Source organism: Triticum urartu, chromosome 4A, assembly GCF_056163025.1.
Source record: "Triticum urartu cultivar PI428250 chromosome 4A, HENAU_Tu73, whole genome shotgun sequence".
Classification (NCBI taxonomy): domain Eukaryota; kingdom Viridiplantae; phylum Streptophyta; class Magnoliopsida; order Poales; family Poaceae; genus Triticum; species Triticum urartu.
In genome coordinates, this window is record NC_141876.1 from 470,265,132 (window position 1) to 470,337,220 (window position 72,089).

Below are 72,089 nucleotides of genomic sequence, written 5' to 3' on the forward strand. Positions count from 1 at the left end.
TGTAGCCTATAGTGGAATCTCTAGAAAGACTTATATTTAGTAACGGAGGTACGAGGTAGTATCATGTATGGCATTTACATATCTAATTTAGTAGCCAGTAGTAGAAATCATTGTCTGCACAAAGGGATTACTGGTCGAAAATCCTAGCAAGCACGCTGGCAGGCACACAACAATACAAGAGAGAGAGAGAGAGACGCACTTACAAGATCATAGCAATGCCTCAGTCCAGGATCTTGGTTGGCCAAGCTATTAGATCCAGAAGAAACATCGTCCTTGTAGTTTTTGCCAGCTGCATAAAGGTAACAGCGACATGTTAACATATTTGAAGTACATCGGGCAGGTGATGCTGGACGGGTTTAAAGGTGACAAGTACCTAGGCCGTGGCGCATGGTTGGCATCCTGCCAGACAATGGGAATCAGGTTAGAAACGTCAAGGGTGATGACACTGCGTTGGCTGTCAGGGTCCGGTAAGGAGATCTAGAACCGTCGAGTAGGGTGTTTGTGGAGCGGCTCCGGTAGGGTGGACTATGGTGTGGGCGAAGCGGATCTGTGGCCGTGGACGAGGGCGTCGGTGAAGCTGCTCCGGTGGTTGGGTTAAGGATGGTGTCGACAATGCGGATCTCCGGCCATGGACGGGGCGTTAGAAGCTGCTCCGGTAGGTTGGAAGAGGGTGCGACGAAGCGGATCTGTGGCCATGTGTCGGATTTCGGGTTCTGGCAAAACCCTTGAGGTTCGAACACTGTGTTGTGCACGAAGATCACCCCCTCTCTAGCTCGCACACTCAACGATCTCACGGCCTAGCTTGACGAACTCAAAGAACACGAGACACAAGATTTATACTAGTTCGGGCCACCGTTGTGGTGTAATACCCTACTCCAGTGTGGTGTGGTGGATTGCCTCTTGCGCTATGGATGAACAGTTACAAGGGAAGAACAACCTCCTAAGGAGAGGTGTTCTTGTTCTTGGTGAACTTGTGTGAGGCTAAGGATGTAATGGCTCCAATCCAAGATGAGATGTCTCCCCCCAAGATGATCTCTAGCTATGGTGGTGGCTAGTCCTATTTATAGAGGCCCTGGTCCTCTCCCCAAATATTGAGTGGGAAGGGATCCCACAACGGCCAAATTCGAAGGGAGACAACTAGTACAAGTTATCCTGACAAAAGTAGTCTTCGCTTGCCAAAGGCTCTGGTGGTGACGCCGTCTTGGGCTCCACGGTGACCTCCGTCCTACCGTCCTACTGGTCTTGATCTTGTTGCACCGATATGGAAACATTTGCCTGATGCCTTGGAACTCCTCGCATGTGCTTACTCCCTTGGCACCAAAGAGGAAACGAGGACACTGTGCGCGCTGGCGCCCGCCTGGCGCCCGCCTGGTCTTGATCGTCATGGCTTGCGTCATTGGAACCTCGCAAGGTTCGCCTTGTGTTGATCTCTCCGCCCCTCATGAGCCAGTCTGGTGAGGCCGCCCCTGAGGAGGTCTTGCGTCGTCCGCCTCGCGAGGCTTGGCCCCTTGCGAGGGTCTTGAATGTTTGTTGGCGAATATGGGCCGTGCGGGGCCGCTGGAGGAGCCACGCAGTGGGCCGCAGGCAGGCAAGTCTGGGGACCCCCGTTCCCAGAACGCCGACAGTACCCCGGGCCCAAGGCGCATTCGGGCTTGGCTTCGGGGCGAAGCCAAAGGGCAAGTGTAGAGCGCCGCGGGCCCCAACAGCCTGCGGCCTTGCTCGACACGTGGCGATTGATTGGACGTGGGCGTCTCCGCTTCCCAACACAGCCTCGGCAACTGCCCGACTTGATGGGTCCTTGCTGCATGCAGGAAAAAGATCATCATTACCTTAGATCGTGGAGGCCGGCGACTGGGCTCCCCTTAGCTATAAATGGGAAGTGGGAGCGGAGCCCCCATCACCCGTCTCTTCTTTGTCTTTCCCGCTTCTTCTCCTTCCTTGTTCCACTCCTTGCTGGTGTAGTCATGGCGCTGATTCGGAGATTTTCAGCCGCGGAGAAGGGCAAGACTCCCCTCAACGAGCCCGAGCTGCTCCCACCGAAGAAGAGGAGGTCCCATCGTCGCGAGATGGTCGTGAGGCCGGTAGTGTCGCGGCCGTGGTACGAAAGGCCACCTCCTGGGTACCCGTTGCCCTTGTATGCTCATGCCAATGATTCTAGAGGGAGGAACGATGAGCACCACCGCCCGTGCCAGGGCCATGGCCGTAGTGCCGCGGAGGCGCATGCCATCGCCCTAGGGGTCCATGCTGCGGACTCCTCGCATGAGTTCGTGTTGTGGGCGGCGATGACCCCGAGCACTTTGATTCGCCTTCCGTGGTTCTTCACCACTGAGATGCCGCCGAGGGGCCCTCTCGAGCTTTGGCTGCAGCACGCCGACTGCGACGCCCCGGCGACTGGAGCGGAAGTTGAAGTCGTCGCCTCTGGGAGGATCTTCATGACCCGAGGCTGGGGAGAGATTGCCCGAGCCTGCCGCGCAAACGGCACTCTCGCCATCCACTTCGAGTTTGACGGTGCCTCCACGCTGTTCTTCAAGGTCTTCGACGGGGAAGGCCGCCGCTTGGAGTGTTGCCCTGAAGGAGGTCACCAGGACGGCGCAGCAGCGGGTGCCGGGCCTGCCGCTGGCCTCGCCTGCAGCTCCTCCAACGACAGCAGTGACTCCTGGTGGTCCAGCGACTCTCCCAAGCTCGTAGAGTCTCTGGAGACGAGCGACGACAGCTACGTGCCCCCAAGCTCTCGTCGGGCCCGGGGCAAGGTCGCCACGTCTGGACGCCGCCGCCGCTGATCTGGATGGGGTTGGCGTCGTCCTTCCATGGCCCACTGTTGATGATGGCGTCGGCGACATTCGGCACGTCCGGCGCGTGTAGATAAAGCTCCTGGGAATTCCCTTCCTTTTGTTCGCTGTGAGGAATCGAAACGGATCCCGCGGGGGTGTGTAAAGCATCTGTAATGCCTTTTGTTGATATTATCCTTATTGTGAAAATTTGCGAGCACATGTCCTGCTGAGGCTCGGTCTCCCCATTTCCAATCCCGCGGTAACTTGGTGCTCTACGCTGACAGGTCCCGGTCCCCACGAAGGCTGCAGCCGTCGCTAGTATGCCAGGTCGCGATGCCGTGGTCAAGGCCAGGAGGTGAGCGGCCCAAGGTCCAGTAAGAGCTCCTGAGGCGCGATGCTCAAGACATCCCATTTAGCACGCAAGCAGCTAGATGAGGATGGGAAAGGGAGGCGATGTTGCTGCAGCAAGGCAGCGAAAAGTCGAGAATCTTATGTCGCAGTACTGGGTCAGTCCAGGTACAAGACTTATCTTGGCGTTCTGGAGCCGGCTTCTCGCGCCACACCAGACTGGGGTGTCGGCCGTTGCTGGGTAGCTAGGTTAGGCCCGTGCGAGGCTCCCCCTCTTCTCCATGTTCTTCCTGGTGCTCTACGTCCTTAGGTCCCGGCCCTCGAGCGAGCTCAGCCGCCGCTGGTATGCCAGGTTGCGATGTCGTGGTCAAGGCCTCGGGGTGAGGGCTGGAGAGCCAGTAAGAGCTCCTGAGTCGCGATGCTCAGGAGCCCCCCTTTTAACACGCAAGCAAATCACATGGGAGAAGAGAGAGATTCCGCAGTACCTCCTACTGTAGTCCTCAGGGAGTTCCTGCAGGTCATTGCGAGGAGGGGAACAAATCACTGCGATGATCGCCCATCCGTCGCTGGCTTGTGGGAGGAGACTCCCTGCTACGGAGAGCCCCCGGGGCGTGTACAGCCCCTCCCTCGCACGTGGCTTGCTCGACAGGGTTAGGCGAGGTGTATCTGGACGCTCATGAGCCAGCGCAGGACTCACGAGGCCCTCCCTCTAGGCGGGTTGCGCCTGGTCTTGGTTCTTGATGGCTGTGGCGTTCCTGCGAGATGGTTAGATGAAAGTGCAACTATCCCTAGGTGGTTTTGGTAATTCATAACAACATATAGCTCATTGAGCTAATGCTATTCCAAGATGATTATTTCAGGAAAGCTCAATGATTGGCATGGCATGGATGTGAAAGTGGAACCCTCAAAATGTTAAGGACAATGGATTGGCTCAAGCTCAAAAGCTCAAGACTCTTCATTTTATATTTTAGTGATCCAGGATCACATTGAGTCCATAGGAAAATCCAATACTATCAAGGAGGGATGAGGTGTTGCTTAATGAGCCTCTTGCTTCATGTGCTTAATGATATGCTCCAAAACCCTCAACTACTTTCCCATATCCACATTTGACCTAAACTCTAAGCCAAACTCGGTCCTACCGATTCTTCCTATCCGGCGCCACCGAGTTTCACTTGTCATTAGCCACTGCCAAACCCTAGCAATTCGGTCTTACCGATAAGGATCTCGGTCCCACCGAGATGGGGTTGCAAACTCTCTGTTTCCCTTTCGTAACTTTTCGGTCCCACCGAAAGAGCGAATCGGTCCCACTGAGATTGCAATGTAAACTCAGTGTTTCCCCTTTGTAACTTTCGGTCTCACCGAGTTCCACTCGGTCCCACCGAAAGAGCAAATCGTTCCCACCGAGTTTGCCTGACCAACTCTCTGGTTAGCTAATTACCAAACTCGGTCTCACCGAGTTTGTGTAATCGGTCTCACCGAGATTACGTTATGCCCAAATCCTAACCGAATCGGTCCTACCGAGTTGCATGTCAGTCCCACCGAAATTCCTAACGGTCACTAGGTTTACATTTTTGGTCCGACCGAGTTTTATGATTCGGTCCCACCGAGATTGGAAAACTGTGTAACGGTTGGATTTTGTGTGGAGGCTATATATACCCTTCCACCTCTTTCTCATTTAGTGAGAGAGCCATCAGAACACACACATCATTCCAACTCATTTGTTCTGAGAGAGAACCACCTACTCATGTGTTGAGACCAATACATTCCATTCCTATCATATGAATCTTGATCTCTAGCCTTCCCAAGTTGCTTTCCACTCAAATCTTCTTTCCACCAAATTCAAATCCTATGAGAGAGAGTTGAGTGTTGGGGAGACTATCATTTGAAGCACAAGAGCAAGGAGTTCATTACCTACACACCATTTGTTACTTCTTGGAGAGTGGTGTCTCCTAGATTGGCTAGGTGTCACTTGGGAGCTTCCGACAAGATTGTGGAGTTGAACCAAGGAGTTTGTAAGGGCAAGGAGATCGCGTACTTCGTGAAGATCTACCGCTAGTGAGGCAAGTCCTTCGTGGGCGATGGCCATGGTGGGATAGACAAGGTTGCTTCTTCGTGGACCCTTTGTGGGTGGTTGCTTCTTCGTGAACCCTTCGTGGGTGGAGCCCTTCGTGGACTCGCGCAACCGTTGCCCTTAGGTGGAGCCCTGTGTGGACTCGCGCAACCGTTACCCTTCGTGGGTTGAAGTCTCCATCAACGTGGATGTAGGATAGCACCACCTATCCGAACCACGGGAAAAACATCCGTGTCTCCAATAGCGTTTGAATTCTCCAAACCCTTCCCTTTATATTCTTGCAAGTTGCATGCTTTACTTTCCGCTGCCAATATACTCTTTGCAAGCTTGCTTGAATTGTGTGATGATTGCTTGACTTATCCTAAAATAGCTAAAATCTACCAAGAACTAAAATTGGGAAAAGGTTAAGTTTTTATTTGGTCAAGTAGTCTAATCACCCCCCTCTAGACATACTTTCGATCCTACAAGTGGTATCAGAGCTTTGGTCTCCATTTGCTTGATCTCCATAGCTTTTGGTGGTCATAGCCTTGGTTTCACAACCTAGGAGAGTATGGCGTCTAGCGAGGGAAATTATCACCGTAGAGGTCCTTACTTTGATGGTACTAATTTTGCTAGTTGGAAGCATAAAATGAAAATGCATATTCTTGGACATAACCCCGCCGTTTGGGCTATTGTGTGTGTTGGTTTGCAAGGTGACTTCTTTGATGGGAAAGAACCAAACCGTGAAGCTACCGCGGATGAGTTGAAGATGTTGCAATACAATGCTCAAGCTTGTGATATTCTCTTCAACGGATTGTGCCTCGAAGAATTCAACAAAATCAGCCGCCTTGAGAATGCAAAGGAAATTTGGGACACTTTGATTGATATGCACGAAGGTACCGACTCCGTCAAGGAATCCAAGTTGGATGTGCTTTAAAGCCAACTTGACAAGTTCAAGATGAAGGATGGTGAAGGTGTCACCGAAATGTACTCTAGGCTTGCTCTCATCACAAATGAGATTGCCGGCTTAGGAAGTGAAGAAATGACCGATAAATTCATCATCAAGAAGATCCTAAGAGCCTTGGATGGAAAATATGATACCGTGTGCACATTGATCCAAATGATGCCCAATTACAAAGATCTCAAGCCAACGGAGGTGATTGGAAGAATTGTTGCTCATGAGATGTCACTTAAGGATAAAGTGGAACTTCACAACAAATCAAGTGGTGCCTATAAAGCCTCATGTGAAGCCCCTACATCATCAAGTGAGAAACAAGACTTCAATGAAGAATTGAGCTTAATGGTGAAGAACTTCAACAAGTTCTACAAGAGTAGAAGCAAAGATAGAAGCTCCAAGTCAAGGTCCTACAATGACAAAAGATCTTCTAGTCGAGAGCAAAACTGTTACAATTGTGGAAGACCCGGACACTATTCCAATGAGTGTACGGCTCCCTACAAGAGAAGAGAAGATTCTCCAAGAAGAAGAAGCAAAGAATCACCACCAAGAGAGAGAAGGAGTAGAGATGATCGTTATGAATGAAGATACTCACGGAGAAGCAAGGATTCGGAAAGGAAAGAAAAATCATCAAGGAGCTACACAAGACGAAGACATCAAGCTCATGTTGGTGAATGGGTATCTGGCTCTGACTCCGACAGCCACTCCGAGAGAAGTTATCACTCCGACTCCGAAGATACTCAAGATGAAGGTGTTGCCGGTCTAGCACTTGTGTCAACCAAATCCTATGACATATTTGACTCACCAAATGAAGGAATTGGAAGATGCTTCATGGCCAAAGGTCCTAAGGTAACACACCCCGAGTATGTTGATTTCAATAGTGATGAAGATGACTTGTTAGGTGATGATTTGCTTGGTGACAACTCTAGTGATGAATACTATGATGAAAGGCCAATTAATCATGCTAATCAAGATAAAACGAATGACAATGATAAGGAGAAGATTGAGGCTCTAACTAAAGAACTAAAAACTCTTAAGTTAGCTCATGACACTATCTTCGAAGATCACCGAGAACTTTTAAGAGCTCATGAGAAACTACGCTTTGAAAAGCTCAATCTTGAGCAAGAGCATGAGTTCTTAAAGGCAATCAATGATGATCTCCGCAAGAAAAGTTCTTCCTACATTGCCAAGCGTTTACTCTTATCCACTTACATGCCTCAAGTCAAATCTAACAAGAAAGATTCCTCCTCTAGTAGTAACAATGATCATGCTAAATCCAATATTGTTGCTTCTAGTAGTTCTCTTGATTCCACTAATGATTCTCTTAGCCAAGTTACACTTGAGCAAGAAAATAGCTTATTGAAGGGAATTATAGAGAAAGGAGTGTACAAGAGCCTTGCCGGGAGTAAGCAATTCGAGGAAATTGTGCACAAGCAAGGAATGCACCGGAAGAATCAAGGTGTTGGTTTTGAACGAAAGTTCAATGCCAATGGAGTTGAATGGGAAGAAGATCAATACCCCAAGACGAAGTTTGTCCCTCAACAAGAGAAGTATACTTCTTTCAAGGGGACACAAGCTCAAGATGATCTTCCACCACAAGACTACGAGCAAAACGGCAAGGACAAGCTTCAAGAGGAAATTGATGCATTTGAAGAAGCTCCAAAGACCTTAGTCAAGTGGATTCCCAAGACTACTTCAAGTTCCACTTCATCAAGTACGACTACAACTCCAAGGATTCCCATCAAGATGATGTGGATCCAAAGGAAGAAGAACTAGAAAGTTCTCGAGGGTGACTCCGCCAACATACTTCACTCTTATCATTTTGGCAAGAACAAGTGCAATCAACTTCCACATCTTGCACTAGTTCAAGGAGTCACAAACCCTCTTGTTGGTAAGACAAGGGACAAGGTAACCTAAAGTTTTCATGGACATCATCTTGTGTGTGCATCACTCTATGTCTATGGATATCCTTGTTTGTTCCTTGAGGGACTAACCCATGTAGGTATTGAAAGTGCAACTCACTCAAATGGATAGCTCCAAGAGATCTACATCAACATTGAGCATCCACATCTTCGATATCTACATGAATTCATCATCGACAAAACCCAAGGTTAGTTCATCCCTCTTAGGGGGGATATCACATCTAGGGGGAGCTTTACTCTAAGACTTGAGCTAAAGCAACTCCAAAGATGTGAACAAAACAATGCTTTATGTAAAAGTGGTAACCCCACTTGAGCTTAAACGATGAGTATGACCTACGATCAAGTGTTCTCACTTGACTCCTAAGTCAATATACTCATATATAGATGACCTAGTCATCGCAAATTGCTTGATAGATGCTAGAATTGGTTGTGCATGCTTTGCCACATATTTCATTTGCTATCTTATTGTGTGAGCATGTTGGTTGCATATTTTACTCATTCAAGGACATCCACTTGTTGTTTTGATTGTTTGGCTTTATCTTATTTTGCCAAGTGGATGGACAAGAGTGCCTAAGAACCTCCTCTAGCTATCTATGCTTTTCTCGTCTCAAACTCTATTCATGCTGCATCACAAAATTTGATCAAGTCAGATTCGAACCACTCTGTGTGAGGAGCGCTCGGAGTCCCCGATTCGTCATAGACTTAAACTTCCAAAACCTCTTTATGAATCTCGGTCTGACCGATACTCCATTTCGGTCCTACCGAGTTCATTAAGTTGATCTAGGTTTTTGATCTCGGTGCAACCGATTTGAACTTTTCGGTCACACCGAGTTGCAATAACTGCACACAGTTTTGCATCTCGGTGCCACCGAGTTGTTCCACTCGGTCACACCGACAGGGTCGGGCTATATATAGTGACGGGCAAAATTTTGGAAATTTCTCCAAAACCTCCTCGTCCGCGCGATAGTCTGCTTTGCCCTCGAGGTCTTCGGATCGTCTTCTTGCCGCCAGCAGCCTCCCGTCGCTGGTCTCCGCCGCCGTCAACGGATTTCTGCCCCGCCGTTGCCGCCGTAGCGAGTCTTCGCCGAGCTAGGGTATGGACTCGATCTTTGTGCTATTCTCCACTCCGATTCCTAGCACATTGTGATGATCATGATTCTTGCCACGTTTGAAACACTCCTATCTAGTCAATGAACTCGTAGATTAGGCTTAATTCGAAAATTTTAGGGTTAGGTTTCCGCCGAAACCATCTCGGACCCACCGAGTTGAAAAACTCGGTCCCACCGATCTGGCTTTTGCCATTGCACAAGTGAAACTCGGTCTGACCAAGAATAACTTATCGGTGCGATCGATTTTGGAATTCTGTGAAACCCTAGCAGTCTCGGTGCCACCGAACTGTGACTCGGTCTGACCGAGTTCACCAGTTCTGGTGCCAAAACTGCTTCGGTGTCACCGAATTTGAAAATCGGTAGATCCGAGATGCTTTCTGTGGAAAACTAAAACTAAGTTTTTGAATTAATCTTTTGCAAAAATCTCTGCTTTTTGTGATGCTCACCCACTCTATCTCATCCTTAATCTATTCACAGGGTCAGCAGTTAGTTGCAACATGTCTGATCAAAGTGACAGCCAGAACCTCTCAGAGCAGCAAGTGGTGATGAGTGAGGGCACTAGCCCCTCAAGTTCTTCTGATGATGGCAGCAGGAGCACCCCCAGCAATCTGCCTAAGGCTGCCACACGACAAATGAAGAAGAGAACGTCTGATTCTAAGGATGAAGACTATGTGGCAGAGGAAGAGGCCACCTCCAAGAGAGTTGAGCCAGCTCAAGGCTCAAAGCCAGGCCTAAAAATCAAGAGGCCAGCAGGGAGGCAGCCCATGTCAAAGGCTAGAGCCTCAACTGAGAAGCCTGCACCTGCTCCCATTGAGCCCATTGCTGCTGAGGGCAAAAAGAGGAAGGAGAGAGTAAAGAAGACTGTAGACAAAGTGCTTGGGAGAGCCTCCATCATGGTAGAAGAGGAGGAGGAAGAAGAGGCAGCTGCACCAGCGCCCAAGGCAGCCAAACTTATGGGAGATGCCATAAGGTCAGGAACAGCTGCATCCAAGCCCAAGGAAGCACCCAAGGCTGCATCTAAGCCTAAGACAGCACCAAAGAGAAACACAAGGAGTATACCTCCTGCAGAAAAGAACAAGGCCCCAGTGTCTGAAGCTACTGAAGAGGAGGAAGAGAGTGTCCTCCGGAAGCTCAAGCCCAAGATCCCAGACCACAATGATGCTCATCCTGTGGCTGAGGACATGAAGCTCAGGAGAGACTCAGGGCTAAGAAAGTGGAGAGAAGCAGATCCGTATGCTTCTAGGAGAAGGACTGCCGTGGATTACAGGTTTCATACAAAGGAGCAACAAGATTTTTATGAGACTGTTTTGCTTGACAAGAAGCCAATCGTTTGTGACATGAGATGGGTCGACTGGACCTATATCAAGGAGAATGAAGAGTACTACCCAGGAGTTCAGGACAGCTTCAGAGCGTGTGGAGTAGAGGACTTTGTTGGGCAGAAGCTCACAAAGTGGAACGAGGAACTCATCATGCAGTTCTACTCCACAGCTCACTTTTATCCAGATGGGAGGATTACATGGATGTCAGAGGGTACAAGGTACCAATCTACAGTGGCTGAATGGGCACAGATCATCAATGCCCCAGAAGAGCAAGATGAGGACTTGGATATCTATGCCAAGAAGAAGATGGACCATAACTCCATGTCCAACATGTACAAGGAGATCCCCAATGAAGCTCTTGACACATTCAAGTTTGGGTCAGTGCACTATCTGCTCTCAGGATTGCCTACGATCAATTGGATACTAAGGCACACCCTTCTGCCCAAATCTGGAGATCACAAGATGATCAGAGGTCACGCGATCAACTTGCTTCATGTTTTTAACGTGCCTCAGAAATTCAAGGTCATGAGTCTCATTGTGGAAACCATTAAGAGGACAGCTACAGATCAGAAGAGGAGCTGTGGATATGCCCCTCAGATTCAGGAGCTCATCAACTCCAAGATGGGCACGGGCACATATTTGTTGGATAAGGAACACCTGCCCATCCGCCCAGATTTTGAGAACAATGAAGTTGTGATGACAGAGAATGAGCCATCATCTGCACAAGCATTTGCAAAGAAGGAAAAGGCGAAGAAGGAGAAAGCTGTCAGGATGCCTACTCAAGCGGAGGCATCTGAGTACTTCTTGAAGACCAAACAAGAGCAGCTTGGTTACTTGATTGCGTCCACCCTGCGGATTGAGCAGAGTCTAGCCACCCTGACTCAGAACCAGGCAAGTTTAGAGAGGATCATGGAACAGAGGTTCTATGACTTGGACATCAAAGTAACAGAAGTTCAGTCTGCAGTGGAGCAGCTCTAGGAGGACATGAATGAGAGGAGAGGCAGGACCATGACTCATGCGTTTGCAAGGGTGCCACGAGGTCCGAGGTCGTCTGCACTGCCAGTTGCTGACACTAGAGCTACAACGTCTGCACCAGCCACAGCGTCAGCTCCAGTGTCTACCTCAGCTCCAACTCCAGTGACTACTTCAACATCTACAGAAGCCTTCGTCCTTGGAGTGATCCGGACTCCACCACCACCTGAAGATCAAGCCTGAGCGACGACTTAGCACTATGCATTTTCTTGGAACTTTTTGGTAACTTGTTGCCAAAGGGGGAGAAGATGTATAGATCATAGGCTTCGAGAGAGAGAGTGTTGCTTTTCTCTCTTGTTTTATTTGGTGGTTTTTCGAACCTTTTCTGCTTTTGTGTGTGAGATACTACGTCCGTATGTTTGTGAGACATCGATGATCATGTGTTTGATCATAAGCTACACTTAATGTTTGCTTAATGCTTGCTTAAATATTATCATTCTATCTATCATTTGTGATCATTCACTATTCTTGGTGATGAGTGCATGTATTTCAATCTTATCATTTTGAGTGCTCCACCAAGATGTATGTGACATGGAAGAGTAACCAATGATTCTAACTCTTTGTGCATTTGCAGTCCAAAGCAAATTTTAAATATGCACAAATTTAGGGGGAGCTCTTACTTATCACATACTTCTCAAAGCGACGATATACTTCATGCTTATTATCATTTGTCGAAGCTTTGATCTATATGTTGTCATCAATTACCAAAAAGGGGGAGATTGAAAGTGTAACTATCCCTAGGTGGTTTTGGTAATTCATAACAACATATAGCTCATTGAGCTAATGCTATTCCAAGATGATTATTTCAGGAAAGCTCAATGATTGGCATGGCATGGATGTGAAAGTGGAACCCTCAAAATGTTAAGGACAATGGATTGGCTCAAGCTCAAAAGCTCAAGACTCTTCATTTTATATTTTAGTGATCCAAGATCACATTGAGTCCATAGGAAAAGCCAATACTATCAAGGAGGGATGAGGTGTTGCTTAATGAGCCTCTTGCTTCATGTGCTTAATGATATGCTCCAAAACCCTCAACTACTTTCCCATATCCACATTTGACCTAAACTCTAAGCCAAACTCGGTCCTACCGATTCTTCCTATCCGGCGCCACCGAGTTTCACTTGTCATTAGCCACTGCCAAACCCTAGCAATTCGGTCTTACCGATAAGGATCTCGGTCCCACCGAGATGGGGTTGCAAACTCTCTGTTTCCCTTTCGTAACTTTTCGGTCCCACCAAAAGAGCGAATAGGTCCCACCGAGATTGCAATGTAAACTCGGTGTTTCCCCTTTGTAAATTTCGGTCTCACCGAGTTCCACTCGGTCCCACCGAAAGAGCAAATCGGTCCCACCGAGTTTGCCTGACCAACTCTCTGGTTAGCTAATTACCAAACTCGGTCTCATTGAGTTTGTGTAATCGGTCTCACCGAGATTACGTTATGCCCAAACCCTAACCGAATCGGTCCTACCGAGTTGCATGTCAGTCCCACCGAAATTCCTAACGGTCACTAGGTTTAAATTTTCAGTCCGACCGAGTTTTATGATTCGGTCCCACCGAGATTGGAAAACTGTGTAACGGTTGGATTTTGTGTGGAGGCTATATATACCCCTCCACCTCTTTCTCATTTAGTGAGAGAGCCATCAGAACACACACATCATTCCAACTCATTTGTTCTGAGAGAGAACCACCTACTCATGTGTTGAGACCAAGACATTCCATTCCTATCATATGAATCTTGATCTCTAGCCTTCCCAAGTTGCTTTCCACTCAAATCTTCTTTCCACCAAATTCAAATCCTATGAGAGAGAGTTGAGTGTTGGGGAGACTATCATTTGAAGCACAAGAGCAAGGAGTTCATTACCTACACACCATTTGTTACTTCTTGGAGAGTGGTGTCTCCTAGATTGGCTAGGTGTCACTTGGGAGCCTCCGACAAGATTGTGGAGTTGAACCAAGGAGTTTGTAAGGGCAAGGAGATCGCCTACTTCGTGAAGATCTACCGCTAGTGAGGCAAGTCCTTCGTGGGCGATGGCCATGGTGGGATAGACAAGGTTGCTTCTTCGTGGACCCTTTGTGGGTGGTTGCTTCTTCGTGGACCCTTCGTGGGTGGAGCCCTTCGTGGACTCGCGCAACCGTTGCCCTTGGGTGGAGCCCTGTGTGGACTCACGCAACCGTTACCCTTCGTGGGTTGAAGTCTCCATCAACGTGGATGTAGGATAGCACCACCTATCCGAACCACGGGAAAAACATCCGTGTCTCCAATAGCGTTTGAATTCTCCAAACCCTTCCCTTTATATTCTTGCAAGTTGCATGCTTTACTTTCCGCTGCCAATATACTCTTTGCATGCTTGCTTGAATTGTGTGATGATTGCTTGACTTATCCTAAAATAGCTAAAATCTACCAAGAACTAAAATTGGGAAAAGGTTAAGTTTTTATTTGGTCAAGTAGTCTAATCACCCCCCTCTAGACATACTTTCGATCCTACATTAGACAACCCGCGCCGAGTGGATTTCTTGAGGCTATCGTACAAGAAGGCCAAGCACCAATGACCCCTGGAGGTGACGTGAACGGGGTCGGCCCTCCAGACAGAGCTCAGCCATTGGATTTATTGATGCTGAAGGGAAGGGCCTGAGCACAGACGCCGTGTCGAGCCTTCTTATGTGAAGGGTCCTGAAGAAAGACAATTGGTGCGCGGCTCCCTTGGTGGGTGACAATCAAACAGGTGATAACCATAAATAGATTATGCATGAGAAGCAAAGTGGCTCAAGTAAACGTAGGAACAATGCATGCCACTGGGTCGGACCCGAGCGGCCTGGGAATGATGCTGCCCGAGGGGCACTCCCAGCAGAGTGAACTTAAGATGCAAGGAGATACATGCCGCAGGGACAGACCCATGCGGATTGGGAATGATGCAGCCCAAGGGGCGCTCCCAGCTAAATGGATTTGGAGACATGTCACCTGGTTTGGTTGCTGAAGTGGTGTTGGGGTAGCTGAAGACACGCAGCGAAGAAGTCACCCTTCACGAGCCGCCGGGGCCCCAAGCCTCGGGAGGCTCTGGAGGCTCGGGCGGCCTTCGGAGGACCGTCTCCATCTCCGCCAGGACTGCGGGATGCATGTCCTCCTAACCCGCCATGATGCTCCGCAGGTTGCGCTGGAAGGCAGCAGCCACGCTCGGCAGGCCGAATGGCATGCGAACGTAGCTATGAGGTGGACCCTCGCAGCGTCCAACACGCGAAGGCCAGAAGCGCTCCTGAGATGCGGCCCGGTTGAGCCCTGGGATGTCGATGCAGACGCGCAGCTCACCACCCTCGCCCGGGTGGGGAGCAGCGCCAGGTGGGCGGCAGTCGCCGCGTATTGCTCTTGCTTCCTGAAGCTCCTGAGACGCCTTGTCGATGAACTCCTGAGCGCCAGGCGCTCTTCGCCTGGCGCCCTCCTGAGGAAAACGTGCCGCGAAGCACACCTCCACGTGGTTCCCGAGCGCTTCCCTCGTGATGCTGGCCAGGTCTGAGGCCCTCCAGAAGAGAGCCCCTGAGCCCTACCCGAGGACGGCACCGGGCACGCCTCCCTATGCGAGGGAGAGAGGCGCCCCAGGCACGGGCATAGATCCTGAAGTGGTGCCGTCGGAGGTGCCGCTCCCTTGAGGCCTAGCGTGGAGCAGCTGCTTCTTCTTCTTGGGGTTGGCCTCAGGAGGGTACTGCGCTGCATTGCTGTTGGGGTCTTCGAGTGATGCAACTTAGAAGGCGCGCTCGAGGGAGCACACCGTGTGTCTTTCTTCGCAGGGGATGGTGATGATTCCGCCGCTTTCGGGCATCTTGAGGATGTTGTAGCCATGGTGGGCGACTGCCATGAATTTGGCCAGCGCTAGGTACCCGAGGATGGCGTTGTACGGCAGACGGATGTGGGCGACGTCGAAGTCGATGAGCTCAGTGTGGTAGTTGTCGCGCTGACCAAAGGTGACAGGGAGGCGAACCTGCCCTATCGGGGTGGTAGATCCATCGGTCACTCCTGAGAAATGCTTGGTAGGCTGGAGCTGGTCGTATGGCACTTGAAGGCTGTCGAAGGTCTCGACGGACAGGACATTGAGCCCTGCGTCACCGTCGATGAGGGTCTTGGTGACTTGGACATTGCTGATGACGGGTGAATAGAGCATCGGGAGAACGCTAGCTGTTGCCGCGCACTTGAGCTGGTCTGCCGAGCTAAAGGTGATGGCGTACTTGGACCATCTGAGCAAGCATGTGGCCTCGACCCTGGGGAGGACTGCATTCACCTCACGAGCAAACTGCTCGAAGACTCGTTGAGAGGCTGGGGCTTGAGCTCTGCCCAAGATGCAGGCGATTGCTCGTGGCTCTTGGAAGCCCCCAGCCCCCTCGTCCTATTGATGGTCGTCATTCCTTCTTGGCTGCGGCAGCGGAGGGAGACCGGGGTTGCCCTAAGGACGGTCCTCACGAGGCTGGTCCCTCCAGGCACCCTCACGAGGTTGGTCCTGCCAACGATCCTCGCGAGGTTGGTCGTGCCACTCCTGGCGGGGCCCACGGTCATCCCAACATCCTCCACCACGTCCACCTCCTCAGTCGTAGCCCCGGTCGCTGCGCTCGGGGCGTCGACCGAAGCGTCCATCTCGAATGGCCCTGAGCTCTTGACAGTCATTAGTGTTGTGCGTGCACACTTTGTGGAAGGCGCCGACTGTGCGGCTGCCCTTGGATGACTCGGGAAGATCTCGGACGCGCTTGGTGTCTGGTTCCGCCGCGAGCACAACCACTCCTTTGTGCTTCACGTCTTTGGCCTTGGCCTTCTTCTCCTCTGGGTCCACATCAGGGAGCTCGAGGAGGGAGAGACGCCCCTCCTTAGCTCTTGCACACTTGGTCGCTATGTTGAACAGCTCCAAGGTTGTGCACAACTCTTCATGGATGGCGAGCTCCTCCTTCATCTTGACATCGCGGACACTGTCGGAGAACGCTGAAATGATGGCCTCATCCGTTACCTTGGGGATCTTGATTCTCGCGCTGTTGAAGTGTTGGATGTATCTATGCAGGGTTTCTCCTGGTTGTTCCTTGATGCGGCGTAGGTCACCCGTGACCGGGGGGGTCGCGAGTGCCCTGGAAGTTGGTGATGAAGCAGTCACGCATCTCGTCCCAGGAGGAGATCGAGCCTAGGGGCAGGTTCAGGAGGCATGAGTGGGCGCCATCCTTGAGAGCCATGGGAAACCACTTCGCCATGACCTTTTCGTCGCCTTTGGCCGCTTCAATGCTCAGCTCGTAGAGCTGCAGAAACTCCACGGGTGCCGTCGTAGCAAGGAGGCAGATCTGGCTTGAACTTGCCCGGCCAGACGACACTACGCAACTCAGGAGCGAAGGCGCGGCATCCCGCGGTGGCCACCGTGGCCCGTCATGGAGGCCGATCTTGGTCATGGTGCCCCTGTGCTGCCACGGCACGCGGCGCATGGCCCTGTCACAGCAAGGAATCCTAGCGCAGCGGAGTTGGGAGTGGTGGAGCGTTTCCTTGTGGAAGGGGAATCTCTTGGCAGCTTCTTTCTTCATGCGCGGGCATGTGGCGCGGTGGGTCGCGCCGCTGGGCCGCGCATCTTCGAGCGAGGACGCCGTCTTGACGCGGGGGAGGCTGAGGTGCTCCCTGAGCCGCACACCTCGGCGCAAGGGTGCCATCTTGTTGCGGAGGAGGCGCTCCGTGAGCCACATCGCCCGCAGTTGGGGCGGGCGAGGCAGCAAGAGAGACGGTGCAAGAGAGCCTTCCGCGGCGCTGACAAGCTCAGCGATGCGGTCCAGCCAGTCCTCGTAGAGGTCGTCGACTGGGCGGTAGCGCAGGAGCTCGCGCGCCATGAGCAGTGCGGCCTGCACATCATGGGTGCGTGGCGAGCGTGAGACGACGAGCCGGCCGGAGTTAGCGATGGGGTGGCCGTGTGGCCGTCAAGGCGCACGGAGGGATGCAGTGAAGAGGCTTGCTGCTCGTTTGTCGCCCGACCGGTGACGATGTTGGCGGCGGGTGACGGAGAACGAAGGGGAGGCCCGCCTACTGGGGTCGTCTGACTGACACGGGCGGTGAGAGCGGCCCGACGCTCCGCGCGAGCCCGGTGAGTGTCGGCCATGAGGTTGGTGGACTGACGAAGCGTGGATCGACGAGGAAGAAAGCTTCGGCGCACCCCTACCTGGCACGCCAAATGTCGGATTTCGGGTTCCGGCAAAACCCTTGAGGTTCAAACACTGGGGTGCGCATGAAGATCTCCCTCCTCTCTAGCTCGCACACTCAACGATCTCACGGCCTAGCTTAACGAACTCAAAGAACACGAGACACAAGATTTATACTGGTTCGGGCCACCATTGTGGTGTAATACCTTACTCTAGTGTGGTGTGGTGGATTGCCTCTTGGACTATGGATGAACAGTTACAAGGGAAGAACAACCTCCTGAGGAGAGGTGTTCTTGTGCTTGGTGAACTTGTGTGAGGCTAAGGATGGAATGGCTCCGATCCAAGATGAGATGCCTCCCCCAAGATGATCTCTAGCTATGGTGGTGGCTAGTCCTATTTATAAAGGCCCTGGTCCTCTCCCCAAATATTGAGCGGGAAGGGATCCCACAACGGCCAAATTCGAAGGGAGACAACTAGTACAAGTTATCCTGATAAAAGTAGTCTGCGAAAGGCTCTGGTGGTGATGCCGTCTTGGGCTCCACGGTGACCTCCGTCCTGCTGGTCTTGGTCTTGTTGCACCGATATGGAAACCTTTGCCTGATGCCTTAGAACTCCTCGCCTGTGCTTACCCCCTTGGCACCAAAGAAGAAACGAGGATACAGTGCGCGTTGGCGCCCGCCCGGCACCCGCCTGGTCTTGATCGTCATGGCTTGCGTCATTGGAACATCGCGAGGTTCGCCTTGCCTTGATCTCTCCGCCCCTCGCGAGCCAACCTGGTGAGGCCGCCCCTGAGGAGGTCTTGCTCATCCGCCTCGCGAGGCTTGGCCCCTCGCGAGGGTCTTGAATGTTTGCTGGCGAAGATGGGTCGTGCAGGCCCGCTGGAGGAACCACGCAGCGGGCCGCAGGCAGGCAAGTCTGGGCACCCCCGTTCCCAGAACACCGACACCGTGGACTTGTGAGTTGGCAAAGCGGCCCCGGTAGGGTTGAGAATGATATAGGCGAAGCTACTCCAGTAGGGTTGACGATGGTGTCGACGAAGCGGCTCCGGTAGAGTTGAGGAAGGTGTCGGCGAAGAGGATCAGAGGCCGTCGGTGGGGAGGCTCCGGAGGAGTGTGGACGAAGCGAATCCGGTGGGGAGTACGAATGAGCCGCTGCAGATGCGCTGCGGTTGACGAGAGTACCGGCGAAGCAGATCCGGCGCCGTGGACAAGGCCGGCACTGAATGGGTTGTGGTACAGTGGTGGATGATCAGTCTACTTGTTTCTAGTGGAGGTGGGAGGGGTAGATGCGGCCGTAGAAGCAGATCCGGTGAGGTGGTCGCCGCTGGTAGTGAATGGGCTCTGGTACGCCAGTAGATGATTAGTCTAGGGTTTCGAGAGGGGAGGGGTAGAAAGGCCGATGAAGTATGGACAGCGTGATGTAAGATGCTCTGGTGTTGTGGAGTTAGTCATTTTTGCGAGAGGGGGAGAGAAAATGGGGGTGCCGTGTGGTGGGGGGAACCGGAAATTAACAAAGCAGGCCCGACCTATTATGTAGATGAGGGCGGTATTGTTACTATTGTTCTCCATGCACCAAGGACAAAAGGGGAATTTCGCATGCTAAAGACTAGGTGGAAGAAATTTTAGATGGAGGTGGGAGATTTTGCCGCCCGCGGGATCGTTCGTATCCAGTTTCAACTAATTTTGGACCGTGCTAGCGGGAAGGTCATGCGAGACTGTGTACACGGGGCATGCGTCAGCAGTTAATAACTGGTGTGAAGTCCACCCCAGAAAAAAAGACAATAACTCGGGATGATGCACCGATAACTTGGACGTTTACACGGGTGCGGCCAATCGTACGGGTGTAGAGGCGTGTCCACAAGAAAGGGATCAAATGCTCAGCCTATGTATTTCTCGTGTAAATAGATAATTTAGTGCCATTGGCTATTTAGTTTAACCATAATGCATTGACGTGTTAGTGTAGAGGCGCACAAAAAGAAATGGATATTGTAGTCCCACGAAAGAAATGGATATTGTAGTCCGCTACTTAAAAGTGTTACCTCATATGATTACATGGCCTCCATTTCATAAATAGCATACCCGTTGAATTCATATATGAATATTACATATATTACTTCATAATAGAACCTTAAATCATCCAAGACTAATGAATTTGAATGCAAGAGTAACAATGGTGCATGTACATGATAGCTACATTGGTTGTTTGAAGAAACATCACTGTAACTTTGGCATGCACAATTGAAAAGGTTTATTTAGATAGAAAAAAATGTGATATGTGAGTGTCCAATCTTTATAGCGTTGAATCGATATTGTACCTTTGGCCACGATACGAAGTAGATATTGATTTATGTTCAAGAGATGCACGCCACGATCGCTAGATAGTGATACGTGAATGAATTGTGCTATCTCTGTCACACGCATACATATCTCATTTCCCCATGGGCATCGGAATCACACACGCGCACTTCGTGTATTTCTCTCTCTCCGTCAAGGTTAGAATTCGTCTTTCTACCCCATCCTACAAGTCTCTCACACAGAAACAGACACGCTCTCTCTGTCGAACATGCCCACCCCTTTAATTCCGCCCACCCACGGCCACTAATGTCTCAAAGGATAATTATGTCTCTCACACATATGCTTAAGGTTAACTCGAGTTTCGGAACCATATGAATACATACAGTGGGATTCAAGCAGAGCACCTTTTGTTCTGAGATCTTGCTCTCTCTCTCTCTCTCTATCTATCTCTCTCTCACACACACATGCGCGCGCGCGTAGACATTGTTTGTCACTTCATTTTTTCGGCACTTGCATGCACACCGTTTGTTTATCTCTATGATGCTTTAAGTATGCCTCGCACACATCCTATCTACTTATCCCTTAATATAGATATGGGTCACACAAACTCCTTCTCCCTACTAGCAACATGCCCATGCATTGCACGGAACATCAAGAGGCATTTGTATGATTAGTTTATCTTGTGGGAGAAAAAGATGAATGAGGGAATGCCTTATTTGCAAATGTGGAGAGGGGTGTGGGTATCTTTTTGCAAAGTTGCCAAGTTTCCTTCCTATCTATCAGATATAAATCGGATGGCCTATATTGCAGGATGGCAGGAACACCATCATCACCAACTCTGTTTTTTTATAAGAGTGGGGATATGTAAGTGTCACTGCCCCCCCCCACCCACACACACACACACACACTTCCCGACACCAAGGGAGTAGGGTGACACCTCAATCTTGATACTAATCTATCGACTGGCTTCTCTCTCAAACACACACACACACTACTCAACACCGAAGGAGTAGGGTGGCACCTCGATCTTGATAGTAATCTATCTACTCCTCTTTAAAACACACACACACACACTCGCTAGTTGTGCCTCTGTGCCTACCACGCACACTCTCGATACGTCTTTCTCTCCCTCCCCTTCCCTACCCCTAACCCCAACAATGACAGCAGAAGGGTGACAACTCGATCTGATCTTAATTTGTCAATCGGTTTCTCTCTCAAACATTGTGTCTCTGTGCCTCGCTCAAACACACAAGATACGTATTTTTCTCCGTAGCCCCCTCTATATGTAGACTTCTCGCGCGCGCACAGCTGTAGTGACTATGACGCTGAACCCAATGTGCCTTGTTTTCACCGGCCTCATGTGATAGTTTTCACCCTGTTTTCTGTTAATTAACAAGACAACCCTTTCTTTGTTACTACTAGTGAATCTGAAATCATTCGGGGCAGACATATAATATATCACTTCAACCCAATTATCGCAGTAACTATTTTAAAAGAAACTAGCTAGATGCCCGTGCGTTGCACGGAACATCAAGATGCATTTGTATGAGTAGTTTATCTTGTGAGAGACTAGCAAGATGCCCATGCGTTGCATGGAACATCAAGATGCATTTATATGAGTAGTTTATCTTGTGAGAGAAAAGGATGAACGAGGGAAGGCCTTATTTGCAAATGCGGAGAGGGGTGTGGGTATCTTTTTGCAAAATTGCCATAGTTTCCTTCCTATCCATCAGATATAAATCGGACGGCCTATATTGCAGGGTGGTAGGCACACCATCATCACCAACTCTGTTTTTTATCTCTAACTCCTATAAAAGACTCAGTTGGTGATGATGGTGTGTCTGCCATCCGTCATTTCTCACCATCAGATCTGCATCTAACGATTATGATGTAAGTCGTGGCATTTCTGCAACAAGACCCCACTTCTCTGCTCCAATTTGCAGAAACCCCTTAGTATCTTGAAACCAACCACATCCCTCCCCCACCTCATCAAAACAGACACAAGGAATATATTTTGAATGAAACCTAATACAAGTATATTTTTAGTGATATATACACCAAACTAGAGTGTTTTTCTTTCAAGTTTGTGAACATGTATTATTCTATTTTGGATCCGTTGCAACGCACAGGCACATTGCTAGTAACAGTAGAGAAAAGGATTAACGAGGGAAGGCCTTATTTGCAAACGTGGAGAGGGGTGTGGGTATATTTTTGCAAAATTGTGATAGTTTCCTTCCTATCCGTTAGATATAAATCCGACGGCCTATATTGCAGGATGGCACACACACCATCATCACCAGCTCCGTTTTCTACTCCCTCCGTTCCTAAATATTTGTCTTTTTTAGAGATTTCAACAAGTGACTACATACGGTGCAAAATGACTGAACCTACACTCTAAAATATGTCTACATACACATCCGTATGTGGTACTCCATTTGAAATCTGAAAAAGACAAATATTTAGGAACAGATGGAGTATAAGAGTAGACATGGAGATATATCTCCAGCATGGTCTACAACAAAAATGTGCTGGACTGGTTAGCGCTGGATGCTCGCAACGCGATGACCTGAGTTCGAATTCTATCTTTAACTTTAGATTTTTATATTATATATTACTTATTTAATATATACTTCTTTCGCTACTGTATTGACAGTGGAACCCACAGAGTACTTAGAATAAAAGATTAAGGATGGACTTGTTTCTTTTTAACTTTTTGTACGAAGTTGTAGCCACTCTGCAAGTTACGTGTACATTGTACATGCAATTAACTTTTTATAGAGGCGAATCATACACGCAATTAACTCAAATGGATTGGATGTGACTCTATTATTTCTAGCATAAGAGCATCTCCAACGGCAGCCGGCAAATTTCCTCCCACTTCCTTCCACGGATGATGACATCAAATGCCAGCGACATACATTTTCACAACTCTAACCAACCAGATGAAATTCGTGCAAACATAGACTGTTTTCATATAAGCATGCAAGATTTCATATAAAAAAGCTGGATCTTCATATAAACATGATGGATTTCATTACATTTACATGAACTAAGCGGTGCTAATTCGGCTCTCTTTGTATAATTAATAATCCCTCCGTTCGGAAATACTTGTCCTAGAAATGGATGTATCTAGACTTATTTTAGTTATAGACACATCCAATTTATCCATTCTTAGAACAAATATTTCCCGCCAGCAGGAGAGGGAGTACCTAATCTAAATGGCCGCCCGCGGATCCCATTGTCTTCCTCATGTCCGGTAGACACTTGCGGGGTTGACGAAGGTCCTCGGAAGAGAAGAAGAAGCAAAGAAACCACCTGAATGCGCAGTCGTCGCCTCGGCGATGGCCTTCATGGGACCCAAGTGGCGGCAGCCTCCCATGTTCGACTTCTCCTCGATGATGGCGGCGGACACGGAGAAGCTGGCCACCGACTCGTCGCTCTCCACACACCCGACTTCTGTCTCTACCTGCATGGCGTTACCGCAGGCACGGGAGGCACGGTCGCAGGCACGGGAGGTGCACCCACAGACATAGGAGGCGCGGCCACCGCAGACACTGGTGGTGCGGTACGACGCAGCAGCGCTGAAGCTCGTACCGGCGTGGAGCAACTGGCCACTCCCCATCGAGCTGAACTGGAGCGGCGAGTTATTGAACCACGCGCCGGATTGGGGCGGCAACTGGCTCCGTTGGGCCAAGCGAGGTTGATGAAACACCGAGCGGCCTCGCCCGTATCCGGAGGGCTCGGCGGTCCACCCAGCCGGGTAGTATGCCGGAGAATGGCTCCTGGGAAGCCATAAGAAGAGTGGAGAAAATGGTGGAGGAGGAGATGGGGGAGCGGCGGAGGGGTGCGATTCTTGCCCGCTGTCTATCTGGCCTCGTTCAAATAGAGGGCGGACGGTAGGAGCTTGGCCGACGTCTGGCCTAGTTTAAACTGAGGGCGGACGGGAGGAGCTCGGCCGGTGTTGTGTTTAATTCCGGCCCGCTCATGAACGGACATGTGGCCGGAGTAGGTTTCTGGGTTTGCATGCGGGTTTAACGGACGGGTTTGATGGAGGCGAGGAGGTGTGTTCAGCCGGGCGTGCAGTGGGCGGCGCTGATGTCTACTACACAACCTTCTTGTATACGTTGTTGGGCCTCCAAGTGCAGAGGTTTGTACGACAGTAGCCAATTTCCCTCAAGAGGATGACCTAAGGTTTATCAATCCGTGGGAGTCGTAGGATGAAGATGGTCTCTCTCAAGCAACCCTACAACCAAATAACAAAGAGTCTCTTGTGTCCCCAACACACCCAATACAATGGTAAATTGTATAGGTGCACTAGTTCGGCGAAGAGATGGTGATACAAGTGCAATATGGTTAGTTGATATAGGTTTTTGTAATCTAAAAATATAAAAACAGCAAGGTAACTAATGATAAAAGTGAGCACAAATGGTATTGCAATGGTAAGAAACAATGCCTAGGATTCATACTTTCACTAGTGCAAGTTCTCTCAACAATAATAACATAATTGGATCATATAACAACCCCTCAACATGCAACAAAGAGTCACTCCAAAGTCAGTAATAGCGGAGAACAAACGAAGAGATTATTGTAGGGTACGAAACCACCTCAAAGTTATTCTTTCCGATCAATCCATTGGGCTATTCCTGTAAGTGTCACAAACAGCCCTAGAGTTTGTAGTAAAATAACACCTTAAGACACAAATCAACCAAAACCATAAAGTCACCTAGATACTCCAATGTCACCTCAAGTATCCGCGGGTATGATTATACGATATGCATCACACAATCTCAGATTCATCTATTCAACCAACACAAAGAACTTGAAAGAGTGACCCAAAGTTTCTACCGGAGAGTCAAGACGAAAACGTGTGCCAACCCCTATGCATAAGTTCACGAGGTCACAGAACTTGCAAGTTGATCACCAAAACATACATCAAGTGGATCACGTGATATCCCATTGTCACCACAGATAAGCACATGCAAGACATACATCAAGTGTTCTCAAATTCTTAAAGACTCAATCTGATAAGACAACTTCAAAGGGAAAACTCAATCCATTACAAGAGAGTAGAGGGGGAGAAACATCATAAGATCCAACTATAATAGCAAAGCTCGCGATACATCAAGATCGTGCCGAATCAAGAACACGAGAGAGAGAGAGAGGGAGAGAGAGATATCAAACACATAGCTACTGGTACATACCCTCAGCCCCGAGGATGAACTACTCCCTCCTCGTCATGGAGAGCGTCGGGATGATGAAGATGGCCGTCGGAGAGGGATTCCCCCCTCCGACGGGGTGCCGGAACGGGTCTAGATTGGTTTTCAGTGGCTATACAGGCTTACGGCGGTGGAACTCCCAATCTAGGTTTTTTTCTGGAAGTTTGGGGTTATATAAGAGGTGTTGGAGTCGGGAACAAGTCAGGGGGGTCCCCAAGGCGACCACGAGGTAGGGGGTGCGCCTAGGGGGTAGGGCGCGCCCCCCACCCTCGTGGTGGCCTCGGGACTCTTCTGGCCCATCTCCGGTACTCCGTGGGATTTTTTTGGTCCAAAAATGATATCCGTGAAGTTTCAGGTCAATTGGACTCCGTTTGGTTTTCCTTTTCTGTGATACTCAAAAACAACGAAAAAACAGAAACTGGCACTGGCTCTAGGTTAATAGGTTAGTCCCAAAAATCATATAAAATAGCATATAAATGCATATAAAACATCCAAGGTTGATAATATAATAGCATGGAACAATAAAAAATTATAGATACGTCGGAGACGTATCAAGCATCCCCAAGCTTAATTCCTGCTCGTCCTCGAGTAGGTAAATGATAAAAACAGAATTGTTGATGTGGAATGCTACCGAACATATTTATCCATGTAATTCTCTTTATTGTGGCAAGAATATTCAGATCCATAAGATTCAAGACAAAAGTTTAATATTGACATAAAAATAATAATACTTCAAGCATACTAACTAAGCAGTCATGTCTTCTCAAAATAACATGGCCAAAGAAAGTTTATCCCTACAAAATCATATAGTTTGGCTATGCTTCATTTTCATCATACAAAAATGCTCCCATCATGCACAACCCCGATGACAAGCCAAGCAATTATTTCATACTTTAGTAATCTCAAACTTTATTCAACTTTCACGCAATACATGAGCGTAAGCCATGGACATAGCACTATGGGTGGAATGGAATATAATGATGAGGGTTGTGTGGAGAAGATAAAAAGGAGAAAGTCTCACATTGGCGCGGCTAATCAACGGGCTATGGAGATGCCCATCAATTGATGTCAATGCGAGGAGTAGGGATTGCCATGCAACGGATGCACTAGAGCTATAAATGTATGTAAGCTCAACAAAAAGAAACAAAGTGGGTGTGCATCCAACTTGCTTGCTCACGGAGACCTAGGGCATTTGAGGAAGCCCATTGTTGGAATATACAAGCCAAGTTCTATAATGAAAAACTCCCACTAGTTTATGAAAGTGACAAAACAATAGACTCTCTATCATAAAGATCATGGTGCTACTTTGAAGCACAAGTGTGGAAAAAGGATAGTAGCATTTGTCCTCTTTTATTTCTTCTTTTTTTGGCCCTTTTTTCTTTTCATTTTTTGGCCTTTCTTCTTTTTTCGGGACAATGCTCTATTAATGATGATCATCATACTTCTATTTATTTACAACTCAAAGATTACAACTCGATACTAGAACAAAGTATGACTCTATATGAATGCCTCCGGCGGTGTACTGGGATGGGCAATGAATCAAGAGTGACATGTATGAAATTATGCATGGTGGCTTTGCCACAAATGCGATGTCAACTACATGATCATGCATGGCAATATGACAATGAGGAAGCGTGTCATAATAAACGTAGCGGTGGAAAGTTGCATGGCAATATATATCAGAATGGCTATGGAAATGCCATAATAGGTAGGTTTGGTGGCTGTTTTGAGGAAGATATACGGAGGTTTATGTGTGACAGAGCATATCATATCACGGGGTTTGGATGCACCGGCGAAGTTTGCACCAACTCTCGAGGTGAGAAAGGGCAATGCACGGTACTGAAGAGGCTAGCAATGATGGAAGGGTGAGAGTGCGTATAACCCATGGACTCAACATTAGTCATATAGAACTCATATACTTACTGCAAAAATCTACAAGTCATCAAAAACCAAGAATTACGTGCATGCTCCTAGGGGGATAGATTGGTAGGAAAGGACCATCGCTCGTCCTCGACCGCCACTCATAAGGAAGACAATCAAAGAACACCTCATGTTTCAAATTTGTTACACAACGGTTACCATACGTGCATGCTACGGGACTTGCAAACCTCAACACAAGTATTTCTCAAATTCAAAATTACTCAGCTAGCACGACTCTAATATTACCGTCTTCATATCTCAAAACAATCATCAAGTATCAAACTTCTCATAGTATTCAATGCACTCTATATGAAAGTTTTTATTATACCCATCTTGGATGCCTATCATATTTGGACTAGTTTTATAACCCAAACAAATTACCATGCTATTCTAAAAGACTCTCAAAATAATATAAGTGAAGCATGAGAGTTCAACCATTTCTATAAAATAAAACCATCGCCATGCTCTAAGAAGATATAAGTGAAGCACTAGAGCAAACGACAAACTACTCTGAAAAATATAAGTGAAGCTCAATGAGTAGTCGAATAATTATGCAACTATGTGAAGACTCTCTAACATTTAATAATTTCAGATCTTGGTATTTTATTCAAACAGCAAGCAAATCAAAAGAAAATAAAATGACGCTCCAAGCAAACCACATATCATGTGGTGAATAAAAATATAGCTCCAAGTAGAGTTACCGATGAACGAAGACGAAAGAGGGGATGCCTTCAGGGGCATCCCCAAGCTTAGGCTCTTGGTTGTCCTTGAATATTACCTTGGTGTGCCTTGGGAATCCCCAAGCTTAGGCTCTTGCCATTCCTTATTCCATAATCCATCGAATCTTTACCCAAAACTTGAAAACTTCACAACACAAAACTTAACAGAAAACTTGTAAGCTCCGTTAGTATAAGAAAATAACTCACCACTTAGGTACTATTGTGAACTCATTCTAAATTCATATTGGTGTAATATATATTGTATACAAACTTCTCTATGGTTCATACCCACCGATACTACTCATAGATTCATCAAAATAAGCAAACAACACATAGAAAACAGAATCTATCAAAAACAGAACAGTTTTTAGTAATCTGTATCAAACGTATACTTATGGAACTCAAAAAATTCTCAAATAATTGGTGGACGTGAGGCATTTGTCTGTTAATTATATACAAAAAGAATCAACTTAATAGACCTCTCCAGTAAAAAATGGTAGCTAATCTCGTGGGCGCTAAAGTTTCTGTTTTTTTACAGCAAGATCACAAAGACTTCAACCAAGTCTTCCCAAAGGTTCTACTTGGCACAAACACTAACTAAAACATAAAACCACATCTAAACAGAGGATAGATGAATTATTTATTATTAAACAGGAACAAAAGGCAAGGAACAAAAATAAAAATTGGGTTGCCTCCCAACAAGCGCTAACGTTTAACGCCCTAGCTAGGCATGATGATTTCAATGATGCTCACATAAAAGATAAGAATTGAAATATAAAGAGAGCATCATGAAGAATATGACTAGAACATTTAAGTCTAACCCTATTCCTATGCATAGGGATTTTGTGATGAAACAACTTATGGGAAAAGAATCAACTTGCATAGGAAGGTAAAGCAAGCAAAACTTCAAAACTTTAAGCACATAGAGAGGAAACTTGATATTATTGCAATTAATACAAGCATATATTCCTCCCTCATAATAATTTTCAGTAGCATCATGCATAAATTCAACAATATAACCATCACACAAAGCATTCTTTTCATGATTCATAAGCATAGAAAATTACTACTCTCCACATAAGCAAAATTCTTCTCATTCGGAATAGTGGGAGCATCATAAGAAACTCGAATACTATAAATTGTTTCCACATTGAAAGAATAAAATTCAGAAAAAGGGTAATAATAATAATGAAAAGTTTTATAAATATAATCATCATTACTTTTTATAGCATAAGTATCATCACAATAATTATCATAAGTAGGAACTTTGTTCTCATCATAATCGATTGAAACCTCTTCCAAGATAGTGGAATCATTACTAAATAAAGTCATGCCCTCTCCAAATCCACTTTCATAATTGTCACAATAAGATTCAACACCCTCCAAAATAGTTGGATCATTACTTCTTAAAGTTGAAACTGTTCCAGACCCACTTTCATCAATATAATCATCATAAATAGGAGGCATGCTATCATCATAATAAATTTGCATATCAAAACTTGGGAGGTTAAAAATATCATCTTCATAAACATATCATCCCCAAGCTTGGGACAAACATTAATTGTAGTAAATAAATTCTCAAACATGTCATTTTCATCAAACATAGCATCCCAAACTTGGGCCTTTTCATATCATAAGCATAATCACTCTCATCATTAATAGTATGGATAGCACCAGTATTATAGCAACTAATATCATCACAATGAGTAGTAGGAGCAACATCATTTGAGAGGGATGCCTTTTTACCTTTGCTTCTCCGTATTTTCTTTTTCTTCTCCACATCATGTGTGGGTTTAATCCTCTTTTTGGAGCTCCTTATTAATGAGATTGGTTGAATAGAAGGATCCTCCTTGTTACCTGATTCATCATAAGAAATAATAGGAGGATATTGGGAAGTATCTTCCCTTTCATTAGTATTCTCTTCATCTTCTATTTGTTTCCTTGTCTTTATGTAATTGGCAATGTAAGGATTTTCAATGCAATTCACCATACAATACATATAAATTTTCTCTAGATCAAAATCAAGAACATTATCGAGGGCAAATTCTGGAATATCCTTAATTATACATTTCATTTCTTAATAACCCAGAAGAAAACTAAGTTCATTATGATGCGCAAGGGAAATCTAGTCATCACAATTTTTGGACACGATTCGATCATGAAACAATTTGCATTGGATATTTAAATGACCACGTTCATTGCAAAGTTCACAAGGATGGCTAAGAAAATTTAAATTTTCAGCACAAACATCTAGCCTTTCTTGTAACCATTTAGTTTCTAAATACTTATGCCTCTTGCAAAATCTATCTTCCCTATTTTGTGTGTACTTGCAACCTCTATGCACTCCACAAAAATTAACATGCTTATAAGAGACATTTTCATCGTGACTAGTGCAATCATTATTAGTATCATGGATATTCAAAGAGTTCATACTAACAACATTGCAATCATGCTCATCATACAAAGATTTAGTGCCAAACATTCTAATCATCTAATGCATTCTTCTTCTTCTAACATTTTGGCACAACTATCAGAATCCTTATTTTCATGAAAGACATTAAAAAGATGAAGCATATGAGGTACCCTCAATTCCATTTTTGTTGTTGTTTTCTTTTATAGACTAAACTAGTGATAAAAAAGAAACAAAAAGATTTGATTGCAAGATCTAAAGATATACCTTCAAGCGCTAACCTCCCCGGCAACGGCGCCAGAAAATAGGCGCAGTACTATTCAATTTGACAGCGGGCGGCGCAATTCCCAATAAGGATTTAATGCAAATGAGGGAGGGGTAGCAGTTCCCGAAATGTTGAATGGCCAATGATGCATCCTCCTTCAATTAGCATCATGCATGCATGAGGGAGGTAATGGGAGGAGGACCAGGAAAAGAGGCTGCACGATGTGAATGCAACGCAGTTTGCACTCATATAAAGGCGCCCCTCCATTCCAATGCATCTACCACATCATACGCACCTAAGCATTTGCCTAAGCACCTACACTAAGCGCAAAAGTGCTCTCTCCATACCCATGGCGGCGATGCGCGTGAGCGGCAACCGGCTGTGCCAGATGGTCCACGACGCCGGCCTGCAGCATGGCACCGAGGATCGTCTCCAGACGGTGTTCACGACCGGCTGGTGGATGGCCGCCATCGACGCCAACTACGACTCTCAGTTGGACCAGATGATCGTTGCCACCACCAACAAGTTCACCGTCCTCAAGAAGCTCGGGGACGACATCGCCGTACTCCTTCAGCCCGCGCGCCCGGGCTCCTCATTGCCTGCCACCCTAATTGGCCTCCATGGCCGGAACCTCTTTCAAGCACTGGTGGCCCTGCGACTGCCCACCGACGCCATCAAGAATGTCCACCTAGAGGTCGCGCTCGCCGCGAGGCGCCTCGCCCTGCAAGAATTCGTCGACCTACACATCCACATGTACGGGAAAATTGTGTACATAGGTATCTAAAAGGCCATTGAGGATGCTACGATGTTGGCCTTCCTCAACCGGCTGGAAGCCTTCGATGACTTTGCTGAGAAGCACCTTGACCTCGCGAAAAAAACTGCAGCTCATTAGCCGTCGGTCGGTGGCCCAGTGCACTAAGTTGAGGAGGAGGAGGTCGTACGTTGATGGCCACATCTTTCTTATTGCCTCCTGTAACCACCACCGCGATCGCATCATCATGGCCTTAATTCTTATTGTGCTATTGCATTCTCGTTCCAGTCAATATCGACATGTGCGATCCCTTTTCTTAATTATATGCATCACTGTAACTAGTACTCCATCCGTCAATTTATAAGTTGTGCTTACCTTTTCCATCAACTTCGTGCAACGCACGGGCATCTTGCTAGAAACACTAGAACATATCGGACCGCATGTGACCAAACCGACGATGCGCCAACCTAGCTACTATGTACCCTGCTTATCTGGCGGAAATAGCCCCGCCCTAGCGTTTCCAATCGTTATTTCTATCTATCGATCGTGCCAAGGAGTAGAACCAAATGTTACAATTTATACATTTTTCTCTACTCCTACTCCTACAAAAGACTTAGTTGGTGATGGTGGTGTGTCTGCCATCCGTCGTTTCTGACCATTAGATCTGCATCTAACGGATGTGAGGTAAGTTGTGGCATTTTTGCAACTATAGCCCACTTCTCTGCTCCAATTTGCAGGAAACCCCTTATTATCTTGAAAGCAACCACATCCCTCCCTCACCTCAACAAAACAGCCTGCGAAATATATTTTGAGTGAAAAGTAATATATTAGAAATATATCAAAACAAGAGTGATTTATTTCAAGTTTGTGAACAAGTACTACTATTCTACTACTTTGGATCCGTCGCAACGCACGGGCACGTTGCCAGTAAAAGGAAAAGGCATGTTGCGTTCGCGTCGCACCCCCACACGCCTGGGAATCGGGAGTACTCCACGGCCCATCCGGCATGCCACATAGCTAGGGAAGGCATGTTTCCTAGCATTTTCACTTTCATGTGGGACCGCCATTGAGCAAATCGACCATTGGCAAACCGCACCCCGCCCGCTGCCGGGTTGGAAAACAGAAACGAGGGGAAGATATAGCTGTAGCACGGAAGCCAAGAAATTTGGTGCCTGATGGGGCTCGTTGATAGAGTGGTATTTATTCATAACTAGCAAGATGCCCATGCGTTGCACGGAAAATCAAGATGCATTTGTACGAATAGTTTATGTTGTGGGAGAAAAGGATGAACAAGAGAAGGCCTTATTTGCAAATGTGGAGAGGGGTATGGGCATCTTTTTTGCAAAATTGCCATAGTTTCCTTCCTATCCGTCACATATAAATCAGACGGCCTATATTGCAGGATGGCATGCACACCATCATCACCAACTCTGTTTTTATAGGAGTATAGATATAGATATAGATAGATATAGAGAGTAGAGAGTAGAGATTTGGTTACCAAATCTCATGCGTGCAATGCACGTGTAGCTTACTAGTTGGTTACCAAATCTCATCCGGGTTTTGCACGAGCTCGTACTGCGGGAGCACCACAAGGCCTGCCGCAGGAGTTACCATTTCCCTCTCGGGGCCCACGGGACCGAGCTTCAGTGGCTTAGTGCACCGGCCTATGAGTCAATGACATGCGGACCTTAAATGCGGCTGACCCACATGTCATTCTCATGGTGGTGGCATGGTTCGCGACTCACTCGTTCGAGATGAACCACCGGTGGTGGCATGGCCGTGGCGAGGATGCCACAGCTGGGCATCGAGGCATTACGAGGCATAGATGGCTACACCTGCAGGTACTACCTGTAGTACAGAAGTACTTCAACTGAGGATTGATGCCTGGGACGAAATGTGTCACAGCTGCTGGATGAAAATTCGATGGTGCGGGAGTACGGATCGGAGCAGGCATATCGCGTCCAATCGGGTGTGGCTGTGGTAGAAAGTTGATGGTCACCGCAGTTCAGCTGGCCCGCATGTCATGCACACAAAGGCAAAGGAGTGGTGGGGCCGAGAGGGATGAGGCGCACGTCGGGGGACACCGTGCCGTGGGTTGGAGCAGCGTCGTGGGAATCGCATGTGGGTGTGGCAGTGGTAGAAACAAGAAACGTGATGGTCATCGCGGTTCAACTTCCATGGACAAGCTGTCATGTCTACTGACACATGCATTGCATACCGCCCACTGCAAGGAGAAGTAGTAGAGAAAACTTGTTCCAAAGATACCATTTTTCTAATAAAATTCTCGAGATATCATTAGTTTTTACACATGGGATTACTCCTGCAAGGGTCAATCACAACAGGTGTTTTGTAAAAAAAATGCATCTTGATGTTCCCTGCAATGCACGGGCATCTTGCTAGTTATAGAAGAAGGCCACACGGGCATCTTGCCGCAGGATGTGCCACCGACCCAAACTCAATTTTCTTTTCAGACGATTAGGTGCACCGGATGCCATGCCACACTACAAAATGTTAAAAAAACAGCTCAATTTTTTTTAAACTTGTTATCTTCAAACCATCAAAACAGCCCGAGGAATATATTTTGAGTGAAGCATGATTTACTTCTACTGATATATTTATATCAAAACTATATTGTTTATATTTCAAGCCCGTGAACAAGTATTATTCTACTACTTTGGATCCATTGCAACGCACGGGCCAGCACATTGGTAGTAGTAGTCTCTATCTCTATCTCTACTCTACTCTTATAAAAAACCGAGTTTTTGATGATCGTGTGCCTGCCATCCTGTAGTATAGGCCGTCCGATTTAAATCTGACGAATAGGAAGGAAACTATGGCAATTTTGCAAAAAAATACCCACACCCCTCTTATACTAGCAAGATGCCCATGCGTTTCACGGAACATCAAGATCTTGTGGGAGAAAAGGATGAACGAAGGAAGGCCTTATCTGCAAATGTGGAGAGGAGTGCGGGTAATTGTCATAGTTTCCTTCCTATCCGTTAGATATAGACCGGACGGCCCATATTGCAGGATGGCCGGAACACCATCATCACCAACTCTACTTTTTTATAGGCCATTCGATTTATATCTGATGGATAGGAAGAAAACTGTGGCAATTTTGCAAAAAGAAACCTACACCCCTCTCCACATTTGCAAATAAGGCCTTCCCTCATTCATCCTTTTCTCTCACAAGATAAACTACTCATACAAATGCATCTTGATGTTCTATGCAACGCATGAGGATGTTTCCTTGGGGGTCTCTCTAGCGCGGCGTGGCCATAGTTGCAAGTTGACGCCCCTTGAGAAGCCGAAGTTGAGGGGCACTCAGATTTTGTCTGATGAGTAGGTAAGATGAGTTTGATCACGTAGTAAAAGACTACTTCTGTGTCCATTTCCTAATTCTCCCCCAGCCCACTGTTTCACAGGTTAGGCTCGGTGCGAGTGGAGATTGGCTTGCATATGTATGGGAGGGTACCAACATCAATTTGCACAACATTTGCAATGATGACACCGTTCCTGTAGAACCTTTGTCCGACATTGGGATCAACCATGCAACGGGCCACCGCCTGAATTGGTACGATGGAACCACGATGAGATTGAAGAAGATAGCACGAACCTTGCACATGGCGGTCAAAGGTGGACGATGCTTGTAGCGACCAGACCTCAAACGGTCTAATCTCTGTGCTCATGTGTCATCCCTGGATCAGTAATGCTGACACCACACAGTACTTGAAGGATTTATAACAGAGTAGCAATCACACACTTATTACATCGAGTGTCTCAAAAGAGAGCTTATTACAATAAATATGGCTTAAGGCCATCTAATAACGATAACAGCGGAAGGCTTGGTAGATAAGTGAGTCCATCAACTCCAACAGCATCACTGAGTATAGAACCACGACCTAAAGGCACCTTAATCGCTGTCTGAAAAGTCTGCAACATTAACATTGCAGCCAGAAACGGGTCAGGACATGGAATATGCTGGCAATGTAACACATAGAGATGTAATGGAAGAATAAAGCTATACTATATGCATATATGGCTGGTGGAAAGCTCTATGGTTACAGTTTTGCGTAAAGCCAATTTTTCCCTACTGCAAAGGAATACATTTTATTTAACTATCATGGTAGTTGTTAAACATTGAGAATGGTTGACAGCATTCTCAATCCCAATTAAGCATCATCATTAAACAAAACCCAACAAAATTAATTTTAGAGTAACATGATGAGATTCACATGATAATCCAGGTACTAGATACTCAAGATGTCCATAACCGGGGACATGGCTAACCATGATTAGTTTATACACTCTGCAAAGGTTTGCGCACTTTTCCCCACAAGACTCGATCGCCTCCGTTTGATTTCTCGCACTACATGGTGTTTGAGAAACGGATGACCGAGACATAGTCTTTCAGAAGCGCTAACACCTTACAAACGGGTAGACCGTACCAACCTACATCCCCTACATCTGCTAGCCTACCACTGTAAGAGTTCGCACGACGTAGTCAACTATGCTAGAGCCCATAGTAGCTTGTGGCTGCACACGGAAGTTTCTAGCATGAATAATCTCATGATCCCTTTGAGCCTGGGTGGCGGTCCAAAAGAAAAACAGGCAATCACTGGAATACCCAGGTGCCTCAATCCACCCAGATGTGTATTTAAGTTGCCACCTTATATAAACCTTTTAATTTAACAATCTCACATCTGTCATGGATTTCACTCACCCTATCCACGTCTACTAGCATAGCATGGCATAAAGCAAACATAGATGTGACTCCCAAAGGTTTGATAATAACAGGTAATAGGTACTACCTCAACTACTTCCCAAACCCACAATTTAATTAGATCCTAATCATGCAATGTGTGAGAGTTGATCTAATGCAATAAAACTGGGTAATTGGAAGTATGATCAAAGTGTTACTTGCCTTGCTGATTATCCGCAAAACCTAGCGATCCAGGTACTCTATCGCAAACAATCAAGCATACGATAAGTACTCAACTAATGCACAGGTAAAACCTAAATAAGAGAACTAACCAAAAAGTTCAACTTAAGAACTCCGGTTGGCAAAAAGAATCAAATCGAACGACGCAACGAAAGACAAATGGCAAAAGAAAAAAGCTTCATTTACTATTCTAGATCTAGGGAAATTTTTACAGTGGCAAAAACTTGTTTGAGTTGGTTAAACGGAAAGAGGGTTTCGAGACGAAACTCCACGCGCTTGGATCGCCTGATTCCGATAAACGAGCGAAAAGTTATACTAAAACGAACATCGGATCAGAGATCGCGATCAGAAAAATCGCGGATTTAATCCAAGAAAAAAGAAAAATGAACGAATGGGCGAACGCTCGCTAAATAAATAAACCGGAAAAACCGATCTATTTAAAAAACGAACCTAAAAAAACCAAACAAAACCGACGAAAAACCGATCGGTTTTCTAAAAAACGGCGGCGAAAAAAAACTACCTCCGGTGGCGGCGGCGAGGCGGTGTGGGCTAGGGGCGGCGGCAGGCTAGGGTTTTGGTGGGGGTGGGGGCTGGGCCTCCCGGCTATATAAAGCCGGCCGGGCCGGGAGTCCAGGTCGGACACGGCCCGGTAAGTCGGTTGCGTTTTTTAAATATAGTTACGCTCGGAAAAAAACAAAAGGAATACTAAACGGACTCCAAAAATCCCAAAATAAATTTTCCCTGGCTTCTAAAATCAAGCCGCACAGGATCAACATTTATTTGGGGCCTTAAAGCAATTTTGAAAAACGCACATTTTTCCTAAATTCAAATAAAATAGAAAATAAAACCAAAATAAAATCTTATTTGATTTTTTTATTAAATCCTCAATATTTATTTATTTTGGGAAAGTCATTTTATTCCCTCTCTCATATTTTTGTAATAGAAATAATTGAAGATAAAATAAATCAAATCAAATGATCCTATTTTCAAAATTTGATAAAATCTCAAATATGAAAATAACGAAATCTCCAACTCTCTCCGAGGGTCCTTGAGTTGCGTAAAATTTCTAGGATCAACCAAAATGCAATAAAATATGATATGCAATGACGATCTAGTGTATAACATTCAAAATTGAAAATTTGGGATGTTACAAACCTACCCCCTTAAGATGAATCTCGCCCTCAAGATTCGGGTTGGCTAGAAAATAGGTGAGGGTGGTCCTTCAGCAAATCATCCTCTCGCTCCCAGGTGGCTTCATCCTCCGTGTGGTGGCTCCACTGAACTTTGCAAAACTTGATAATCTTACTGCGGGTGACTCGACTGGCATACTCTAAAATCTTAACTGGTTTCTCCTCATAGGTCAAGTCACTGTCCAACTGAATTGCTTCCAGTGGCACTGTATCTCTCAGCGGTATGTCAACCATCTCTGCATGGCACTTCTTCAACTGGGAAACATGGAATACATCATGGACTCCTGACAATCCTTCGGGCAATTCCAACTTGTAGGCTACTTCTCCCATACGCTCCATAACTTTGTATGGGCCTACAAAACGTGGTGTTGACGCTCAAAATTGGCACAGTCATAAAATTAGCATAGGTTATATCAAGACCAATTCAAACTTATGATTGGAAGTCACCTTGGAATATCTCTCTTCCAGAAGATCAAGATGGATATGAAGATGGTCCAAAACGGAGTTCGGACTCAAAAGTTATGACAAGTTCAGAGGTGCTTATGTTGACACCAGAGTAAAGAAATGCATAAAACTCAATCAATATGGCCTCTGATGGAAACTGTTTCAACATTAAAGTTGTGCGTCTCATCGAAACGATAGATTTTGATATAAAAATCATCTTAATCCGAGTTCGTATGCAACCTATGGAGACAAAACAAGGTCAGAAACAGAAGCTGCAGAGTCATTTCGGACCAACCGAGTTGATTGACTCGGTGAGACCGATTTGATCCGAAAAATTACAGAAAGTTACAGAAGGTTTACAACGTTCACTCGGTGGGACCGAAAAAAACTAATCGGTGAGACCGAGATTGATCCGGAAATTGCCAAAGATTCCTGTCCGAGTTAGGTTAGGGTTTTTGATGTTTTGGACGGAATTTTTAGTCCTTTTCTTGTACGGGAAGTCCAGCCGCCTCTTATATATGTTGGGGGTGACGGCCGATTGAAACAACACACAATCGAACAAATCTATCTACATCTTTTACCTTTACTTTTCCTTCTCCCTTGTTCTTCTTCTTCCTCGTTATTCGTTCGTTCTTCTTCATTGTAGGGCGACGAACCTCGAGGCCCTAGGGGCGATCAGGTCGACCTAGGGCAGCCCATAGCCGCTACGCGCCCTGACGGGGTCCCTCCCGGGCGTGTGGGGTTTCGGGTCCTCAAAAGCGCCCGCCGGATTGTCTTGCGTACCGCGCTTCCAGCAGGTCTCCTTCGACGTGAGCTGCGGTGCATCACCCCCGGCGTCGAGGGTACACGGTGACGTGTTCGTGTGTGAACACACTTTTTGGCGACTCCGCTGGGGACGAAGCTTTGAACGGTCTCCGGCCCGTTCTTGCTACGAAGAGATCGTCATCTAGGGTTTGCAATCTACAAAGGTAATATGAATACCCAATTCACATATGTAGATGCAAATAATGCGTATGTTGTTGCTAGATCATCTAATGAGCATAATGTATCGGCTAGCCCTAGTTTTATCAATCATGCATCTAATTATGCACAAGGGCCGATGCAAAGCAATCTTCATGCTTCAAATTCTTATGATTTTAGCAACGTATAACATATGTATCCAAACTCTCATGCATCGGCAACCCCACAATTCCATATGCCGATGAACAACATGATGGGTTTGGTTAATCAATTTGAAACACCTCATGTTAAAATTTCCAATAGCATACAAGAAAGTGTTTCACCTTTTTATTCATCGGCAACTAATTTGCAATATACTAGTTCAACCATGCCGATGGATGGGAGAATCGGCCATGCTACTACTAGCTATTCGGCCAATTAGTCTCAACCGTCATATGCTACACCCCATCTCAGTAATTTTTCAGCACCATACACAACTGTAGATGTTCATAATTCGGCTTCACACCTTCCTGGTCATAGCCGAATAAATGTAAATTTTACAGGAGAGGTTGTGCCCAATATTGTAGAAGATGAGGTAGTAGTGGCTGCATTGAAGAGTTTAGCCCAAAATAAGAGGATTAGTGCTCTTTGCCTTGAACAACATGAAAAGGGGCTATTTCCTGATTATGCCGCAATAAAAGCTAGAGTTTTGCAAGAAGATGAATCTTTGCCAATTGATAAGATTGGCGAGCAAAAATATGGTTTTACAACAATGCATATGCCTTCACCTAGTACTACATCATATTATACAGCCCCTACACAATTGCAAAGTTTCGGCAACACCCATGTGCCATTGCCGAAAGAATCTAAAAGCATTGGGGGGCAATCGTATCCGAAGTGGGCTGAAATTGAGAAAAGGATTAAAGCCAATTTTGCCGCTCGCCGCCAGAAACAAAAAGAAACAGAATTGGCTCAAGTGAAAGAAGCATTGCCAATTGGTAGAAGCAATGTAAAAAAAGATGATTCAGAACATGAAAGTGCTCCGGTTAAAAGAGCCGAATCAAGAAGTATATATTCTGACTCCATCAAATGCAAAGAGGCAAGCATTATTGAGAAAGGGCATGGCAAGCCTAGCAAAGCGACCATACTTGATTTTTCCAAAGTTAATGGAACCTACTTCCTGCCCTATGAGTTTCGTGCCAGAGAAATTGATGAACTTCAAGGACAAGAACAAGTAGCCGAACAAAGTTTGGCTGACAAAAATTTTCAATGTAATGATGCACGGAATCAAGAAAAAGATGATGAAGAGGCGTTGGGGAGCCATCCAAAGGCGGAGCAAGATATTGTTCAAGTCACACCCCCATCGTGCTCTCCCAACATATTTGAAGAGGTATGTTTAGCAAGTAATTTACCTATTTTCAGATTTGGTCAGGACTTTATTGTTGATGCATCTATTAGAAAAATCCTCATAAGTAATTTTGAAAGACCAATGAAGAAGGGTAATTTACTTGCTAGCAATAAAGTTGTTATTGAGCATATTGGTCAACCCATTACGCCATTTATAATGACCGGTAGTGACTTATTATTACAGCCAAAGCTTTCCCCGTTGCTTTATCTAAAGTTCATATCTATTTGGGTAGCTTTGCTTATTTCATACTTGGCTTGCACTTGGTCTCAATTGAGACATGTGTGTTCTAACTATTTTCGTTTTAGAAATTTAAAGCCAAGATTAAATTCTATTGAGAAAATCGATGCTAGTATAATATCTTACCCAAAGACATCGGAGATAGAGTGCAAAACACAATGCATAGCCGAATGGTGTGATGCAAAATCTGAACCATTCGTTTGCTTAATTCCAAAGGCGTTCTCACAGCAAGATCGGCTAGAAAACAAGAAGTATACCTTCAATTCAAGCATGTGTGATCAAATATTTGATTTGTTGCTGAAAAATAATTACATTAAAATTCTTGATCACCATGTTAAGCCATCAATCCAAGGACGAATGTATTGTAAGTTGCATGATTCGTCCAAGCATAATTTTGAGGATTGCAACATGTTTCGTCAAATAGTTAAATCGGCCATTGAAAAAGGACGATTGAAGTTTGTTGAAACACCAAGAGATGACCAGTCTATTCCGATTGGTCCTGATGGCAAAAAGTTTTTGCATCGGTTGCTTCAAGCCGATCCATTTAAAGAGAAGGTAAAAACTGCAGGTGGTGGGATCAAGCTTTCAAGTAAAGAAATTGTTGAAGAGCATAATGAACATAATCTTGAGGGTGAGAATTCCATCAAAGCTACAATGGAGACGCCAAGGACTGGGGGGCAACAAGGAAATCCAATGATCGATGAAAGCAAACCAAACAAAAACAAAGGCCGAAATAAGCGCAAGTGTAAGAGATCAAAAATCACCTTCGCTGAACTATTGGATAAATATCAAAAGAAGAGTGAAGAGAAGAATGCTTATCGGCCAAATCATGCAAAGAAACCAAGATCACCCCAAGGCGCAAATATGAGGATCGGTATTGGCAAAGTGAGCATTTTAATGCAACATATTCATATCCTTATTTTGGGCCCCCAATGCCAATGCCGTGGATGCCTCCCTATGCTCATGTAGATCCATATCCATCATGGGACAGGTATGATACAAGGACACATTCTCCGTCTTATTTTAGACCATCTCATCAATATTATGCAGCTCCGAGAAGATCAACACTTGAACAATCACATGTTAAAGACCGTTTCAATCGTAAGGAATCGGTCCGGAGCTCAAAGAAGAAGAAAGTGGTGGTCAAACAAGTGTACCGTGTTAAAAGAGATGGTCGTAAGAGTGCAACTTCAGATTTGATCTCAAATGAAAAAGAGCCAATTAATGTGTTGACATTGGCTACTAAAGGCAATGAGACGAAGCAACCAGTTATCAAGAGTCAAAGTGCCAAATCTGAAGAAAAGAAGTTGACAGTGCACAAGGTAAAACAAGAATTGCCATTGCTTCAAACAAAATCACAGCCAGGGTGCCCACTCGGTTTATCGTATTGGCGAAAGAAGGAATTACAAAAACTTAGTGCACGAGAGCTGAAAAAGAAGAACATGGCATGGGTTCCCAAGAGGAGCAATCAAAATAAAAATGATGTGCAACCTTCTATTGCAACAAGTGTTATAAAAGTGAAGAAAGAGAAGGATGGAAACAACAAACAATTAAGCCGAAGGCGTGCATCACAACACCGGAATTTTCAGTTAGCACATCATTCATTTTCTTCAACCATGCCATTGATGCGTTTGACATGGAATTCATCCCTAGGTATGATCAATTACCCTCCATGGATTTATTTTGATCCATGGATGCAACATAATTTTCTATATCATGAGAGGGTATTACCAAATCACTATACATTTGGGTAGTTACAATTTTGTTGCTAATACAAAGGGGCCGAAATATTTTATTGCTATTTCATTTGTTTATTTCGGCTATACATACTTTGGTGGGTGAATGCTACATGGACCTCATTATAATGGCCGATATTTATCTATCGCCCTAAGAATGTATCTAAGAATGGCCGGTGTGATATTCTAACATCGTCCTTAGTTTGAGTAGAGATTAAGATAAGTGCTTGCAAAGGAATTTGTCAAATTGATGCCATTGAAGATATTATGCATAGACCAATTCACCGAAATTGCAAAGTGAACTTATGTTTTGATTGGGTGTGCTTTGGCTTATTAGTATTCAGAATTTCCGTAAGGCCAAATCATGTTTGATTTTATTATTGAGCATCATATTGACATCATGCATAATATTGATGTTAGCTTGATCTCTCTAGTACCATGGAGATTATATATTGATGGTTAAATTTGTAGCAATGGCCAAGGTGTTGGTGTTGTTTATATATCTCCTTATGGTGCTATTTTGTGAAGCCTCATGCTGCTTAAAATATTTAGGCACAAATGATCAAAGTCGAATATGCATTGTTATTCGGATTGGAGCTTTTACTCGCTATAGGTGCTATACATATTGAGACTTATGGTGATTCGCTACTAGTGGTACAGCAAATATCCAAAGTCTTTCAGTGTTTGGACGAATCACTTAATGTTTATCTTGATAAATGTCTAGATATAACCTCTACTTTGGATTGTCTTAGCATTGCACATATATCTAGACATGACAACTGGAAAGCAAATGAGTTGGCACAACAAGCATCTGGATACCATGTTGATCATGGCATGTTTCATATTTCTCAAAATCCGATGGCTTGTCTTACCAGTATAGAAGAGGCCGAACCAGAACCCACTGATTCGGTCATTAACAAAAATCTAGTGCAGGTGACAATTCTGACTGGAGGAAGCCCATTGTTGCTTACTTGCGTAATCCGAGTGAAAGGGTGGACAGGGCTGTTCGGCGTATGGCTTTTAAATATACTATGAGGGATGATGATCTTTATCGCCAAACAGTTGATGATGTTATCTTAAAGTGCTTGGATGAGGACCAAGCATGAGTTGCTATGGGAGAGGTACATGAAGGCATTTGTGGTACTCACCAGTCGGCTCCCAAGATGAAATGGTTATTACGACGTGCTGGGTTTTATTGGCCGACCATGATTAATGATTGCTTCAGATATTATAAAGGGTGGGAAGCTTGTCAAAAATTTGGTGATATTCAGTTGGCTCCTGCTGCTATGTTACATCCCATTATCAAGCCGTGGCCTTTCAGAGGATGGGGTTTAGACTTTATTGGACAAATTCATCCGTCTTCCTCAAAGGGGCATCAGTTCGTATTGGTGGCAACCGATTATTTCACTAAAAGGTCTGAAGCAGTACCTCTCAAGAACATGACACATACGGAGGTGATAAAATTCATAACCGAGCACATTATTCATAGATTCGGCATTCCTCAAACATTGACTACAGATCAAGGCTCCTCTTTCATGTCACACCAAGTTAGAGAATTTGCCGAATCTTATAACATAAAATTGCTCAATTCATCTCCATATTATGCCCAAGCCAATGGACAAGCTGATTCTAGCAATAAAATTTTAATCAAGCTCATCAAGAAGAAGGTTGAGGATAATCCAAGGAGATGGCATGAGTTGTTGTCTGAAGCTTTGTGGGCACATAGGATCTCAAGGCATGGTGCTATGAAGGTAACTCCATATGAGCTAGTATATGGTCAGGAGGCTGTTTTACCAGTGGAAGTAAATTTGAATGCTCTGAGAATAGCCAAACAAAATGATTTATCGGCAATAGACTTCTATAACTTGATGATGGACAACATTGATGAGGTTGCTGATAAACGTTTGGCTGCTTTGAATGCCATAGAGAGAGATAAGTTGAGGGTGGCAAGGGCTTACAATAAGAAAGTCAAGTTGAAGAATTCAAGTTGGTGATCTCGTCTGGAAAGTTCTACCGATTGGTTCAAGAGATAGAAAATTTGGGAAGTGGTCTCCAAGTTGGGAAGGTCCTTTTAGGATTACAAGAGTTGTTCCCGGAAATTCATATTTGGTGGAATCAATACAGGGGGCATTGTTACCTCGAGCTCTCAATGGCAAATATTTGAAGAAGTACCACCCGAGTGTGTGGCAGGAAGCCTAAGTAGGCAACGGCTGATATACGATTATCGCCCTTAGCACAAAGATGGCCGACAAATAATTATCGCCCTGAGAAAAATAAATGGCCGATGGAGTGTTGGCATCGTCCTTAGAACCAACATGGTACAAGTTATTTTTCGGCACGCTAGCTATGCCGAAAAACAGGGGGGCATGTGTTGACGCTCAAAATTGGCACAGTCATAAAATTAGCATAGGTTATATCAAGACCAATTCAAACTTATGATTGGAAGTCACCTTGGAATATCTCTCTTCCAGAAGATCAAGATGGATATGAAGATGGTCCAAAACGGAGTTCGGACTCAAAAGTTATGACAAGTTCAGAGGTGCTTATGTTGACACCAGAGTAAATAAATGCATAAAACTCAATCAATATGGCCTCTGATGGAAACTGTTTCAACATGAAAGTTGTGCGTCTCGTCGAAACGATAGATTTTGATATAAAAATCATCTTAATCCGAGTTCGTATGCAACCTGTGGAGACAAAACAAGGTCAGAAACAGAAGCTGCAAAGTCATTTCGGACCAACCGAGTTGATTGACTCGGTGAGACCGAGTTGATCCAAAAAATTACAGAAAGTTACAGAAGTTTTACAACGTTCACTCGGTGGGACCGAAAAAACTAATCGGTGAGACCGAGATTGATCCGGAAATTGCCAAAGATTCCTGTCCGAGTTAGGTTAGGGTTTTTGATGTTTTGGACGGAATTTTTAGTCCTTTTCTTGTACGGGAAGTCCAGCCGCCTCTTATATATGTTGGGGGTGACGGCCGATTGAAACAACACACAATCGAACAAATCTATCTACATCTTTTACCTTTACTTTTCCTTCTCCCTTGTTCTTCTTCTTCCTCGTTATTCGTTCGTTCTTCTTCATTGTAGGGCGGCGAACCTCGAGGACCTAGGGGCGATCAGGTCGACCTAGGGCAGCCCATAGCCGCTACGCGCCCTGACGGGGTCCCTCCCGGGCGTGTGGGGTTTCGGGTCCTCAAAAGCGCCCGCCGGATTGTCTTGCGTACCGCGCTTCTGGCAGGTCTCCTTCGACGTGAGCTGCGGTGCATCACCCCCGACGTCGAGGGTACACGGTGACGTGTTCGTGTGCGACAATGGGGTCCTGCACCTCCTTCCGTACAAGGCTTCGAAAGGGGCCATCTTCAAACTGGATTGATAACTGTTCTTGTAAGAGAACTCTGCATATGGCAAATTCTCATCCCAACTAGATCCATAATCTAGCGCACAAGCGCTTAGCATATCCTCCAAAATCTGATTGACTCTCTCGGTCTGTCCATCTGTCTGCAGATGGAAAGCTGTACTAAACTCCAGTCTCGTACCCAAAGTTTCAAGCAACTAATTCCAAAACTTTGAGGTGAATTGGGTTCCTCTATCTGATATAATGCTCCTTGGAACTCCATGCAGACATACGATTCTGGTCATGTATATCTTTGCCAACTTTGCACTGGTATAGGTAGTCTTTACTGGAATGAAATGAGCTACCTTTGTCAAACGATCGACTACAACCCATATTGAGTCATAGCCTGAACGAGTTCTGGGTAAACCCGTAATAAAATCCATGCCTAACTTATCCCACTTCCATTCGCGTATCAGCAATGGCTGTAGCAATCCCGCTGGCTTCTGATGCTCTGCCTTTACTCTCTGGCATACATCACAAATTGCTACATATTCCACAATATCCTTCTTCATTCCGGTCCACCAGAAAGTATCCTTCAAATCCAAGTACATCTTGGTATTTCCTGGGTGAATCGAATATGGTGAATCATGGGCCTCTTGCAAAATTAACTTCCTTATCTCTTTATCATTAGGCACATAAACACGGTCTTCAAACCATAAGGTATCGTGCTCATCCTCATGAAATCCCTTAGCTTTTCCTTTGCTCATTTTCTCCCTTAATAGAGGCAATCTCCTTGTCAGTCTTCTGGGCTTCTCTGATCTTATCCATCAAAGTAGACTGAATCTCCAATGCTGCTACATAGCCTCTCGGAACTATCTCCAAACATAGCTCACGAAGATTTTTGGCTCACATAGTCATCAAGGTGTTCACATGACTTTTACGGCTCAATGCGTCAGCTACTACGTTAGCCTTTCCGGGGTGATAATGCAATCTCATATCATAATCTTTGATGAGCTCCAACCATCTCCTTTGCCTGAGGTTCAACTCCTTCTGCGTGAAAATATACTTCAAACTCTTGTGATCCGTGTACACCTCACAATGGTTTCCAATGAGAAAATGTCTCCATGTCCTCAATGCATGCACTATTGCTGCTAACTCCAAATCATGTGTAGCATAATTCAACTCATGAGGTTTGAGCTGTCGTGAGGCATATGAAACAACTCTTCCTTCCTGCATAAGCACTGCTCCAAGTCCTCGACATGAAGCATCGCAATACACCTCATAATCCTTGGTCTGATCTGGCAAAATCAACACAGGTGATGTAACCAAACGTTTCTTCAACTCCTGGAAACTGGCCTCACATTCCTCAGTCCATATGAACTTGGTATCCTTTTTCAACAACTCCGTCATAGGCTTCGCAATCTTTGAGAAATTCTCAATGAATCTCCGGTAGTATCCTGCGAGTCCAAGAAAACTCCGGATCTCTCCAACTGTTGTTGGGGCTTCCCAATTGGTCATGGTATCAACTTTAGTGGGATCTACTGCTATACCTTCTCCCGATATAACGTGTCCGAGAAATCCAACTTCCTTCAACCAAAACTCACATTTGCTAAACTTGGCATATAATTGATGTTCTCTGAGCTTTCCAAGAACTAAACGCAAATGCTCCTTATGCTCCTCTTCATTCTTCGAGTAAACCAGGATATCATCAATGAACACTACGACGAATTTATCCAAAAACTCCATAAACATTTTGTTCATCATGTTCATAAAATATGCAGGTGCGTTAGTCAGACCAAATGACATAATGGTATACTCGTATAGCCCATACCTGGTGGTAAAAGCCGTCTTAGGTATATCCTATTCTCGAATCTTCAAATGGTGGTATCCTGATCGTAGATCGATCTTGGAAAATACCTTAGCTCCTTGCAATCGATCAAACAGATCATTGATCATCGGTAGTGGGTACTTGTTCTTGATGGTTACTTCATTCAATCCTCGATAATCAACAACCATCCTTAATGATCCATCCTTCTTCTCCACTAGAAGTACTGGCGATCCCCAAGGTGAAGAACTTGGGCGAATATATCCCTTATCCAGTAACTCCTTAATCTGCTTCTTAATATCCACCAAATCCTTTGCGGGCGTCCTATACGGTCTCTTTGATATTGGCCCTGTGCCTGGCAAAAGCTCAATCAAAAACTCAATATCTCTATCTGGTGGCATGCCTGGCAATTCTTCTGGAAATACATCCGGGAAATCTTTCACCGCTGGTACTTCCTCTTGCACAACTCCTGTTAAACAATTTACTTGAGTCCTCTTTGGCACATGTCGGGATACATACTTGATCCTTCTTCCTTCTGGGGTGGTGAGCAAAATTGACTTACTGGCACATTCAATACTTCCTTCGTACTTTGTTAACCAATCCATGCCTAATATCACATCCAATCCTTGAGATTCCAAAACTATTAGGTCTGAGGGAAATACGTAGTTACCAATCCTTAATGGTAACCGGTCACACCATAGGCTAGCCATATACTCTGCTCCAGGCGAGGTTACTAACATGGGTGATCTAAGGGCTTGGTTTGGTAGTTTATACTTATCCACAAATACCCTTGATATGTATGAATGCGATGCACCAGTATCAAAAAGAACGAGTGCAGTAAATGACTTAACCAAAAACTTACTGATTACTGTATCTGGCTGCTCTTCAACCTCCTCCATGTTAACGTGGTTCACCTGTCCCCTGTTGAAAGGGTTCGGCTTCTTCCCAGAGCTTCCATTGCCATTTCCATTCTGGGATTCGGGACATTCATTGGCATAATGTCTGGTCTTCTGGCACTTAAAGCAAGTGACTTGGCTCAGGTCTCTCTTGGCTGGGGTTGATGGGTTGGTGTGGTTCTGGCCGTTGCTTCCTCCATTCCCATTACCATTCTTGGTGCCATTGTGATTGTGTGAGCTACCTCCTCCATGGGTATGCTGAAAATGTCCTCCCAGTCTAGGGGTAAAACGTGGCTTCTGCTGAGCTCCTGAGCTGTACTTTCCTTGTCCATACTTCCTCTTGTGATTCTCAATCTGCTGCTGCTTCCCTTCAATCATGAGAGCACGATCTACCAACTCCTCGTAGTTGTTGAAGGTTGCTACCATCAACTGCATGCTCAACTCATCATTCAGTCCTTCCAGAAACTTCTCCTTCTTAGCTGCATCCGTAGCAACGTCATCTGGGGCATAACGTGCTAACTTACTAAAGTCCTCCACATACTGGCCAACTGTCCGTCCTCCTTGGCGCAAATTGCGAAACTCTCGCTTCTTCATGGCCATAGCTCCTGCTGAAACATGGGCAGTACGAAAAGCCTGCTGAAACTGGTCCCACGTGACAGTGTCGATAGGGAAAGTGGCTGTGAAATTCTCCCACAATGATGTTGCGGGTCCTTCAAGCTGATGTGCGGAAAACTTCACCTTTTTCGCATCTGTGCATCCTGCCATGGTCAACTCTCTAGCTGTTTTACGGAGCCAATCATCTGCTACTATCGGCTCGGTGCTACTGGAAAACACCGGTGGATTCAGCCTAAGAAAACGGGCTAAGTGGTCAACAGGTGGTGGTGGTGGTGGGTTGTTGTTGTTGTTCCCCTGATTCTGATTCTGGACTAGCAACTGCATTAATGTGTTCTGCTGCTGGATCAACCAGGTGAGCTCCGGTGGGAAGGTAAATCCGGGGTCACGTCTCGGAGGCATCTGAGGGTTTAGGAAAAGATGAGATTTAAGAATAGAGGGGTCTAAAGAGAAAACACTACCCATATGCACATGAGGCAAAAGCAAACAATTCACTTCATTCAATCAAACAAGGGCATACAATCGATCTAACTATCGCAAAAGTGCTCGGACTACTATATTTACATGGTGGACTACTACTACTGTTGTGGTGGTCTACTAGAAATATTCTTCGGTTGCAGACTCCATGATATCTGCCCCAGATTCATCAACATAGTCATCATCACTATCATCTGGATCCGAGTTAGTGTCGTCGATGATGATGTAATCTTCTGGGCGAATCTCCTTGGGTTCTTCTTCTTCTACTACTGGTGTAGGGCCTCCCAAAAATATTCCGATCTTCTTGATCAGATCATCATTCTTCTCCACTAATACTTCGATTTCCTCTTTATAATCTTCATGTGTAGCCTTGAGTTCTTCCTCCAGTTCCTTGATTCTTGTCCTCGCCTTCTTTAGATCTATCATGTCGGCACACATCTGGTTCTCCTGACGTCGAATGTGTTGGTTTAACTCCTGGATAAAAGCTGCAACTGATCTATCCTTCTTGGTGCTGATCATCTTCCAGTGCTCATCTCGGCGCCCACAAATCTGGTAGATAGTATCCTTGAGATCATTGCAGTAAACTTCTCCAATGCGTCCCATGGCGATGTGAGCTGCCATGCTCTTTCCGAGACTCCAAGTTGGTGCATAAAAAGAAAACTCTATGGGCTCAGTGACTGGCATGAACGTCCTTCCTGAAACTTGAACTTGAATCATCTAGCGCTCTTCTTCAGGTAGAGTGGCATTGTAGGTCCCAGTGAAGCTTGGTACTCCTATGTTCAGGTATCTAGTGACTTCCTTCAAGTGACGTCCAAAGGGTGTATCTTCATCCGGTTGCGTGAACTTGTTCCTTGCATCCGCCATCCTAAAAGAGTAGAAAAGATGAGAGGTCAAAATGAGAAGAGAGTGAGTAGTGATCTAGGTCTTTAGCTTAGTGGTCGTGTCCTACAGTCAGCGTGTGCTCTGATAACATCTTGTAGCGACCAGACCTCAAACGGTCCAATCTCTGTGCTCAGGTGTCATCCCTGGATCAGTAATGCTGACACCACACAGTACTTGAAGGATTTATAACAGAGTAGCAATCACACACTTATTACATCGAGTGTCTCAAAAGAGAGCTTATTACAATAAATATGGCTTAAGGCCATCTAATAACGATAACAGCGGAAGGCTTGGAAGATAAGTGAGTCCATCAACTCCAATGGCATCACTGAGTATAGAACCACGACCTAAAGGCACCTTAATCGTCGTCTGAAAAGTCTGCAACATTAACATTGCAGCCCGAAATGGGTCAGCACATGGAATATGCTGGCAATGTAACACATAGAGATGTAATGGAAGAATAAAGCTATACTATATGCATATATGGCTGGTGGAAAGCTCTATGGTTACAGTTTTGCGTAAAGCCAATTTTTCCCTACTACAAAGGAATAAATTTTATTTAACTATCATGGTAGTTGTTAAACATTGAGAATGGTTGACACCATTCTCAATCCCAATTAAGCATTATCATTAAACAAAACCCAACAAAATTAATTGTAGAGTAACATGATGAGATTCACATGATAATCCAGGTACTAGATACTCAAGATATCCATAACCGGGGACACGACTAACCATGATTAGTTTATACACTCTGTAGAGGTTTGCACACTTTTCCCCATAAGACTAGATCGCCTCCGTTTGATTTCTCGCACTACATGGTGTTTGAGAAATGGATGACGGAGACATAGTCTTTCAGAAGCGCTAACACCTTACGAACGGGTAGACCGTACCAACCTACATCCCCTACATCTGCTAGTCTACCACTGTAAGAGTTCGCATGACGTAGTCAACTATGCTAGAGCCCATAGTAGCTTGTGGCTGCACACGGAAGTTTCTAGCACGAATAATCTCATGATCCCTTTGAGCCTGGGTGGCGGTCCAAAAGAAAAACAGGCAATCACTGGAATACCCAGGTGCCTCAATCCACCCAGATGTGTATTTAAGTTGCCACATTAGATAAACCTTTTAATTTAACAATCTCACATCTGTCATGGATTTCACTCACCCAATCCACGTCTACTAGCATAGCATGGCATAAAGCAAGCGTAGAAGTAACTCCCAAAGGTTTGATAATAACAGGTAATAGGTACTACCTCAACTACTTCCCAAACCCACAATTTAATTAGATCCTAATCATGCAATGTGTGAGAGTTGATCTAATGCAATAAAAATGGGTAATTGGAAGTATGATCAAAGTGTTAATTGCCTTGCTGATGATCTGCAAAACCTAGCGATTCAAAGTAGCAAGCGGCGCAATCTGGGTACTCTATCGCAAATAAACAAGCATACAATAAGTACTCAATTAATGCACAGGTAAAACCCAAATAAGAGAACTAACCAGAAAGTTCAACTTAAGAACTCCGGTTGGCAAAAAGAATCAAATCGAACGAAGCAACGAAAGACAAACGGTAAAAGAAAAAAGCTTCTTTACTATTCTGGATCTAGGGCATTTTTTATAGTGGCAAAAACTTGTTTGAGTTGGTTAAACGGAAAGAGGGTTTCGAGATGAAACTCTAGGCGCTTGAATCGCCTGATTCCGATAAACGAGCGAAAAGTTATACTAAAACGAACATCAGATCAGAGATCGCGATCAGAAAAATCGCGGATTTAATCCGAGAAAAAGAAAAATGACGAACGTTTGTTAAAGCGAACGAACGGGCGAATGCTCGCTTAATAAATGAACCGAAAAAACCGATCTATTTAAGAAAAACGAACCTAAAAACCGAACAAAACCGAGGGAAAACCGATCGATTTTCTAAAAAAACGGCGGTGGAAAAAAAACTACCTCCGGTGGCGGCAGCGAGGCGGCGCGGCAAGGCAGTGGCGGCGGGCGGCGGCGCACTAGGGCGGCGACGGGCTAGGGTTTCGGTGGGGGTGGCGGCTCGGCCTCCCGGTTATATAAAGCCGGCCGGGCCGGGAGTCCAGGTCGGACACGGCCCGGTAAGTCGGTTGCGTTTTTTTGAAAAAATAGTTACGCTCAGAAAAAAACAAAAGGAATACTAAAGGGACTCCAAAAATCCCAAAATAAATTTTCCCCGGCTTCTAAAATCAAGCCGGACAGGATGAACATTTATTTGGGGCCTAAATGCAATTTTTGAAAAACATGCATTTTTCCTAAATTCAAATAAAATAGCAAATAAAACCAAAATAAAATCTTATTTGATTTTTTTATTAAATCCTCAATATTTCTTTATTTTGGGAAAGTCATTTTATTCCCTCTCTCATATTTTTGTAATAGAAATAATTGAAGATAAAATAAATATAATCAAATAATCCTATTTTCAAAATTTGAGAAAAACTCAAATATGAAAATAACGAAATCCCCAACTCTCTCCGAGGGTCCTTGAGTTGCGTAAAATTTCTGGGATCAACCAAAATGCAATAAAATATGATATGCAATGATGATCTAGTGTATAACATTCCAATTTGAAAATTTGGGATGCTACAATGCTGTCTGCGGCCAATTTGTTGCCGTACGAGTACGAAGACGCGGTGCTCCTTTCTAACCGCATCTTCACAGTGACAAACTAGGGGACTTGTTTCGTATGGGACACATCCAACGGTATACTCCTTCTCTCCCAATTTATTTGTTTTGAATTTTTTTTCCTTTTATAAGTTTCAAATTCAAATTTAGAGCTCCCCATCACATGTTGAGATTACAATGTCCATTAAATCGTTGTGTGCATGTATAGTAAAGAAACAAATCTCGAGTTTGCCACGAGTTCGTGCAGCGGTAGCACCACAAGGCCTGGCGCAGGAGTTACATTTACCTCTCGGGGCCCTCAGGTCTGAGCTGCAGCGCCTTACGACACCTGCCTTTGAGTGAATAACATGTGGACCCGATAGGTGGCTGGTCCACACATAATGCTCCCGAAGGCAGAGGGGCAGTGGGGCTGAGAGGGGTGAGCCGCAGGTCAGGGGACGTGTGGTGTCATGGGTTCGAGCGGCGTCGTGGGAATCGCGTGTGGCTGTGGTAGAAACTTGATGCTCGCCGCATTTCAGTTGGCCCACATGTCATGCACACAAAGGCAGAGGGGTAGTGCGGCCGAGAGGGGTGAGGCGCACGTCGGGGGACGTTGTGCCGTGGGTTGGAGCGGCGTCATGGGAATCACGAGTGGAAGGGGATGAAACGTGATGGTCGTCGTAGTTGAACTTCCATGGACAAGCTGTCATGTCTACGGACACATACATTGCATACCGATCACTTGAAGGAGTAGTAGACAAAGCTAGGCGGATAAATAGTTCCTTATAGTCAAGCGGACCCGCGCTACTACTTGTTCCAAAGACATGCACACCATTGAATATATCAATATACATAGAGGGGGAATATATTTTTTACAAGAGAGGAAATAGTTCATCTATCCATAATTCCCTACTGCAGGTGCAGCATCTTCTTCTTGTTGTTGTTGTTCTCATTTTCTGTGGGAGACGGCTTCGCAACAAGCTCTCTGGACCTTGCAGCTATCTCGAACCTCACACGGGCATCGAGGGCAGCATATTTTATCCGCTCGTACATCAAGGGATAATTCTCCCATCAAGATGACCTTAATGCCAGCGTCTTGTCACCCTTCTGAAGATTTGTTCCGAGCACAAAATTTGCTACGTCGAATAGGGATGGTGTCGGTTTATCTCAATCTTCTACAGGAATTTTTATTTTGGTTTGTAGGTCAGCGATGCTTTTCAAATCAAGGTTGTACGGCTCCAACTTCTATTTGTTCCCTGCGATGGCTACCCCATAGAAGTATATGTCCTCCCGAGACAAGAAACCATGAAGCTCACCTAGTATGGAGGCCGCGTGTATGATGTGGTACACCAAAACATCATCTTCGAGGCACAGCTCAAGGACGGCGACGCGTTGGATCTTCCCAGTGGCACGCTCCGTGTACTCTGCATCGAGACCGATGACATTCATCTCCACCTTCTGGAGGGAGCGAAATAAAATAGATCTAAAACTTATATGATAAAAGATAGACCCGGGGGCCATAGGTTTCACTAGTAGCTTCTCTCAAGATAGCATAAGTATTATGGTGGGTGTACAAATTATTGTCGAGCAATTGTAGAAAAGCGAATAATTATGAGAATATCTAGGCATGATCATGTATATAGGCATCACGTCCGTGACAAGTAGACCAAAACGATTCTGCATCTACTACTATTACTCCACACATCGACCGCTATCCAGCATGCATCTAGAGTATTAAGTTCAAAAGAACAAAGTAGCGCCTTAAGCAAGATGACATGATGTAGAGGGATAAACTCGTGCAATATGATGTAAACCCCATCTTTTTATCCTCGATGGCAACAATACAATACGTGTCGTTTCCCTTTCTATCACTGGGATCGAGCACCGCAAGATTGAACCCAAAGCTAAGCACTTCTCCCATTGCAAGAAAGATCAATCTAGTAGGCCAAACCAAACTGATAATTTGAAGAGACTTGCAAAGATAAACCAATCATACATAAAATAATTCAAAGAAGATTCAAATATTGTTCATAGATAAACTTGATCATAAACCCACAATTCATCGGATCTCGACAAACACACTGCAAAAGAAGATTACAACGAATAGATTTCCAAGAGAATCGAGGAGAACTTTTATTGAGATCCAAAGATAGAGAAGAAGCCATCTACCTACTAGCTATGGACTCGAAGGTCTGAGGTAAACTACTCACACATCATCGGAGGGGCCATGGAGTTGATGTAGAGGCCCTCCGTGATCAATTCCCCCTCCGACGGAGCTCTGGAAAAGGCCCCAAGATGGGATCTCTTGGGTACAGAAGGTTGCGGCGGTGGAAATAGGGTTTCATGGTGCTCCTGGATGTTTGCAGGGTATATGAATATATATATATATATATATATATATATAGGAGGAAGAAGTAGGTCGATGGAGCAACGAGGGGCCCATGAGGGTGGAGGGCGCGCCCAGGGGGGCAGGCGTGCCCCCTGCCTTGTGGCCTCCTCGTTGATTGCTTGATGTCCACTCCAAGTCCTCTAGATCACATTTGTTCCAAAAATCACGCTCCCGGAGGTTTCATTCTGTTTGGACTCCGTTTGATATTCCTTTTCTGCGAAACACTCAAATAGGCAAAAAAACGGCAATTTGGACTGGGCCTCGGGTTAATAGGTTAGTCCCAAAAATAATATGAAAGTATAAAATAAAGCCTGTTATCATCCAAAACAGATAATATAATAGCATGGAACAATCAAAAATTATAGATACGTTGGAGACGTATCAAGCATCCCCAAGCTTAATTCATGCTCGTCCTCGAGTAGGTAAATGATAAAAACAGAAATTTTGATGTGGAATGCTTCCTAACATATTTCTTAATGTAATTTTCTTTATTGTGGCATGAATGTTCAGATCCGAAAGATTCAAGATAAAAGTTTAATATTGACATAAAAATAATAATACTTCAAGCATACTAACTAAGCAATCGTGTCTTCTCAAAATAACAAGGACAAAGAAAGTTAATCCCTACAAAATCATATAGTTTGGTCATGCTCCATTTTCGTCACACAATAATGCTCTCATCATGCACAACCCCGATGACAAGCCAAGCAATTCTTTCATACTTTAGTAATCTCAAACTTTTTTCAACTTCCACGCAATACATGAGCGTGAGCCATGGATATAGCGCTGTGGGTGGAATAGAATATAATGAAGGGGGTTATGTGGAGAAGACAAAAAAAGAGAAAGTATCACATCGGCGCAGCTAATCAATGGGCTAGGGAGATGCCCATCAATTGATGTTAATGCAAGGAGTAGGGATTGCCATGCAACGGATGCACTAGAGCTATAAATGTATGAAAGCTCAACAAAAGAAACTAAGTGGGTGTGCATCCAACTTGCTTGCTCACGAAGACCTAGGGCACTTTAGGAGGCCCATTGTTGGAATATACAAGCCAGGTTCTATAATGAAAAAATCCCACTAGTATATGAAAATGACAAAACAACAGACCCTCTATCATAAAGATCATGGTGCTACTTTGAAGCACAAGTGTGGAAAAAAGGATAGTAGCATTCCCACCTTTTTATTTTATTTTTTTATTTTTGGGGGGCCTTTTTTTTTTATTATTATTTGGCCTTTCTTTTTTTTCTTTTTTATGGGACAATGCTCTATTACTGATGGTCATCACACTTCTATTTATTTACAACTCAATGGTTACAACTCGATACTAGAACAAGATATGACTCTATATGAATGACTCCGGCGGTGTACCGGGATGTGCAATGACTCATGAGTGAAATGTATGAAAGAATTATGAATGGTGGCTTTTCCACAAATACGATGTCAACTACATGATCATGCAAGGCAATATGACAATGATGATGTGTGTCATAATAAAATGAACGGTGGAAAGTTGCATGGCAATATATCTCGGAATGGCTATGGAAATGCCATAATAGGTAGGTATGGTGGCTGTTTTGAGGAAGATATAAGGAGGTTTATGTGTGATAGAGCGTATTGTATCATGGGGTTTGGATGCACTGGCGAAGTTTGCACCAACCCTCAAGGTGAGAAAGGGCAATGCACGGTACCGAAGAGGCTAGCAATGGTGGAAGCGTGAGAGTGCGTATAATCCATGGACTGAACATTAGTCATAAATAACTCACATACTTATTGCAAAAATCTACAAGTCATCAAAAACCAAGTATTACGTGCATGCTCCTAGGGGGATAGATTGGTAGGAAAAGACCATCGCTCGTCCCCGACCGCCACTCATAAGGAAGACAATCAAATAACACCTCATGTTTCAAATCTGTTACACAACATTTACCATATGTGCATGCTACGGGACTTGCAAACTTCAACACAAGTATTCCTCAAATTCACAACTACTCAACTAGCACAACTTTGATATCACTATCTCCATATCTCAAAACAATCATCAAGTATCAAACTTCTCTTAGTATTCAATGCACTTATATGAAAGTTTTTATTATGCCTAAAAGCAAATTGCCATGTTGTTCTAAAGGACTCTCAAAATAATATAAGTGAAGCATGAGAGATCAATTATTTCTATAAAATAAAACAACCACCGTGCTCTAAAAGATATAAGTGAAGTACTAGAGCAAAAACTATATAGCTCAAAAGATATAAGTGAAGCACATAGAGTATTCTAATAAATTCCAATTCATGTGTGTCTCTCTCAAAAGGTGTGTACAGCAAGGATGATTGTGTTAAACTAAAAAGCAAAGACTCAAATCATACAAGACGCTCCAATCAAAACACATATCATGTGGCGAATAAAAATATAGCTCCAAGTAAAGTTACCGATAGACGAAGATGAAAGAGGGGATGCCTTCCGGGGCATCCCCAAGCTTAGGCTTTTTGGTGTCCTTGGATTTTACCTTGGGGTGCCTTAGGCATACCCAAGCTTAGGCTCTCACCACTCCTTGTTCCATAATCCATCAAATCCTTACCCAAAACTTGAAAACTTCACAACACAAAACTTAAAAGAAAATTTTCGTGAGCTCGTTAGTAAAAGAAAACAAACCACCACTTCAAGGTACTGTAATGAACTCATTATTCATTTATATTGGTGTTAAACCTAATGTATTCCAACTTTTCTATGGTTCATAAAATCTATTACTAGCCATAGATTCATCAAAATAAGCAAACAACACACGAAAAACAGAATCGGTCAAAAACAGAACATTCTGTAGTAATCTGTAGGTTTCGAATACTTATGGAACTCCAAAAATTCTAAAATAAATTGCTGAACGTGAGTAATTTATCTATTAATCATATTCAAAAAGAATTAACTAAATATCACTCTCCAGTAAAAATGGCAGCAATTCTTGTGAGCGCTAAAGTTTCTGTTTTTTACAGCAAGATCAAAAAGACTTTCCCCAAGTCTTCCCAACGGTTCTATTTGGCACAAACACTAATTAACACAAAAAACACAACCAAAACAGAGGCTAGACAAATTATTTATTACTAAACAGGAGCAAAAAGCAAGGAAGAAAAATAAAATTGGGTTGCCTCCAACAAGCGCTATCGTTTAACGCCCCTAGCTAGGCATAAAAGCGAGGATAGATCTAGGTATTGCCATCTTTGGTAGGCAATTCTTCAATAAGACACCTATAACTTTTAGGAGTTTCTTTGTTTTTATTAATTATTAAACTCCTAGGCATGAAATCAAGAAAATCATTTGTAGCAAAAGGTTACTTAAGGATAGTGAGAAAATTGGGGTGAACACTTATGGATTTGAGGTCCGTATTTTCCTTACTAGAAGTTTCACCCTTATTTTTAGGAACATACATCAATTTGGCAATCTTAGTATTAGGAGGAGTGTTTTTCATAGAAGAAAAGGCAGACCCCGGGTTGGTAATAATATCCTCAATTTTATCAATTCTAATGGAATCTTGATCTATCTTTTGATTAACCATAGGTCCCTTTTCTTTAAAAAATTTAAGAGCAACTCCTACCTTAGATCTATATTGGGTAATTTGGTTATGGATCTTTCTATCCAAATTTTCAATTAAATCTACGGTGGCAACTTTATTTTCAATAATTTCAAGCCCTTGCATCACATGTTCCAAAGTTAAAACAGTTCCATTAACCAAAAGAGGTGGTGGGCCAAACAAATCTATCATAGCATTATAAGAATCAAAAGTATGGCTACCCAAGAAATTTCCTCCGGTAATGGTATCAAGAATACATCTATTCCAAGGAGTGATGCCTACATAAAAATTGCGAAGAAGAACGGAAGTAGATTGCTTCCTAGTAGATCTATTTTGCGCATTGCAAATTCTGTACCAGGCATCTTTTAGATTTTCTCCCTCCCTTTGTTTAAAATTAAGAACTTCATTCTCAAGAGAAAAGGGAGTAGATAAAGGACTAGCCATAATGATGAGGAAAGCGAAAAAGAGGCGAACGGAAAAGAGAGGGTGAATAAAACGGCACAGGTGAAGTGGGTGAGAGGAAAACGAGAGGCAAATGGCAAATAATGTAATGCAAAGGATAAGAGTTGTGATGGGTACTTGGTATGTATTGACTTGGCGTAGATCTCCCCGGCAATAGCGCCAGAAATCCTTCTTGCTACCTCTTGAGCACTGTGTTGGTTTTCCCTTGAAGAGGAAAGGGTGGTGCAGTAAAGCATCGTAAGTATTTCCCTCAATTTTTGAGAACCAAGCTATCAATCCAGTAAAAGACCACGCGCGAGTCACCTTGTGCCTACACAAACAAATAAGAACCTCACAACCAACGCGATAAAGGGGTTGTCAATCCCTTCACGGCCACTTGCAAGAGTGAGATCTGATAGAGATGATAATAATAAGATAAGTATTTTTGGTTTTTTATGATACAGATTGAAAGTAAAGATTGCAAAATAAAATAGATTGGAAACTTGTATGATGGAAAATAGACCCGGGGGCCATAGGTTTCACTAGTGACTTCTCTCAAGATAGCATAAGTATTACAGTGGGTGTACAAATTACTGTCAAGCAATTGTAGAAAAGCGAATAATTATGATAATATCTAGGCATGATCATGTATATAGGCATCACGTCCGTGACAAGTAGACTGAAACGATTCTGCATCTACTACTATTACTCCACACATCGACCGCTATCCAGCATGCATCTAGAGTATTAAGTTCATAAGAACAGAGTAACGCCTTAAGAAAGATGACATGATGTAGAGGGATAAACTCATGCAATATGATGTAAACCCCATCTTTTTATCCTCGATGGCAACAATACGTGTTGTTTCCCTTTTTGTCACTGGGATCGAGCACCGCAAGATTGAACCCAAAGCTAAGCACTTCTCCCATTGCAAGAAAGATCAATCTAGTAGGCCAAACCAAACTGATAATTCGAAGAGACTTGCAAAGATAAACCAATCATACATAAAAGAATTCAGAGAAGATTCAAATATTGTTCATAGATAAACTTCATCATAAACCCACAATTCATCGGATCTTGACAAACACACCGCAAAAGAAGATTACATCGAATAGATCTCCAAGAGAATCGAGGAGAACTTTGTATTGAGATCCAAAGAGAGAGAAGAAGCCATCTAGCTACTAGCTATGGACCCGAAGGTCTGGGGTAAACTACTCACACATCATCGGAGGGGCCATGGAGTTGATGTAGAGGCCCTCCGTGATCAATGCCCCCTCCGGCGGAGCTCTGGAAAAGGCCCCAAGATGGTATCTCTTGGGTATAGAAGGTTGCGGCGATGGAAATAGGGTTTAGTGGTGCTCCTGGATGTTTGCAGGGTATATGAATATATATAGGAGGAAGAAGTAGGTCGGTGGAGCAACGAGGGGCCCACAAGGGTGGAGGGCGCGCCCAGGGGGGTAGGCGCGCCCCCCTGCCTCGTGGCCTCCTCGTTGATTGCTTGACATCCACTCCAAGTCCTCTGGATCCACTACAAAAAAAAGACACATCCGTGACATTTTGGGCCGAACGAAATTTTTTTCTGTCATACATATGACACTTCTATGACGATAATTGTGACAAAACCCTGTATCATCATAGATGTGGTGGGCTCCTACTTCTATGACAAAAAATCATGACAGAAAATGGGCTTTTTGTCCTGGGCGGGCCGGAGACGTAGCTGCATGACATTCTTTGGGCCGTCCATGACGGAAAAAACCGTGGTTGAAGCGAGGGGGAGGAAAATTTCGGGGAGTTCCCGGTTACGGTGGGAGGTCGGGGGCTGAGCGATGCGCGTTTCTCTCGTACACGTACGCGCGTGTGTGCGAGGCGTTGGCTCTAACTGAACCCGAGCGAGGCGTTGAGCTCTAACTGAACCCGAGCGATTGCACTGCAGGCTACGCATTACTGAACCCGAGCGATCGATCGATGGCTGTTAACTGAACCCGATCGAGCGACTCCTTCGCTACTGCTGCTAACTGAAGCCGATCGATGGGATGAACAGTGAGCGTTGCGGGGGGTTTGGATGAACAGTGAGCGGTGGCGTTGCCTCTGGATGAACAGGACCCCGTGGTGTGGTGGAGGGCTGGATGAATAGTTGACGGTGGAGGGGTGCCCGTGGAGGGGTGGATGAACAGCAACCCGTGGTGTGGAGGGCTGGATGAATAGTAGATGGTGGAGGGGTGGTTGAACAGGACCCCGGGGTGTGGAGGGCTGGATGAACAGTAGACGGTGGAGGGGTGGTTGAACAGTAGCCGGTGGAGTAGCGCGCGATGGAGGCTGGATGAACAGGAGCCCATGGAGGCTGGATGAACAGGAGCCCGTGGAGGCTAGAGGAGGTCGACGGTGGAGATGAACAGTATCCCATGGAGTCCTGTTTTGCGGTATGCCACACCCCTCCCGATGAACAGGACCCCCGTTTCGACCGTAGCGCTCCAACACAAGTCCGTTTCCTCCGTTTTGCGGTACGCCACACCCCTCCCGATCAATAGGACCCCCGTTTCGACCGTAGGAGGTCCGTTTCCTCCGTTTTGCAGTATGCCAGACCCCTCCCGATGAACAGGATCCCGTTTCGAACGTGGCCGGTCAAACACAAGGTCGTTTCCTCCGTTCTGCGGTACGCCAGGCCTCGTTTCCATCGCCTGTTCCGTCCAAGCCCTCCCGATGAACACGACGCATTCCGTTGCCTCCCCATGAACACGACGCATTTTGTTGCCTCCCCATGAACACGACGCATTCTGTTGCCTCCCCATGAACACGACGACGACGCTGTTCTCCGTTCCGACCCAGCCATGTACACGATCCCTCGCCGTATGTATGCGCGAGTAGGCGTTTGAGACCCCGCCCGTATGTACACATATGTGGCCATATTTTCTTTCTTGCACCCTGACCGTTGTACGTACGTGTACATGCTACGTGCGCGCCTCTACTACGACACGTGCGCGCCTCTACATCGACCAGTATATATGTATGTACACGTTCGCGGCCAGAATGACAATGCTACGTACGCTTCAACCAGGTGGGTCCCGACTGTCAGGCACTTCCTTGCGTGCGAAGATGTAGCTGGTGGGTCCCAGCAGTCAGGGGGCGAATCATTTTTTTTGCCCGGACGCACTTCCTTGCGTGCGAAGGTGTAGCTGGTGGGTCCCAGCAGTCAGGGGGAAACGTTTTTTCGCGAAATACGGTGGCCCGTCTGATGGGTCCCCGCTGTCAGGTGGAGGAATAATTATTTTGCACGTAATAAGGAGGCACTTCCTTGCTGCGGTCGTGGACCCAGCTGTCAGCCTCTCCACGTACAGTCCACGTCCGATGGAAGTCGTTCCTTGACCACGTTGACCACGCCGCGCCGAGAGCACCAGGGCGGTGGACGACGGCGAGGCCTAGGAAGGGGACGACGGGGAGCCGGGGAAGATGCGACAGTGGAAGCCCACGCGGAGAGGAGTACGAGGGTTCACTAGTTCGGCTGCGGTGTGAGGCTGCCGTCGCCGCATGGCCTGGCCAGCGGTGGGAATAGTAGGGGGCGGTGAGGCCTCTGCGGCAGCACGGCTGGCCACGGGAGGCAGGAGCATGCGGCACGACCGGCGCTGCTTTGGGCGGCTGGAGCAAGAAGACCAGAGGTTGAACAAGCACTACGGCCGTTGGATGGACATCGTACGGTCACTGGAGCTAGAATTGTTCATATTGACTAAAGTTGACAAAGGCCCCCGTCCCAGTCAACTTAGTAGGCCCACAAGTCAGCCTCCCACCATGGTGGGTCCCAGCTAGCAGGGGGAGTATTCATTTTTTTGTGCGTAATAAGGAGGCACTTCCGGTGGGTCCGAGCTGACAGCGGGGGGAACGTTTTTTCATGAAATACGCTAGCCCATCCGGTGGGTCCAAGCAGTCAGGGGGGAAATGTTTTTTTCACGAAATAAGGTGGCCCGTCCGGTGGGTCCCTGCTGTAAGGTGGAGGAATAATTATTTTGCGCGTAATAAGGAGGCACTTCCTTGCGGGCGCCTGGACCCAGCTGTCAGCCTCTCCACGTACAGTACTCTTCCGATGGAAGTCGAACGTTCACCGCGTTGACCACGCCGCGCCGAGAGCACCAGGGCGGTGGTCTGGACGACGGCGAGGCCTAGGAAGGGGATGACGCGGAGCCGGGGAAGACGCAGCAGTGGAAGCCCGCGCGGAGAGGAGTACGAGGGTTCACTAGTTCGGCTGCGGTGTGAGGCTGCCATCGCCGCAGAATAACAGGGGGTGTGGGTGAGTGGAGGGATGGCCTGGCCAGCGGTGGGAGTAGTATGGGGGCGGTGAGGCCTCCGCGGCAGCACAGCCGGCCACGGGAGGCAGGAGCAGGCGGCACGACCAGCGCTGCTTTAGGCGGCTGGACCAAGAAGACCAGAGGTTGAAGAAGCACTATGGCCGTTGGATGGACATCGTACGGTCACTGAAGCTAGAAACATTTATCATTGACTAAGTTGACAAAGCCCTCGGTACGCTTCAACTTAGTAGGCCCACAGGTCAGCCTCCGAAACGGTGTGCCCAGATGTCAGGGGGAGGAATCATTTTTTGGGCGGCCGAAGCTAAGAATATCCGAGATTGAAGAAGAAGCACGACATCCGTTGGATAGACATCCAACGGCCACTGCTGCTAGAACCGTGTGTTGACTATAATAAGTTGGCAAAGCCTTGCATACGCGTCAACTTATTTTTTTAGGGGACGCGTCACTTAGTAGGACCACAAGTATGTGGCAGAGAACTTATAGCCCATTTGCGTTTTGTAAGAATGTAGAGCCCATTTTGGAATTCTAATGGAATTTACAACAGCCCATTTACAGTTTGTTAAAAGTACAGCCCATTTTCTAGCTAGGACAATGATTAATAATTTCATCCAACCATTGAAGACAGAATTCAATAAAATTTCCCACATTTTGATGGGCTTCGAAATATTTTTATCCCGAAATTTCTAGTCAGATTAAATATAAATTTGTATTACGTAAAAATCCAACGAAACATTGCGCGCGCAACAATGAAAATTTAAGATATTCAAAATCCATAAATAATATTTTATAAACTAATTTCGTCTTTGGTGCATTTTTTTATAGTTACTGCCCAGTTTTTACAATTACATCCCATTTATTATTTTTTAAAGCCCATTTTCCTATTAAGCCTAATGCATCCCTCCTAGGAAAGATTTGCAGCCCAGCGGGGCGGAGAATAACAAGTTGACCTTGCCTGGGTATTCCTCAAAAAGACGTATAGCTGGGCTAGCCATTTTCATCTTGAAAAAATTAGTATCTGTGCTGGATATATGGCCTGGGCTAGACGGGTCACAGCCCGCCCAGTTAATACCCTGCTCTCCTCTGAACAACAACGAAATCATCGCCAAGAAAAACTCTGCAGTGCTCACGCCTCAAAAACACAAATACTGCTCGAGCTGCTTGGTCCCAGCTTTTGGCCGCACCTTGTGCAATTCTCTCATTTGTATTGACTACATAGGTTGACAATGGTGTGGGACTGTGATGTCAAGACACCAGGAGAAAGCAAAAAAAATAGTTGTACATAATAAGGAGGCACTTGCGTACGTACAGCTATGGCCCTAGTGGGTCCCTAGTGTCATCCAGTCAAAATAAAGTCATCTCCTGAATCCTCATGTTCGTTGACGATGTTAACAATGCTCGGCGCCACGGCGAGCGCAACAACTCGAAGGACAACGGAGAGGGCCTCGCGGGCCCTACGGACGATCTGATACAGCGCCCGCTACTCATTCAAGAAGCCAGGATCATTGGACACCTATGAGCACCTTCGAGAAACTGAGACGGCATGAAACGGTAAGGCCGTGCTTGGGAGCTCTGGTTTATTTCAAACCTGTATTAACATACAAGTGTAATTTACTCATCATCGAAAACAACGCATAAAATACAAGCGTAATGAAACCGAGGGCCCGAGGTCTGTAAGTAAAACCGGCGGGTTACGCGTGTAATTTGAGAGACCAGTGTATATTTTACGAGCACTGCTATATGGACGACATTACCAGACGATACATGCATGACGTGCGTATCATGCCATCCATGGGCAAAGCTGAAACAGCAGCTAACGGCTGGATTAGAAATCGCCCGAGTGTCGTTCAGCGTTTTTATCGTGTGTCAAGTACTTCCGATATTTTACTAGTCGAAATCGACCAACCAAGCGCCTTCGCCCGAGACCATCTGCTTTAATTTACAAGCGTCAGTTTTACAAGCGGTTTTGATTGGAAAACGACGATCCAATCACGGCCTAATATCATGAGTTGGTCGGAAGATCATATGGTTTCACGTCTAACCTACCCGACTTGTCATATAGGCTATGAATGAAACATCAGACGATGAACTTCTTAAGCACGGAAACAACAGAAGAGGATGAACTTCTTAACAAGCAAATCACTGGCATTAGATCGACATGCAAAACAATACGAAGCATTATTATCAGGAGGCACGGTGAACAGCTCGTGATGCCGCATGCCACAACATTCCAAGCTCAACTTTGCAATCAAACACAAGGCCTGGCATTACATTGACAATATTCAGAACAAACTCTTAACACAGGAATATCTCAGCAGAGTAACTATTTACTTCTAAACTGAACACAGGAATAGGAAAAAACACTTGACGCTGCTCACAGCAAGGGCGTCCCACTCAAAAATATCAAATGCATGTCTTCTGGCTAACATCAATGAGCAAATTTTGACAAGGTTTTCCAATTCCAATATATTAAACTAACGTCTTCTTGCTAACATCAATGATTAAACTTTGACAAGGTTTTCCCATTCAAAATATGTAATGCCTATGATCGTGGAGTCATGCCGTAGCTTTTATACTTGTTTGGGCACTTTTTGCCCAAGGCACTCCACGTATTGTTAAATTGCCAATGGTCTCTACAGACTAGTCATGTCACCGGTGTCTAATAATACTTTGTAAAGCTTCTCGGTCATTCCTTCTGTAATGTAGCACAAACAGTGACTGCTTCTTTCTGCAAAGTGGAACGACCAACTAGACCCAGTAATGCAGCAATTTGCCTTACACATTGGCTCCTTTTGTGCAGTTCAACTAAAATCGAAGTCGGAATAAAACCGAGCTTTAATTTTGATATCCCTGTAAGAAACAATAGGTATAAGGGAAACAATTACTAAGAAATAACGGTTGATGACTTGTACTCCCAGAAGAAAAGCATCTACTGATCTACTTTATCTTAATGGGAAACAAAGCAGGAGAGTAGCAATTCTCCATCAGTGTGATTCATTCATATTGACTGAGACATTATCTTAACAATGCCTTGTTTCAACATGTATAAAGAACGACAAAGCTTATAAAGGGGGTGATGCTGAATTTGTTGTAACAAAGCAACAAGCATCATGTCTGGGTTGGTCCCATTTTTGTTCACTACTTAATGGGAAAAGACAGCAATACAATAGCTTCAATTCATCATTTATTTAAAACAGTACCAATACAAGTAGCACAGCATCTCAAAACACACTACACGATCATGTGGATGAAGGCAAGTACCAACCTGTCATGACGCACACAAGATCACGTACGAATCTGCCAACACGAATAGGAAATCCAATCTCGTTTTGTGCACTTGCACTGAAATCAAGCAAAGTGTTTCGCGTAGCGAAGCAAAATGTCACAATAGCAACAAGTTGAATAGATATCCCTGTATAAACAGAGGCAAAAAAGGAATCAATTACTGGCTAATAAAGGAGGATGAAACATGCGGCCACAAAAATGGTAATCCTGCCAATCCCTAACAAGTGTTGCAGTTTTGAAATAAGATTCAGTAGTTAATTCTAAGAGTGGCATCAATTACTGGCTTATAAAGGGGGTGATGCTGAATTTGTTGTAACAAAGCAACAAGCATCATGTCTGGGTTGGTCCCATTTTTGTTCACTACTTAATGGGAAAAGACAGGAATACAATAGCTTCAATTCATCATTTATTTAAAACAGTACCAATACAAGTAGCACAGCATCTCAAAGCACACTGCACAATGATGTGGATGAAGGCCTGTACTGACCTTTCATGAGACGACCAACATAAAATACAAATCTACCAACACGAATAGGAAATCCAATCAAGTTTTGTGAAGTTGCACTGAAATCAAGCAAAGTTGCCGGTGTGACATTTAAGTTTTCTATAGCAACAATTTGAATAGATATCCCTGTTCTAAGAGGCAAAAAAGAAAACAATTACTGGCCAATAAAGGAGGATGAAACATGCGGCCACAAAAAGAAGCATCTACCTTACCTTGATGGAAAACAAAGTATAGGATAGTAGCATTTCTAAAATGGTTGCATTGATTCATATTAACAGAGAAATTCTTTTAAAACAGATCAGTAGTTAATTCTGAGATTAACAACAGCAAAATAGCTGCATGGGGCATGTCAGCACCATGTGCGTCCACACGTATAAATGGGTGATGCAGAGTATGTAGCCAAGCAGCATATATGCGCTGGTCCCATATTTGTTCTCTTTGAACCTTCTTCCTATGTGAGGGCAGAAAATCTAGTCGTGCACAAACTACCCGACCCCCCAGTTTCTTTCCCTTTTCAACAAAGAGATCGGTTCCTTATAGATGTGTGTACTGGGTTACCCCCTTTTTCCCTTTTCGACCTACAAAGCGGCTGGATAGCCAGTCTATACTACTTTCCGCCCCTCCTTTCCTCATTGAACCACGTCCTAGATTCTTGCTCCAGCCCACCGCACCCTTCTTTCCTCTTTGAACCAAGACCTAGATTCAACTATAGATCGAAAAAGATCCACATGCAGCTAGAGCAACGATGGTTTCAAAGAAACTTATACCTTAGGGTTGTCGGGATGTGGCAAGGCGTGCGGCGGGAGGCCAGATCTGCCCACACTAAGTACGGCAGCGAGGAAGAAGGGGTCGGTGGCCCTCCCGCACAGGCGCTGGGTGAAAGAGAACAGTGCAGCCGGCAGTGGATTGCCTCCCTCGCCGAAGGCGATAGAGTGAACGTTGCACCTCCTCCCCTTCCCGGTGCGACGGGATACGGATGCCTCCTTCACCAGCTGTGAGGGGGGAGAGAGAGAGAAGAGGCCAACGCAGTCTTGTTTAGATCTGGTGAAGAGAGGGTGAGAGACAGTGAATATAGCAAACCCTAGCAAATGTATCTAGACTCATTTTAGTGCTAGATACCTCCGTATCTAGACAAATCTAAGACAGGTAATTCGGAACGGAGGGAGTAAGATATATGTAGTGCGGCGAGCGTGTGGAGAGTGCAAACCCTAGTGAACAAGCGCTGAGGCTCCCGCTTATATATATACTACTGTAGTACGGACTGAGCTTCGGTGCCTTCACTGCACCTGCTTTTCGCTGTATGACAGGTGAGCCAACCACATTTTAGGCCCACCTGTCGTAAAACCCTAGCGAAAATTGCACCAACGTGAAAGACGACTGCGTCTCCAACGCAACCAAGGTGAACTGACGAAGGATATCATCTTTGTGCATAACAAGCAAAGAGCACTGATGGAAGACAGCTTGTTTTTCGTCGAAAATCGATCAGCTTCACCAGCCGACGCAACCACAAGACGCAACCATGAGCATTGATAGGTCATCGTGGTGATGCGTCATCCATTTGGCATCAAGTTTGGGTGAGGCACCTAAGAAGTTCGATAAATCCTCACTGTGGTCTGTTTCTTCTCAGTAATCAAGCTCGAGGAAGGAAGAACCACGTGGCAGAGGACAGTGAGGCGGAACAACAATGGCCATCCAATTTTGTGCAGTTCCACTAAAATTGAGGAAGACATGCCCGGGTATGGAGACACGCATCGCTGTTTCCAAAAATATAAAAAAGGGTTAGCAATGACATCTCAATTGTCAATAAGAATTAATGAAAAGTACACCAACAAATAGAAGCATCATAATTATCTTGATGGGAACTAAACCAGGATACCCGAGAAAAAAGCATTTCTTCATTTAACCAGTGATAGTACTACCACCATATGGACAATGACCGCACAACCACCATGTACTTTTTTGTTGAAACAACATGTATACCTCCACCGAGGCATAAATCAAGACAACTTTTTGAGTGGCATTTCCTCTATAATAGTACTAGTAGGTGATGTTGGACCAGCCGACAAACCCTAGCTACTATGCATGGGGAGCTAGGGAGTAGTCGCATAGAAGAAAACCCGCACGCAGCGACCTGGGGAGCTGGACCAGTACAAGAAGTTATACCTCAGGTGGGCGAGATGTCGTTTAGGCGGGCGGGCGGGATCTGCCCACACGACGGTAGCGAACAAGGGCGTGGAGGATCTTCGTCCGCGCCAGCGCCAGCTCCGAGAGGACGGTGTGCATCGGCTTCCTCCGTCGCTGACGGCGACAACGTCAACGCTGCACCTCCTCACCTCCCGCAGCGGACGGGATTCGGACGGATCTGTGACCACCGGTGAGGAGAGAGATAGAGTGGACACTGTCATCTTGTTTTGATATGGAGAGGGTGAGAGAGCGAGACGCGAGAAACTCTATCAAACAAGAGGCTATAATGGAGTAAAAAAAATCTCTCCATAGCAGTGGTTTTAAATAGAATATGCGCGTTCCCGGAAAAAAGAAATGAAAACTGGTGGACAATTTTTTAAGGGTCTGTCTAGGACACATCTAGATGTGACATAGTTATGTCACATATAACTTGATGTCCACTCTGTTTGTGGTCTTTTCCTAGTTTTTTTTGTTTCTTGTTGCTACATTATATACTTGTGGGAGCTTAGATGTGATATCCTTAAATAACATCTAGATGTGAATTAGACAAACTGATTTTCTAACGTACCAAGAAAGAAAACTCGATCAAAAACACGCCCCCGCTTCCAGGTCACGAGAGTCATCGCGCACACACACATAGACATAGACATGCATATTCGTGTTTACGTAAAATTCCATTTCCATCTCCATCTCCAATCATATTTGTCCAACTGGCACATTATTTACGTTGTTACTTATATACACAGCAATATTAACGTACATCATCTCTTGTTTGCGCACGTCCGGACCGCTGCCACGGCCGGTCCTGACCAACCCGAACCCTCTTCATCACCCACGCCATTGGGCCGCGACTTAAACCCTAAACCCTAAACCCTAAACTTTTCCACTCCATTTTCATTCCTATTCCAAGGTTGCCCCGTTACAACATTCCATCAAATACAAAGGAAAACTAACACGCATGCTGATGCATCTCAATGATCCATAGATCATAGCCAATATTTACTTCACAACTAAAGAAAAAAGTTGTGAGAGCGTGTACGATAGAAAAACTACTGATGGGGTCACTACGACTTAAACCCTAAACCCTAAACATGATTTAATTTCCTGGCCAGGTAGAACCTGTCGAAGGAATGTGCTAGAGGGAGATTCTTTAGTGAGAATGTGAGCAACAATAGAAGCAACACTCTTTGGTTCTCCACCTTCTCGTACCTCTTGTTCCATAGCACTTTCCATGTCGGGAAGGAAAGACGGCTGGCACCCTCGGATCATACGATGCTTTTGTGCAGTTCCACTAAAATCGACCTGAGCATCCCTGATGGAAAAGATATTGAAGAAGTGTGATTAGAATAATAGTACTGGCACTAGTTCATGAGACATAAACTCATCACAAATAGAAGCCGGTAGAAGTAGAGAAAGATCAACATGGAGATGGAGCTACGGCAGTGGAGCAAGCTGGCTCCAAAAGGAAGATGGACTACCCGGGACGTCGGGCTGTAGCTAGAAGGGCGGTTGGGACGCGACATCGGCCCATACCGCGGTGACCCCCGATTGGGACGCACCGAATGTGGGTTTTCTCCCTCGCCGATGTCGACCGTGTATACGCAGAACATTGTTCCCTTCCCCCAGCTGCGGGATCAGGCCCGTCGTTCTATGCTTGTGAAGAGAGCAACCTAAGCAAGAAAGCTTGTAGCTTAGGCTCCTGCTAGTGTATATATAGTGGTTTTCTTTTTCTCTCCATATCAACCATTTTATATTGCGTACGTGTCATTCAAGAGTGAAATGATGGTTGCTTCTTCCGACTAACTTACTGTGTGATTTGACTGCTCCTTAGTGGCCCCTACACGTACTCCCCCTACGTGTATGCAACAGTCACACGTACACATGGACGCAAAAACGTGTGCGACACCCTAGTGCATGCATGTCCGAGCACACGACGGAACACACATGGTCACGCTCAAGTGCTCAACCTACACGTGCATGCACACACATACTCAGTCAGGGTGAGCTAGTGACCGTATGAACAACGGAAAATATATATATATATTGAGCGCAATGAGCGTATTATGAAATCCATTGACCGTATTTTTACAAATATACAGTGACAGACAGTGTATTTATCTCGTTTGAAATTAAGCCATATTAACCGGAGAGGAGGCAGCATGGACTAGCATTACTTTGCTGTGTCCCGTCAACTTGCCGAATGAGGAGAAGGTTGCAGGGCAGGAGAAGCTTGCGCGCGGTGGCTCGCAGGACAAGGAGAAACTGTTGACTAATGCAAGCTCTCCCTCGCTCACGCGGTGGATGTGCAACAGTTAATTCGGTGTCAGATTGCTAGAAGCGTACACTATACTACTAGTGCTATTATTGTTCAACTTCTCGAACAGCCAAGCGCAAAGTTTACTAGTACTACTACTATAGTCCATAAAGGTACGTACTATACTAGTATTAGGAACCGGATGGAGGAGCGTCTGCACTCTTATTATAATTTTAAAATGTGATAAAGCAATATTCAACACATTTGGTTCTCTTCGAGGGTTCTCGCATGTGACAATGGAAGTTGATTGCATGGAACACTCGCCACAATTCTCGCTTAATTCTGGCTCATATCCTGTTACAAATAGTAACGCTCAGTAATATTTCCTCTTTTTTTGTTATTCA

General features: G+C 45.3%; 1 pseudogene; it reads right to left on the bottom strand.

Moving 5' to 3' along the window:
• Positions 1-3,169: 3,169 nt before the first annotated feature.
• Positions 3,170-16,433, bottom strand: LOC147976201 (uncharacterized; annotated as a pseudogene).
• Positions 16,434-72,089: the final 55,656 nt, after the last annotated feature.